The 71,709-nt window shown below is 42.3% G+C and overlaps 2 protein-coding genes across 8 annotated transcripts in view; both read right to left on the bottom strand.

Moving 5' to 3' along the window:
- Positions 1 to 8,842, bottom strand: part of IL13RA2 (interleukin 13 receptor subunit alpha 2) — a 13,117-nt gene extending 4,275 nt beyond the window's left edge. The window contains exons 1-7 of one of the 6 annotated variants that reach the window (XM_018914283.3): positions 8,723 to 8,842; positions 7,915 to 8,029; positions 6,885 to 7,024; positions 4,538 to 4,689; positions 2,345 to 2,498; positions 1,758 to 1,878; positions 1 to 30 (exon numbers count right to left, since the gene is read on the bottom strand). The exon at positions 1 to 30 is cut by the window's left edge and continues 155 nt beyond it. In XM_018914283.3, coding sequence (XP_018769828.2) covers positions 1 to 30; positions 1,758 to 1,878; positions 2,345 to 2,498; positions 4,538 to 4,689; positions 6,885 to 6,969 — 542 coding nt within the window. In that variant the 5' untranslated portion in view covers positions 6,970 to 7,024; positions 7,915 to 8,029; positions 8,723 to 8,842. Of the gene's footprint in view, positions 31 to 1,757; positions 1,879 to 2,344; positions 2,499 to 4,537; positions 4,690 to 6,884; positions 7,106 to 7,914; positions 8,033 to 8,460; positions 8,595 to 8,722 lie in introns of those variants that run through there. The other 5 variants (XM_018914284.3, XM_018914282.3, XM_018914280.3 and 2 more) reach the window with 5 other exon arrangements.
- Positions 8,843 to 22,716: 13,874 nt separating this feature from the next.
- Positions 22,717 to 63,985, bottom strand: LOC103816511 (leucine-rich repeat and calponin homology domain-containing protein 2). Of its 2 annotated transcripts, XM_030228788.2 has the most exons (21): positions 63,654 to 63,985; positions 50,421 to 50,565; positions 48,222 to 48,348; positions 47,259 to 47,364; positions 47,017 to 47,153; positions 46,657 to 46,790; positions 46,437 to 46,524; positions 46,038 to 46,149; positions 45,629 to 45,726; positions 45,467 to 45,534; positions 45,133 to 45,237; positions 39,946 to 40,014; positions 38,605 to 38,653; positions 37,387 to 37,503; positions 35,390 to 35,434; positions 34,942 to 34,992; positions 33,836 to 33,893; positions 33,065 to 33,177; positions 31,805 to 31,942; positions 31,431 to 31,508; positions 22,717 to 30,297 (listed from the first exon to the last, which is right to left on the bottom strand). In XM_030228788.2, exons 1-21 carry the CDS (start codon positions 63,937 to 63,939, stop codon positions 30,178 to 30,180), a joined length of 2,244 nt encoding a protein of 747 aa, XP_030084648.1. In that variant the 5' UTR covers positions 63,940 to 63,985; the 3' UTR covers positions 22,717 to 30,177. The 2 variants fall into 2 exon arrangements, with proteins under 2 accessions (XP_030084648.1, XP_050830352.1); XM_050974395.1 differs by lacking the exon at positions 39,946 to 40,014.
- Between the last annotated feature and the right edge of the window lie 7,724 nt (positions 63,986 to 71,709).

The following is a 71,709-nucleotide window of genomic DNA, read 5'->3' as shown; positions in this document are numbered from 1 at the left end:
CACTGCACCGCCTGCTCCAGCCCCTCGTACCTGGCAGGGAAACAGAAAAAAGAACCAAAGCAAATTGCTGCTTGCTGAGATGGTTTTTATGAGATTGGACCTAAGCCTCAAGTATTGCCCATAGCCCAGCCTTTGTCCAAAGCACAGTGCTGTGGGTCAGTCACCTGGACCCCTGCTATGGCACAAGTGTGGAGAAGAGAAAAAACCCAAATTAACATGCACAGCTTCTCAGGTTGGTTTCAGGCTGTGCCAGGCTTTCCCCAAGCCCCTTCCTGGAGCACAAGAGGTGCCAGTGTGTGACTGGAGCTGGGGATGGATCTGGCCTCTACTCATGGTGATGGTCCTGCTCCTCTAGGGCCCTTCCTGCATCATCAGCCACGGACTGGAGGTGCAGAAGGGTCCCCTCCCAAACCAATATGAAATGTTTTTAGACAGGAGATGTGTGCCATGAATGTACTGAGTGCTGCTGAGCTGCTCTGGCTGACTGCAAGTGGTTCCCATGGCTCTCCATGGGCACGTGGAAACTCAGGGTTTGCTGTTTGTTACTTGATGTGCAGCCACAACCCTGTCCCTCCTGCCTTTGGGGGCCACTCCCCAAAGCTGAGCTGCTGGCTGCATCCTGGAAATATTGACTGGTGTCTCATATTGCCTTTTAGGATTCCTGCCGCTTTATGCCCTCACAACAGGGCTGAATTTGGCCCCTGTACTCCAGACCTAATGAAAGTCTCCTTGCACAGCACATTATGTTTGGGGGAAAAACTTCATGTTCTAGTACTATAAAAATTTGCTCTCAGGGATCAAAGGATGCCGTGGTGTCCACCCAATCTTGTGATAAAATGGGACCCAGATCCAAATGCCTGGTTTTATTGAAGGCAATTGAATCAAGGTTGGGTTTTTTTAATGTTTGTTTTCCTTTTAGGCATGAATCATGCATTTCCATGGTTTCCTTCAAGCAGATCTTTGCAGTTAGCAGAATGGTTTTGAATTGGTGCTTCTCCTTTGAAGATCATTTCCAAGAACTACATGGAACCTCTTTAAAATGCAGCCATGCTTTTGTCCACATAGCTCAGTGGCACAAAACCCAGCCCAAGTCATCCTTTCCATAATATCATAGGAGCTGAAGCACAAATACAGTATTTACTGTGCCCCAAACCACTAATTCTAGCCATGTTTTTCCTGCAGAACAGAATTTAGGCACCAGTTTAAAAGAAAGAGCTGAGAATTTTGTATCATTATTACCTTGTGGCAGTGTGTTTGCTTATATGGCATGTGCTGAGGCTATGAAAATATATTTGAACACTAAAAACTCCAAGTTGCTGAGAAGCTCCACTCCGTGTCTAGGGTTCACTGAGCTTGGTAGCCTTGTGCTAAATCCTGTCCCATTGAGATATATGCACTGTGATCATGGGAAATGTGCAGCCAGAGCTACCCAGGTGTGTTTAGCAGAGAGGAAACACAAGTCTTTATGGTGGACAACATGCAAAAAACACCTCCTGGGGATGAAAAAAAGGAAAAGAGGAAATGAGAAGACATTTCCTGGCAAAGATCAGCATGGGCCTGATTTTAAGAAGGTAAGAAAGGATTTGGTGTTTTCTTGCCAGAAGCTGTGTATTGCCTGGGACATTATTTTGGCTCATTCTGGGTGAACTGGGCAATAGCCCTGCCAGCTATAAAAGCACATTTCCTGTGGCATTTTTGTACTCTGAGTGGTTCACTTGATTGCTGCCTGGATGTTTTCCTATTTTGCTGTTACATACCAGTAATACAGCCCATAATGTACACCAGGAGGTGTGAGGAGACCAGGCTGCCAAGTGCACTTCAGGTATTCCCAGTCATGATAGATGCAGTTGAAATTCTGGACCTCTGATTCAAGTTTTCCTGTCAAATGAGAAGGAAATAACCACTATTTAGCAGTGTACCAGTCAGATGCAGCAAAACCACAGTTTTATGCCTTTGAACAACTGCGTGCTGCAGTTGAAAGATAAAAAATGAAAAGAAAGGAAAAAGAAAAGGCAGCCAGTCAGAATTAACAGTTTTACTGCCAAGTGCTCTGTTTTTCATAAAAGCCAGTCCACCTTAGAGCAGAAAGATGCTTAACTGACCTTTTCACTCAGCAGAGGAGCTCTTGCAGGGTAACTGAGCAAAGCTTGGGCATGGGCAGAGGGAAACAAGCCCCAGGTATGCAGTGGCCACAGCCTTTGGTAGCAGAGCTGCTCCAGTGTCTTAAACAGCAGCAAGCCCTGCAATAACTTATCCATCTGGGAGCCCTCAAGCCAGCACTGGTTCATGCAACAGGCTCATGCAAAGCACCAAAGTGCAGCAGGTACCACAGGCTGCTCCTGACCTTGAGGTGAGATCTGAAAGGTTGCATAAATCCAGTCACTCTGCACCTCCACGTCACCTGTACACCTTCCTCTGAGCAGTGTCTGCAGCCTCACTTCAGCAGTCCTGCTGAGGTCAAATCCAACTCTGAGTTTTAGCTTCCTAGTAAAAATAACCTGGTTGAAAGACAGACTTTTTAAGCACCTCTTCTGTCACTAAGTGGGCTGCAGAATTAGGTACCCTTGCTGTTGCTCCAGCTGCAAATTCGTGTGCTTTATTGTCTCTTTATGTTTCTGTCCTGCCTCTCTTGCCCAGGGCTCCTCCAGCATGAATTCATGCCTTCTGTGTCCAGCCTTGCTGGCTGTGAGTCCCTTCACCCAACAGGACCCAGCCAGGACAAGGCAGAGCAGGCTGATGAATGGAACCCCCAGCAGCAAGGAGCACTGCAGACAGCCTGAGGAGGATACCACCACACATCCACATAAAAGGCAATTTTTTATGGTGTGAAATAATGAGAAACAGAAAGAACAATGAGTCTTGTAAGGCTGGTTCCTGTGGGAAGTGCAAGCAGCCCCTGAAAGGGTGAACCAGCAGCCAGGCAGTGCAGCCCAGCCCCACCCACCAGTCTGTCCCACCTGGCTTGGCCTTTGTGGGACTTTCTGAGCACCCCCTTTGAAGGTTTTTCTGATTTTTTTTTCCCCTTCACTTTATGCAAGGACAATGAAGTTGACAAGGTTTACAGCAAATGATGAGACAAAGTGTTGTGTAGCTCATGTAGGGCAGAGGTAAAGTGCCATAAATGCATCTGTGCCATAAGCTGCAGTGGGAACAGCAGAGGCACAGCCCACAGTGGGGCTGCCCTCAGCCCTCCCCAGGTGTGAGAGCTCTGGTCAGCCAGGTATTTCCTACAGGTATCAGTCATGTTTGCTTCTGCTGATGTCCAATGGATTTTCTTCAGCCTGACTGTTCTTTGTGACCTTATCTGAGGCCAACATTTTGGCAAGGTGTAAGAGGTGATTTTGCTCTAGTCTGTATATCTGCCTCCTATAAGAAACTTTTATTACTCATAACTTCAGGAATTCAGATTTTTTTTTTTTTTTGAAACTTCATATTGTTTTCTTTTAAATTGCAGTTAAAATCATCTTGGAGGGCTCTGCACTGCTGCACAGCTGGGGGCATGAGGGGCTTTGTGACCAGCATCGGGTCCAGGAGCCCCTTTCCATGCCTTTGCAATTGCAATCCATAGCTGAAACAGGATTTTCCCCTCTGCAGGCTCCTATGGGATGGCTGGGCCTAACCCCATTTCTGTGGGGGCTGAGCACAGCCTGGCAGCCCTGGCTTTGCTGCCCCAGGCAGGTGAAGCAGTGACCTGTTCCAGCAAGGAGCTGGCTCCAGCACTGCCAGCCTGACTGAGTGCTCCTTCTCTCTCCCTGCTCTCTTGAGCTGGCAAACCCTCTAGCTCTCCTGCTTTAGGATTGTGCAAAAAACCCCTTTTTCTTTCAGGATTTCAGTCTGTATTTTAGGTTGTTCAGGGAGATCCTCAGCATATTTTTCATGTGTTCCTCAGTACCTTGTGCCAACCAAACAGCCCCCACTGCTGGGTTTCTCCACTCCCCATTCCATTTACCTTCCCAACCCTGCAGCAGCTTTTATCTTCTAAGCACTCACAAAATACATCCCAACAACCCTTCCTGTGCTGTGCCTGCTGCTGCCCTGCTACAGAGCAATGAGAGATGACTGACAATTTTATCAAAGAGCTGAGTTAGAGTCAACCACATCGAAAAGAGAGAAGTGAATGACAATTAGAAACAGTTCTGGGTAGAGGGAATTTTAGAGCATCAGGATAATTAATGAAATTTAACTGTTATTTGTTCACTGCTCTGCATCCCTAAGGATCTGTTGTTTCAACTCAAGCCCCATAAAGATGCTTTGGAAAACTGTAAATATTTTTTTCCTTTTACAATGAGGAATGTTATTATTCTGGGCAGCAAACACCCAGCCCTGTGACAGAAAGAACCCCTTCCCTGGCTGCTGCTGATGCTGTTACATTTCAAAGCACATTCCCATTCAAACCACTGAACCAGTCTGGTTTCTCATGGAAAACTGGAACAGCTTTGGTTCCACTACTGCTCGAAATGCAGACATGAATCTGTGCAGGATGTAAGGGAAGAGCAACAGCCCTGGTTTGGGAGGATTAATTCATGCTGTGCCTTACCTTCCAGTCTCTATCCCCAGTGCTGTGATATTCAAGCTTGTATTTTACTGTGCACTCCTGGAAGGTCTGGGAGTGGGGAGGAGGCTTCCACTCCACATCCAGGGAGCCCAGGAGCCCCGGGTCAGTGATCCGCAGGTCCCGTGGGGGAGCAACTGCATTAAAAACAAAGCAGAGGGTGAAACAGAGAGTCACAGTGGAGAAAACAAACCCAAAGCAGCCATGAAACAGTCAGTGTGACACTTTGCTGTGAATTGTTGAAATGCAGCTGCTGGATGTGCAGGGAAGGAAGTGCTGCAGCCCTGGCTGTTCAACAAACACACACGAGCTCTGCCCTGACCACCCCCCAAAAACCAGATTTTGCTGGTGTTCAGAGAAAGCACTGAAGGATCATTAAAAAGGCACACAGAATGCCAGTTTTCCACACCCATTTTCAAGATATTTTAAGCAAAAATGCTGTCCTGGGATGGCCTTTCATGTCCTGTATTTTCTTTCCTTCAAACCCTGGTATTTACCAACCTCCAGGACCCTTATCTCTGCAAACATTGTGTTCAGCACATCCACCAGCACAGGAGGACAGATCAAAGTGTGCTGTCAGGGGGATTTATATTCCCTTGCCATAATAGACACAAATCACCCATATTGCTTTAAATATTCCTTTTAAGTGTATTAAAGATTATTGGGGGGAAAAAACAGGAAAAAAACCTAAAAAGCAGAGAATTAGAATTATTCTTATTTTGGACTATCAGCTATAGAGAAATGTGCCTTTACAGTTGATCTGGCTTTTATAAAGGTATTTCAAGGTGCTGGTATGTGTCAATAAATAAGGAAGTATGGATGAATTCCATCCTAAAACGTGTCCTAAAGGTCCAGCTCTATATGGAATTGTCATTCACATGATAAAAACTGTTTGGCTGCTCAGTTTTATTAACTGAAACAAAGCCAATTTTTTTCAACATGGTCATTTTTCTCCACTAGAGGTGAGATTATCCATTTGGTTTCTACATATTCATTGCATGATAGACTTTATTTCACAGGAATTTGGAGCCCATGTCCTGGCAGAGCCAGTCCAGAATTACCACCATTCTCCCTTTGAGTCTGGCCTCCAGATCACTTCTCTAACACCTTTTTCATGTCTTCATCAGGATTTACACCATTTTTTTTTTCTTTTCTTCTATTGATATATCCATTGTGAAAGCAGACCATAAGGATATTTTTCAGTGGAAGATGGTGACATAAATCCAGCTTTAATGTGCTCCCTGGAAAGTTTGCAGGCTACATTGCTGGAGGATTTGTTTCTTCCACAGAAATTTTCCCAAATGAAACACACTCCAGGCAGCAGTTTGAAAATCCCACTGTTCCCACAATGTGAAGCTCCATGGGAGATTTGTTACCACATTAGATGGTGAAGTAGGAGATGCATTTAGGATGATACTGGACCAAGGGCTTGGGAGGCTCCTCCTGAGTGTATAAATGCTGAACCTCACAAGGAAAAAAACAAGGAAAACAAGGAAGCAAAAAGCTGTCAGCCTTTGCCAACATAAGCTGTCAGGAGAGGATTAGATTGGTCAGAACTGGAATTTCTGTCTGGATAGGAGAATGCTCTGAAATTTATTTATATCTTGAGCTTGAGCAAAACAGAAGTATTTTTTCAAAACAATTGTAATTGTAAACAGTAATTCTTGCAAAATAAACTTTGACTGGATTTCAGAGGGAACAGAAAAGCTTCTCTTTGGGATGGTGCTTGCATTCTGGGGTTTCATTGTTTTTTGTGTCAGCACTGCCTGTTGCAGTTTCTCATTTTCCCAGTAATACATTACCAGTCTCACTCACATCCCCATCACTCATACAGAACACAGGACTGGAAATGCTCTACTTCACCACACAGTCTTAGGAGAGCTGCTCCTGGGTGTTTCTTGGAGAAAACCAAACCAACAGCTTCTCCCCTGAGAATGTTTGTGGTGGTGAATCAGGTAATGCTGGGCTGGCTGTGGGACAGCCACAGCCCTCACTGCCACCAGCAACCCTGCTCTGGTGACCGCTGGAGCCCAGGGCACAGGGAATGTTTCTCTGCCTGTCCTGAGAAGTCCTGAGCCCCAGGAGAACACTGCTTTTAATGTCATCCATGGAGAAATCTTCCAGGACTTTGGGATGAATTGCAATCTACAAGTGTGTGAAATAGATAGTGGTGTAGTTCATCACAGGGTGAAAAACTCAGAGTTTTAGGGTTTTAGTTTGGAGGTAGATGGGAGACAAGATGGAGGAGATGGACAAGATAGGAGACAAGGACAAAGCCCCCAAAGGACACAAGAGAACACAAGCAGTGACACAAGAGCCCGCTGGCCTTTACCTGTGCTGGGGGAGGAGGAGGAGGAGGCCAGCAGCCAGCCCCACAGCAGAGCCACGGCGAGCAGGGGGAGCCTCCAGGGAGCCATCAGGGGTCAGGGCGGCACTGGGCAGAGGAGCAGTCCTGCAGCAGGCTCTGAGGGGCTGTGGAGACACAGCAGAGGTCAAAGGCTTCAGCATTACCCCGTGTTCCCTCTGCAGGCTCAGCACTGACAATAAGCCTGGCTTTCTTGTTTACCAAGGCTGATTAATCATTTCCCAGAGGAATTCTCTTTGCAACTTTTGGTGATGGCCAAACGTGGCTTCATTTGAAATAGTTTCTGGCCAGCTAAGCCCACTCTGCAGAAGTGTGTCAGCACTTCAGTCACCAGCCCTCTGTCTCATGCCTTCTGTGGAAAGTGATTCAACTCCCTGCCTCAGGAAGTGCCTTGGACCAGGGGTACTTTCATTTAAAAAAAGGAAACTAGAATGCCTGAGCCTTGCCTTATCTAGACACGTGTTATGCAACTATCCCCACCTTTTGCCTTTGCTGTTTCAGGACTTGGTAGGAATGGTAGGAATGCTTGGGAGAATTCTTCTCAGTTGTCATGGCAATATTTGAAGGGGACAAATTTCTATTCCCGTGCAAGTCTGCTGGAGGGAAGATGGGGACTGAGAGGGAAAGGAGCAGAGTTTGCAGGGAGAGGGCTATGCTTTCCTTCAGATTTCATGCTAAAGGTGGGTAGAAATTTCTGCCTACAGACACCCAGCTCAGCATGCTTCCCTGTGCCAGGAGCACATGGATTCTGACAGGGTTTTAATTTTTTTCAGATAGATACAGGTGTAGGTACAGATTAGAGAGATAGAAGATGAGAGAGAAATATAGATTAGATATAGATCCAGGAGTATCTAGGTATATAAATAGGTCTAGATATAGACATTAATCTTCCTGGAACCTTGAGGCCAACTGCTTGAGCTCCCCTTGAGTAAGAACTTGGCAGCCTCAGTGTGAGCATGCAATTTATCACTGAGATCTGTTCAGAAAACAAACTCACTTTATATTGCCCACACAAGCCTGGCTTAAGCAGGTGAAATCCCAGGTCAGGCTCTGGCACAGCTGCTTCCTCCTCAGCACCCACAGCTACCATGCAGCAGTTGGAAACTTGGGCTCTGCTGAATGACAGAACTTCAGGTCAGAGGGATCTTTAGAAATCTGAGGGTTGCAGCCAACACAAACCCCCCCTCACTGGAAGAAGTGGCTCAGGGGAGCCAGAGGAGGAGACAGGTTGTGCTGGCCAAGCTATCTGTGAGTGTTTAAAATGAACCAGAAATTTGAGCTGGCAAAACATAGCAGCAACTAAAAATACACAACAATTTTAACAGCAAATTTTCAATTTAAATTAATATCAAATCCCCCCAGTCCATCCCATAATTGTAACTATTATATCACATAAATATAGTTATTACATAAGTATTATTATTACAGCAATAGCAGCAATTTTTCTGTTTCACTGTGAAGCGAGAACGTGTAGGCAGGAGAAATCAGAGGAATTACTTCTTTAACCTATGAAATACAGGATAAAACCAGTGTCAGCACAAACCTGTAGCCAGTGGGTCTGTGTTTCAGAGAGGTCTAAGGGTGCAGTGGCAGAAGAGAGCTGTCCTGCAGAGCTGGAAGAAGCAGCAGCTCTGACTTGGAGCTGGTGAGCAGCAGCATCCAAGGACTGTGTGTGCATGCTAGCACAGACAGCTTCTCATCATTTCCAGTATGGTTATTTGAATAGATTCATCTGATTTCAGAAGGCAAGTAAAAATAAACAAATGCTTTCACAGGGAAGTTTGAAATCATCAGAGTGCTCTTACCTTGACCTCTAACTGCGTGGGAACCCATCTATCTCTGGAGTGTGGGGCTCCTCAGCAGCTTCATGGCTCAAAGCTTTGCATTTCACAGAAGTCCTGTGGTTTTTAAAGACTCCTCTCTGTGCTCCCCAGGGATCAGATGTTGCACTGCAATGTGATGGCTCTGGCCACACGGTCAGGGGCTGTACTAAGCAGCAGAGGGAACATTGCTGGGGTTTATGAGGTGCTGGTGCTAATTGTTGTTGTTATGTGCTCAAGTGGGTCAAAGGTATGTTTGAAGTATTGAAGTGATTCGTGAAGATGAAAACCAAATGGCAGAACCAGTGCAGGCTGTCTGCTGGAGCTAGTGGCACGCAGCTGTCCCCAGCAGCTGGCAGCCACAGCCCCTGGCTCACTGCAGACCCACCCATTGCCTTCACCCCTGTGGCTCCACCAGGGGGTCCCCAGGACCACCCCCTGTGTGACCCACCACAGAGCATTCCCATCATCTCCCTGGCTCTGGGACCCAGCCAGCCTCTCCTGGCTCCTGGGGCTCTGCTGGGAATGCAGTGAATTATCCCCCTCTTCGCCCCTCTGCGGTGGCCAGGATTCAGCCCTGAGTTTGTACAGCCTTGCCTTCTCCATTTACTCCATCCCTCCTCTCCTGCAAGCCCTCCCTTGCCCCAGCCTGGAGAGCTCTGCAAGGAGCAGGTGCTTCCACCACACCTGGTTTAGCCCAGGTGAGAAATCTATTGCCAAATACACCTTGCTGGAAAAGCATCTGATGGTTCTGCTGATCTGCCAAGGATCGTTCCAGGTCATGGCCAGTCATCCATGAGTCAGCCAGGCCCTGCTGCCTCCTGTGAGCTGCAGGAATGTGAGTGCAGTGAGTGCTCTCCAGGAGGGACAATGGGATGTTTTGGGAGGAGCAGAGCTGTGCTCTGCTGTGCTCTGCATGCCCTGACAAGGATGGGCTGTGGCTCAGGCTGACTCTTCCCATGGCCAAATTCAGGCAGATTGGGAAATAGTTCAGGCATACAAAGAGCACGAGAAATGGCATCAGGAACTGAAGGAGTGCTTCTTGTCAGGAACAAAAGTGTCCTCCAAGCAGGACTTAGGGTATTGCTGTTGGATGAGAGGCTGAATGGATGTGTTGTCACTTCCCAGTTGTTGGCAGTGGGAATGTTTTGGAGCAGCAAGGGCAGGCTAAGGGCCCTTTCCAACTGCCAGGTGTCCTCTCCATTTCTCTGTGAGCACAGACATGGAGAAATGTGTGGTGTTAACACAGTCACCTTGAGAGCCCTGTGAATTCTGAGGGTAGAAGAGTTATGGGTGGGTTGTCCCTTCACTGAAATTGCACACTGCTGGCTTTTCCTTCTTACTTCCTGCAAAGGATGGGGAAAAAAGTCCCTTACTGCTGGTAAATGTATGGCCCTGCTTTCAGAGTTATGCAAGATTAGAATTTAGCATTCATGTACTTCTGTTGTGTAAGCTATTTAAAAAGAAAAGGTCACACTGGACCCATTGTTTGAAACAAATAAGAAACATTTGCCAGTAGAGTGAATGCCAGTTCCCAAATGCTAGAACTGGGTCAATTCCTGAGAAAATTGGGTTGGAAAAAATGCATAGTTGGGATTTGCAATGATAGAGCTCCACCACACATCCAGCAGCACTGGAGCACCTGGGAAGGAGCAGAGGGTGCAGGTCCAAGTGCTGGTCCAGCTGCTCTGGCCATGTCCTGCCCAAAACAGCCCCCTTGGTGAGCTGCAGGTGCTTTTCCCTTCCTCTCATGGTGCCACTGTGCTGGCACTGCTCCTCCTGCTCTGTGCCTCCCCTGGCAGTGCTGGTGCAGCCAGGCTGAGCTGAGCTCTCTCCTCTCCTCACTGGAGAGGATCCATGCCCATTCCACAGAGCTGGGGGAGGCACTGCCGTGGCTGGGGAGACATCAGCAGCCCAGGCCACGAGCTCAGCCCTTGGCTGGTTCCAGCCTCAGTGACTGAGGCTGTGAGCAGTGTCCCAGCACTGTGGGACAGGCAGGGACAATCCCTGCCTGGGCTGAACCAGAGCCTCAGGGCCCCGAGGTCAGGGCAGGGACAGGCAGAGGATTTGAGTCTTAATAACTGTTGTGTAAATGGGATAAAGCTGAAAAAAAAATATATCAGAAAAATGTCCATCAGAAGGTGATGACAAGATCATGGCAGAAGAGGTAAATAAAACCAGAGCAGCTCTGGCTCACCAGCAAGCCCTGCCAAAGCTCTGTGCAGTGAGCTGAGCCTGTGGTGTCACTGCTGGCTGGGCTCAGCCCTCTCTGTGTCCCCTGTGCCACCTTTCCTGGGAGGCTCCTGGTGTCAGCAGCAAAGCTCCCCTCAGCCCAGCAGTGAGCAAAGCCCCAGGGGCTGTGTCCCCTTTGATTCTCTGCCTCCCTGCTGCAGGGATCTGGAAGTTGGCTCTTTTGGTTTGCTTATGAATGAGAGCTTTTAGGATTTGTCAGCTGGGTGACAAATGGAGTCACTGTGTGCTCAGGAACACCTCAGCTTCCTCCTCCTCCTCCCAGAGCCTGGCCAGCTCCCAGAGCCCCACAGCTCCTCTGCTGGGGAAAGAGTAATAAAAACACTAAAGCTGAGGGAATGCAAGCTTGTAAAGGTGCCACCAGGCTGAAAAAGAGATTTCAAAGAACCAAGAATCCTCTGAGCTGGGTTCTTGGACTATGACTGATATGCAGCTGCATGAAGAAATTAAAAAGCCCTTCTGTAAAATCTGCTTCTGTTTGAGGAAATAAAAGAACAGCAGCATCATTGCTGAAATACTTCATTGCAAATGGCAAAGCAGTTGGCAGAGGTCATTAATGGAGCTAAATATAAAAAATGGGCCAAATCCTTTTTGGTTGAAATATATTTGATATATTCGTCCCATTTGTGCTAAATTGGTTCTGTCAAGCAGTCCATTGTAAACCTAGGTTAAAATATTGGGATGCCATAGCTCAAAAGAAAAGCTTTCAACTTTGCAACCTCCATGTTTAGAAGCAGCTTCCTAATCACCAAAATAAAACCAGAAAGGCTCCAGCTGTGAACAGACCATTTGGTATAAAAGAGCATGTTTCATTTGATCCAGAAGGAGAGTTTTGAAATTGCCAGGGGCATGGAAAAGGGATGATTTATAAAAGCCTCGTAACTGCCTCATGTTTCAGGGAAATCAGTCTCCTTTACAGAACTTGCATTAAACAAGCTCTTTCCAAGGTGCCAGGATGAAGGACTCAGTAATTCCAGGCAGACCTGTGGCCTCCAGCACAGAGTTATGGATTGCACTGCAGAGGGGATGTCACCACAAGGACAAGGGCTGGGAAAAGGAGCACGGGGCAGTGGCAACAGACTGAGTGTTGCAAGGAAATAAATCCCTTCTTTACATTCATAAATTAAACACTTATGGCTGTTAGAGGATTTCAGGAAATGATGGAAGGAATCCAGGCTCTCTAGCAATGTCCAGTGTCAATATTTATTTTTCTGGAGAGTGGAGACCTCAGTTTTCCATATTTCTTTGCTGATGGCTACTATCCTGGCTTGGATGGCATCTTAGGAAGGACAGCAGCTGTTGGAATGTGCCTGTATCATGTGAGCCAACAAGGCAGCTGCCATGGAGCTGGCTCCACTGAAATCTTTGCTTTCTGTCATCAGTGCTGCTCCCAGAAAGACCCATCCAGCCCAAAGTCAAACATCACACACTCCCTGTGCCTTTCAGATGAGTCTGTGGCAGCCTGTGAGACAGCCCTTGCACAAATCCATCAGCAGTTTCCTGCAATTCCTGATGAAATGGTTTCTGTGTGCTGTCCCTGCTACCTTGGGAGCACACCCTGACTGAAGCATCCACAACCTGCTGGCTCCTGTCTTCACTCTGAGTCAGCTTCTGCTCCTGGAGCAATTCCTTCCAGAGCCTGCACGTACCCTTTGCCCACACAAGGACTTGCTCTGCCTCTGCTGCAGCTGGGCTTAGGTTTAGCAGAGACTGTGAGAAAAATCGAGTTCTTCTCATGGCACAGAGCCAGGCTGGATCAAGAGCTCAGTGGCTCTGCCCTGGAACAGCAGAGCACATAAAACTTCTGTAGCTACAAAGCAGGCTGAGGAATTAGTGCTGACCAAAGTGCACAGCAGTGCCTGGGAATCAGCCTGCAGGAAAAACAGGGCTCCAGGAGCTGGGGGTGTGCAGGCCAGGATGGGGAGATGCTGCAAGGGGAACAGGAGCACAGCCTGGAAAGGCAGGGACCAAATTCTGCCACTAAATGCACCAGGGCATTACAGAAACAACTGCAGACACAAAGCTGGCAGAGCAGCAACAGCAACAGGCCATGAGTACATCCAGAGAGAGATGTAAAAGAAGGTGAAAATTATCTCCAGAGCAGAAAGGCCCTGCCACAGAAGGATTAGGGGGGACAAAGAGCCACTGTAGCTATTTGTGCAGGCAGAACTCTGTCATGTGGCTGCTCTTGGCTGCTCCCAGCACCATGAGCACTGGGTGCAATGGGTCCTGCCTGGCTCTGTCAGGGATATGGGGCTTACAGGGAAGGTCTGTGCTTCCCTGTTGTGAGAAAGGTGCCATTTGCCCTGTTGCTCCTGCTCCCCCCTGCCTGCAAACTCAGATCTCTGCTGCCACAGACAGGGGCAGCTGCTGACCCCATGCAGGGCAGCCCGAGGCTGCTCCACTCTCTGCTCCTCAGCCAGAGCAGGCAGAAGGAACACCTTGTACCCAACAGACTGATCCCTGCTGGAGCAGACAAAATGGAGATACCCAAAGAGAAATGGCTCTCACCCACACCATGTCCCCTGGCTGTCCTGCAGGGTGGGTAGGAGCCTCCTGGCCACCAGGCTCTGACTGTGCAGGTGTCCATTCAGAGCTAGAAAACGCCCTCCACTTTCTTCCTCCCACCAAATCCTGCTGAGGGGGCAGGTGAGCACAACCATTCCCTACCTGGCCTAGAGGCTGCCTTAGGAAAGACCAAAACCTTCTCACCACATGGCTGTGAGCCTGGCTTCAAGGCAGAGTTTATCTGGAAAGGGAAATGTCCTAAATCTTGCTGCAATCCCAAACCCAGTGTGGAGTTACTGGAGAGGGCAGAACAAGCTCCCAGGCTGGCTGGATGGTTTTCTGCCATCCTGCTGCTGAACACCTGCGTGCAGCAAAGAGCCTGCTGCCCTTCCACGGGAGCACTTTTGTCACCAGAGTGATGTGGGTGATGGCAGCCAGGGATTCAATCCCTTCCTCTGTGCTAAATCCTGGGAGGGGCTGACACACCTCCCTGGGACCCTCCTGCTCAGCCTTTTTGCTGTGATGAGTGCCCAGGTGCCAGCCCAGCCTCCTTCCAGCACATCCTGCTGCCAGGCAGTCTCCATCTCCACTGGCCACCTGCCCTCCCTTAATTAAGTACCAACTTAATCCCAGCAGCATTTGCCCCCAAAAGTAATTACCTTGGTGGTAAAAGTAATTAAAGTAATTATCCCCAGTGGTAAGCATTCCAGTCTCGTTTTCAGGTTGCTCCAGAATTAGACAGACATACAAAAAACCAGGCTGAGAGTTATCAAGGCAGAAATATTTCACATGAGGTGCAGTCCCAGTAAGTGTGAGAACAGGGCTGGCAGCAGGGCAGCACTCTGTAGGCTCTGGGTGACAGTGGGGGAGGCAAAGCAGGGATCCTGGCAGGCAGGGATCAGCTGCCTCTGATGGCTCTGGCACAGGCAGCAAAGGGAGCCACTGCTCTGTTCAGGCCATCCTGAAGTGAGAATAATCTCCTTGTTTCTTATTCTCTGCCTCATCTTTCAAAACTGATTTGTCCTCCACAAGCCTGTAAACCCTTGGAATAAGGAAAATAAATTTCCCTTTCCTTCTCCTTTAAACTCCATCCAATGCCTTGCTCCAGAGGTTTATGGAGGTGTTGGCAGAGGTGTTCTGGTGCAACCACTGTGCAATGGCACTAACAAGTGGAGGAACAGATACTCTGGTTTTTATTCTGCAGTTGTTATTTGCACAGCTGAACACCCTGACCTGGGAGCTGGCAATTCCCAATCTCTTCGTTTTTGCTTCCTGCCTTTGTCTCCAGTGGTGCCATGGGCAGGGCAGGATCTGCCAGGGGTGGGGCAGCCACCACCCCCACAGTCAGTGCTGGGGCCACATGCAGGACAAGGACAGGGACACCAGGACAGGCAGGTCCCCAGGGGGTGGCTGGGAGAATGCTCAGCCAGGGAGCCCTGGAGGATCCCTGCAGCCAGAATCCAATCCTGCCTTTGCTGCTGAGGGCAGGATCTGGCGACCTCCAGAGGGATGGGCACAGGGTCGGTGCCTGAGCAGGAGAAAGGGCAAGCTCCAGGTCAGCCTCACAGGCTGGTCCTTGAACCCTGAGCTGCAGCCATACAAAACCCCATTTTCCCTGTGGACAGGTGGTTTCCCTGGAGTCTGAGGGGGCAGCAGTGCTGGGCTGCCCTCCTGTGCTTTCCCTGGGGTCACCAGGGACCACCAGTGCAAACAGCATCCCGAGCCTTTATTGCTCACATCAACAACTTGTGGTGTTGAAAGCTGCTTTGAGAAATGTTAGATATGCAGTTTGGCCTGAAAGTGAGCAAACTGAGGAGAAATTCTTTAAAAAAGAAAAAAAGAAAAGACATTCCAAAAATGCTGAATGGAATTGCCCTTTTCAGATCAGGCAGATCTTTGACACCTCCCCCAGGAGAGAAGTGTTAGCCCAGAATAATTGCTTGGCCAGACAGCCCTTGCATGATATCAGCTGACAGCTCTTATCAGCAAGCCAGGGCTGGATTAGGACGTGACCAAAGGCTGTCAATGATAGGAAAAGTGTTTAAATATTGCCATAAAAGAAAAAATATAGGAAGATACTTGGGGAATGATCACCAGAAAGATTTCAGAACAGCCAGAATGTGGCTTGAAAGGGATGAGACATTGGTGCAACAATGGTGTAAACACACACAAACACACTGAACTGTCTGAAATTCTGCAATTTAAACATCACCCTGCACTCTGAGCAGATACAACCAAAGTTGTTTCAAGAACACAAACATCGTGTCATTTAAAAATAAAGAGGTGCTGGAAAACTCTTTCAAATTTGTACAGAATTTTTTTTCAAATTTATATAGAAATTCTTTCAAATTTATATAGAAATTCTTTCAAATTTATATAGAAATTATGGTATGCCTAAATCCCTATTCTGCACTACAACTGAACAGCTTTGGAGAGTTTCAAACACACACACACACACAATAAAATCATAATATAAAGTAACTACAACTTACCATCACACTTTGGGATGTTTCTTTAAGCCAGGTAACGTTAGACAAAATACTTATTAGCTCTTAAAAAAAAAAAAAAGCTGGAAGAGTGAAATGAAAAAAAATAAAAGTCCTGTGTATGTTCCTGTTTCTCGAGAGTGAGCTTTGATCAGCTGCATCTGACAGGGCAGCCTGGGAGGGCTCTGTGTGTAGGATGCACATGAAGAAATAGGGCAGGCAGGGAGAGCTGGCAGATGTCAGGCTTAGCATCCCCTCCCAGCAGCACAGCTCCTGGGTGAGGGACTTTCCCTTCACAGTGAGAGGAACAGTGGATTTGTCTTTCCAAACAAGCTATGGGGCTGCTGGTAGATAAAACCAGCACTGGGAGATAAAAGAAACAATGGAAAGGATTCCACTGATTGGTGGACGGAAAATGGTATTTGCTTTTACAAATAAACTTGAGGTTTGCTGATAAATGAAATTAGACATTGAGAGATGAAAGAAACAATGAGGAAGAAAAACTCTTAAATTCCATATCAATTAAAAATGAAAAGGCAGGGTTATACATTAGAGGGGAATCTCTGGGATCAGGTGTTCTGGGAAGTCTGAACCTCTCAAGTACCTCAGCCAATAGGGAAAGAGAGAAGGGAAATGTGGCTGGGAAATTGGGATAAAAAGAAGGCTGTGGCCTCCAAAAATTGGAGAGACCCCAGGGGAATGCCCCATGGCCTCTTCCTTTATTCAAATAAAGTCAAAGGACTCCTCTGTCTCCTTTTTGGATACAAACTTCTGGTGTTTGTGGATTAATTTTCCTACCAGCAGAATGCAGTATGGTTGGGGAAATCTTGATTAGTGTGACCTGAAGAGCCCTGCCTGGCTGTGGGACACTGTGGGGACAGTGCCACAGGCAGAGCCCAGCAGGGAGGGGCTCTGGCTGGGGGCTCTGTGTCCAGCAGATGGGAAAGAAAACCTTGGCAACCTTGGCTGGTCTCAGGTCTCCCAGCCCATCACCTGGGACTGCTGCAGCTCTGCACAGCCTGGACTAACATCAGCATCTCAGCTGGGCACAGGTGCCCACAGACTGCTGGACTTCTTCATTTATGGGGAAAACCCCCCAAAAACAAACACAGGTGTCAGAAAGTAAAACACTTTTTATCCCATGAGAAATTTTGTTCTTGGCTTCCACTGGGTCCTTTCAAATTGGGTGGGGCTCCTTCATCAGAGAAGAACCTTGCTCCATTGTTATTTCCTGTGAGAAGTGCTGTGTCCAAGGTCCTGCCCAGATGACTGCAGCTTTCAGACAGCAGCTCAGCAGCTCTCCAGGCACAAATCCTTGTGCTGAAGGATGTGCTCACAGGACTGCTCCCCAAGGCACAGCTGGCTGGGCTTCCCAGCACTGACTGGCCAGTGCAATCAGGTTTGATCTCCCCAGATTTGTGGATGCCCTTACATGGGTTTGTTCTGCAGCAGGAAATGTGATTAGGAAATGTGATTAGGGAAAAAGGGCAGGCCAGCCTCTTCTGGAATCCCTGTGCAGCCCAGGAGCACACACACATCAGGGAACAGTGGGAAGGGGAGCAGAGGGGGTGGAGGAGCTGCTGTGCCCTGTGGAAGGTGCTGCTGGCAGGATCCCTCATCCAGCAGCTGCTGCAGGGCTGCAGGGAGGGGGGGGGGACACCCTGACCCTCCTGAGGGGGTGTCAGGCCAATCCCACTCAGCTGGGCTTGGACAGGCCAGCTGCCCCTGGGTCCTGGGAGAGACCAGCTCTGGCCAGAGCTGTGCCTGGGATCTTGGGGCCAGATGTTTTTGCCAGATAATTTACCAACAATTTATAGCACTGGTAAAGGCTTGGGTCAGTGTGACCAGAGCTGAAGTCAACACTGTTCAAACCTCTACAAAAGCACAGCAAATTTCCAAAGGCAGAGCCCTGAGAGGGCCATTCCCATGTCAGTGTCCTGAGAATCCTTTTCAGTAGAGGCTGTGCTGGGTTTTCCTTTCAGAGGGGTTCACCAAGCAGCATTTGCACTAACCACTGCACTTGGGATTGGGTTAAAGGAATCTAAGGATTTCCAGCTCTGCTTTGAACCAGCTCTTACAAAACAAACCCATGCTGGGATGGTTTCATTGCAGTTCTGTTGCTGGTAAGAAAGAATGAGTGCTCCAGTTTCACCTCAAAGGCAGGGCTCAGACAGTTCAAAAACTGCTTCTGCAAACAAAAATATTGGCTAACACCTAATATCTGACATGGAATTCTTGAGAAATTAGAAGTCCCACGGGCACAGGCTCTTGTGGGTGTGCAGGATTAAGCCCAAAGATCATCCTGTTATTTCCTAGTTGTTCCCTTTTTGTGACTTTTCCTGGTGTTATAACCTGTTCTTGGGTTTGCCCTGCATTAGAGATGACTTCATGGATTTGAGTAATACTACTCAAGATTTACCACAGCAAAAACAAATATTTCAACAAGTTTTAAGAAACATACCCATAAATCCTCCATCAGTGTATTAATCAACAGGCACAAGATGGATTTTAGCTGATGGGGGAAGATTTGTCTTAACAGAGAAAATAAAAAATATTTATTTTAATGAAAGGATCTCTGTAGTTTGCCTGCTTTGTGAAAGACTTTCCTGTACCCTGTGGGTGCAGCAATCTGCACTCTTCTAAAACTGAGTTGTGCTCTCCTTAATTCTCCACAAGGTGACTGAGCTGTGGCTTTTTAATCCCACTACTAGCCTTGCAACTTGAAGAGTTGCCTTCTTCTGAAGCATCTCCCAGTCCTACACCACCTGTCTCTGCAGGGAGCCCCTGGGAAGATGCCATGGGGACAGAGGCACCTTGTGATGCTTCCTTTGTGAAGTCCTGCAGCACACTAAGCCCCTGAAGGCCTGAACTCCCTTGCTCCATGCATTGGCTCAGCCCAAAACAAATTATATAGCTCATTTTGCACCAAAATATATTTAAATAAACCCATTTAATGTCAGGAAAAGGATAAACAGGGAAAGTCTCCACAGACACTGAGCCATTGAAGTGGGTCTGCTCCAGTGGATGCTCCAGGGCATCACCTTTAATTCCACAGGCTGGGGTTGCAGGGAGCAGAAGAGAGCTGGACCTGCTGTCTGTGCTGGGGCAGGAGCTGCCAGCTCAGCCTGGGCACAGGGGTGAGCACTGGGGATCCTGTGCTGGGGACAGGGGAGGGCACTGCCCACAACAGAAGGGACCCTGCTGCAGCTGGAGCTAAGGAGCCACAGCCTTGGCTCATCTTCCAGCCCACAGCATCTGTCCCTCATTGGTTTCCTATTTCCCAGTTTGGGAGTATCAGGCATAAAGCAAATATTCCTGTACTTGTAGGTTTTATTTCTGTGAATGTCTGGCACAGAAAACATTCATCAGAGGTCAGAAATCCATCCCCTGTGAGAAGGACTGGCCAACAGCACACAAGTTAACCACTGTTTCTTCCTGCTGGGTGGGAGACAAGCAAATAAACTCCCTAGTGTAAATCACTTCTGACAGCCTGATGTTAAAGGCTTCATTTTGACTTCCAGTTTGTCTCCTACACTGTCTAAAAAATTTCTGGTCTCAGCAGCACTTTCATGGCACCACAGTGCATGAACTGTCCACTCAAAACTGAGCCCAGCTAAAGAGTGTAATGTGGGGCAGGGTAAAAACACCTTTGGATTCCTCCTTTGGCCCACCAGAATCATAGCATGCCTGACAAATTACCCAGCAACTGGGATACATTTCATGTCAATGCAGCTGTTCATTTTGAACACACCAGAGCACAGGATGCTCTTGCTTGTGAAGAAACATCCCACCCTCTGTTCTGCCAGCTGACAGAGTACCTGTGTGCTCCCCAGCCATTTTCCTGTAAGAATCTGGGATTAGTCACAAACCAGCTTCAGTTGAGAGCCTGAGGCACCATCCTGGGGGCCCAGAGGCAGCCAGCAGGGCAGGACAATGCAGCTCAGAGCCCAGGCTGGAGGGGACTGCAGGAGATTGTCCATCCCACCCTCCTGGCAGAGCTGGCTCACACACAGCAGCAGTGGGCAGCTGGGTTAAAATCTGAGCAGAACGTGTTTCAGCCCTGCAGGGCAGGCAGGTGGGGAGCTCACCTGACTTGGTGGGGGGGTGGAGGGATGCCAAGGCTCAGAGACACTGCTGGAAGCTAACAGAGAGCTGAAACTCCTCTGAGTAGCCCTGAGCACCACCCAGGCGTGTGTTTTTAACTGCCCCATCCTTGGCTTGGATTTTTCATGTTTACGAGCTTCAGTGGCATCAAGTGATCATTTGTACAACCAGGCTGCAGAAATGGCAAACAGCACAATGCTCTGGTTCTGGAGATCAGGGTGCAGGAGCAGTTCTCTGGCCAAAGAAAAGGGGCTGCACTGTCTGCAGGCAGAGAGCAAGCTGCACTCACAAGGAAACACGGGATTAATTCAAGTTGCAATGTTGTCAAGCAGATGCAATCTGTCAGAAAGTGAAAAATACCTCATGTTTTTACTATTGTTGAGTAAACTGTCAATTTAGACATGAGTTTGTTGTGGGTTTTTTTAAAAGACAATAAATTTAGTTTAAAAAGTTTGTATTTACAGAAACTATATTTACCCTTCTGTGCATAAGGCTTTCTTGGTTTATGTGAAAGTCCAAGTGAGAAAAGACAGATGGTGGCAAGGTTTCTTTCCCCATATGTACCTGTGGGAACAGAAGTGATAATATCTGCTCTGTTTTATAGATGTCTTCAAAGCATATCATAGCAATTCTGAGTTTGCTTTTAGTCAGAACAGAACTCCCTGCAGTTTGTTGATATCTGAAAGGGCAAATAATTTCACCAAGGAGAAAAAAAGGGATGTACCCCAGTCTGGTCCTGAAAGAATCAAGTATTTTTCCCAAAAAAAAAAAAGTTTGTCACTTCAATTTAAGCATCAAACACAACTCCTGAATTTGCAATGAAAGCTCTTTGAACAAAATGTTAATGCTAGTTATCAAAAAGAGCACACATCAGAAGCAGTCTGTGTGATAAAGCTGTTTCTAAGCCAGTAGCAAAAGTAAAAATTGGGAATGGGAGTTTCACAGTTCCCAAATACACAAATAAGGCTCAATGATGCCATACACAGGCAATACCCTGATAATCAGAGCAGCATGGCACTGCCCAGAGAAGGGCAATAACATTGAGTAATAAATCATGGCTCATTCACTGGGTGGTCTATCTCATACCTCTCTTTTGTAATCCTGTTGCATTTACAGGAGGAAGAAAACTTTGGTAATTCCCCTATGATTTCATCAGAAAAAAAAAAAATATAGCCATCATTTAAACTAATATTCCTGGGAAAGAAAAGTTTATGTTGCTTGAGCCAAAAATTACAAGATGATCGCTGTCCTTACTGGAGAAAGAACAGAATGCACTAACAATTTCAGTACACAGTGAAAAGTGCAAGCTAGACACATCACCCAATGGTTGGTGGAGGAGAAGAGCTTTCACATAAACATTATTTGGAACTGAATTCAATACTACTTATCTATTTCTAAATTATACCCCTGAGGGTTTTCAGAGATAATCCTTCTTTCTTTTGATTCTGCTTCTTAGGGCCTGGAGAATACAGGGAGTGTGGGATGATTTGTCTTATTAAGGATTCTTCGGAAGTTCATGCACTTGGAAACTTCTGCTAGGAAATACTGTGTTGGCTGTTGCTTTGCCTTCTTCTCTTTCTGAGAGCTGGAGATTTTGGAGATCAAAAGGAAGAGGATGAAATGAACAACACAGCATCAGTTCATGAATTCATACCTGTCTGTCTGGAATGTCATATTCTTATTAACACAAATTAACATTTACACTGAAGATATCAGTACTTCTTACTTAAGCTGCAAAAGGATTTCAGCCTCCACTAACTGTGGAGAAGAAAAATATCTGGAATTGCATTATGAGAGAAAGCAACAATCATTGGGCTGCTGAAGAGTAGCAAGTTTAGCACAGACAGTTTCATGGAAGATAAAAAAGGTAGTATGTCATTGTCTTGGTTTCAACAGGGACAGAGTTAACTTTCATCTGGTACAACCATTAAGGTTGGAAAAGATTCCTTAGACCCTTGAGTTCAACCATTAGCCCAGCACCACAGAGCTCACCATCAAACCCTTTTCCCAGCGCCACATCCACACAGCTCTTGCCCACTTCCAGGTATGGTGATTGCACTGGGCAGCCTGTTCCAATGCCTGACCACCCTTCAGAGAAATTTTTCCCAAAATTTAATCTAAACCTCCCCTGACACAACTTGAGGCCGTTTTCTCTCATCCTGTCACCTGTTACCTGGGGGAAGAGTCCAACCCCCAGCTGGCTCCACCCTCCCTTAAGGAGCTATTGAGGGTGATATTGTCCCCTCGAGCCTCCTCTCCTCCAGGCTGAGCCCCTCCAGCTCCCTCAGCTGCTCCTCCTCTGACCTGAACTTTGTAGAGTTCAGCTCAGAACAGAGGCTTCTGAACGTGGCATCATTGCCCTTGAACATCCTTTTTTATAGGAGGAAAGTTTTCTTCAGAGCTGAAAACTAAAAACAGACTGAGAATATTTCAGCTATAAACCCATCATTGGTAACTGCAAAAAAAAATAAGTTCCAGCTGCTGAGATGCTTTTGTAAAGGAATGGTGTTCATTTTCTTTGGAATGCTGCTCCTCAGTTTCTGCTTTACAGTCCCCAGTGTGCCTCATCAGAAAACAAAGAGCAGCTGGACATGTGCAGGTGCAGAATAAGGTCTCACAGGGAAAAACATCTCTCAAAACAAAATATTTATTTTCAATATTCAGGTTGAATAATATAAATTACTACATCTTTAAATAATCTAAGAGAAATTAAAGTAAAATAAATTTGGTCCTATAAAACACTGCTACCTACATTTGAATAACCCAACTCAACTACAGCTCCAAAACCTGGCAGTTCTGATTCCCTAAGGCTGGATCAAGCAATTGATGACTGCAAACCACACAGAGTATCTGTGCTAGTGCCAGAGCCAGCTCAGGGAACAGAAGGGAAGCAGATCACCTCTGTTGGGAGGAATTTCTGTGCTGCTTTAAGGTCATCATTAGCAAGACTCAAAAATCTCTGTTGTTCCAAATATAAATGTGAGAAGATACTGGGTGGTTCTTACAGGAAAGTGTGTAAATGTATGAAGATTGCTACAAGTGAGGGCAACTGATCCTTGTATATTCTCACCACTGCTGGTCAAAACCAAAATCCCAACACACTTCACATGTAGATGTGTCCTACTGCCCTGAACCAGGAGTCAGCTTTCCTTCTGTTTGTCAGAGGATGTATTTCCTGACATAATGAAGCAGGTCACCTATCTATCAAAATGAAAACACAGACATTTGAGAGAACATACAACAAATTCTCATTATTTACTACAAATATATAAACTGAAATGAAATAAAATTGAATAACTTGACTACATGAAAATTATGAAACAGTTTGTATTTTATACACAGCGTATGTACACTGGTTTTGGAAATGTGGGGTTTATCCATGCAAATTTAATACAAAACACTATTTACAAAAACAAAAGAACAGTAAGAACATTTTTCAAAAGAAACATGTATGTTGGAAGCTCCAGCAATAATGGAAATCCTGAAAAAAGGCTTAATACAGTATAGTACAAGTAACAATCTTCAAAAGTATGAAAGATGCACTTTACAAGAACATGAAATGCAAAATCAATTGAAATGCACTATCAAAAACTTTGCAAGTATATACACAACTTGAGCATCTATTTTTAATGATCACTCTCCTGCTGTGCCCTCAGAACTACTTTTGCCACATCCTGCACACATTTATATGTTGACCATTTGGTTACATTGCATCTTCTGAGTTTTATAACCACAAGTTACAAAATAAAATAACTGAATACCAACTGAATGATAACTGTAAAGCAATCACATTTTCTTTGTTCAAGACATTCCACAATAGTCAAAAGTATTCACATGACTCCCAAAGTATTCCACCAGCCCACCCTTTTTCACTACACCTGTGTGTATTCCTCCTGGGAACCTCAGCCTTGCCTTGCTGCTGGTGCCAGAGCCAGGAATTTGCTTCAGGTATGACATCCCTTCAGCCAAACAACTGCATCAGCAGCTCCCTGTGAAGAGCACAGTCCTGCACAGCTTCAGAAAACAAATTCATACTGAACAGTTACTGCAAGCTCCCGTGCCAGTCATGGCACAACCAAACCCTACACAAATACAGTCATTTTGGAAAAATTTCACTGGTTCACTCTTTTTAAAATGAAACAAAGCAAAAAGGTATCCTTGTGGCATTCCCAAATATTCTCTATTTTACAATTTGCCTTCATAAAACTATGATGGGAAAAGTTATGTTTGCCTTATTTCACATAACTTTGAATGAAGTGAGGAAATCCTCCTTAGTGCCAAGAATTTAATTTAAATGACTGACTTTGTGCAGTAACTGAGTTACAAAACTCTGCAGGGAAATTCTGGTCTCACTGAAGCCTTACAATCATAGACTTATTTACGTTGGAAGAGACTTTAAATGGGTCAAGTTCAACTGGAAATTTAACACTGCCAAAATCAAAATTTTTCCAAAACAATTTAATTACTATCAGTCCGAGCTGTTCTTCTCCTTTAGTATTTCCTAAGATACTAGAGTAGCCATGGAAAAAATTTTTGGTTTTTGCTTGTTTTAAGATTAGGATTCTAAAATGTAAAAAACACTCTGAAAATTCTTTTTTGAAAATGCAATTGGCTATATATAATTGGAACTAAAAATTATGATATTGGATGTCATTTTATGATAACTGGTGTGCCTTCCCTATAACTGACCAAGCAGTTGCAGAAATTGTGCTGCCCTTTGCCTCTCATGCTGAAAAAATATTGGTCAAACCCAATGAGGGAACAAACACGTCATATAACCACAAATTTAAGATAGGATGTTAGCAAAACTGTACTATGTGAAATACTTAAAGACAAATAAAGCAAAGGGTATTTAATATGTAACAAACACAGAAGCCAGAACTGCTTCTGTGCAGTGGCAAGTTTAAACTAAAATTCAATTCATCACACATAGTCTCTATTTAAGCAGTGAAGATCAGCAGAATTTTTCTTCAGAGGAAAAGAGAAATTTAGCTTCATATTTTCCAAAACAAACCTGTGCCATAACTTTGTTCATTAAGAACACAATTCACCTGTCCCTGTCTGTAAATGAATGACACATGATCCAGAGTGTGGCATATGGAACAAACCCAGCAGTTCTGTTTGCATTTCCTCCTGGAAGTGCATGAGGGCAACATTAACCCCTTCAGAGCCACGGTGCCATTTGCAGTGAGAAAAGGTCTGCAGTTCCCAGAGCAACAGCATCCTCTGCCTCACTGCATCACCCACTGCTGGGGAAAGATAAAAACTGCTGAGTAGCTATTAGTGATTACTTTCAAATTATCACTCAGGTTTTGCTCAGGTTGCAGCATCTCTTTAGGAGCAAGGAGGTGTTTTTGTCAGCAGATGTCCTGCACAGCCTCACTGGCACAAAGGCAGGGGAGCACAAGTGGCACATGCCAGGTCCCCTGCCCAGGGCTGGGCACAGGCAGTGCCCTCTGCACCATCAGCCACGCTTCCTGCAGCACTGGGACACAGCTGGCCAAACCAATGGGCTCTGGGAACACAAAGCTGGCAAATCCCTGGTTGTTCTGAGCTCCACTGAAAGCTCCATGCCCTCAGCTACAAAACACAAACTTCTTTACTGGACTGAAGGCTATTCCTGAAGTGATTCACTGTGAAATCAACTCAGAGCACTCTCTGCTTGGACAACTCTGCTTTGCCTTTCCCATTGCTGGTCTCAATGACATTTTCTTAATTCCAAACTGTGTGTGTTGGGGTGTGTTTATTTACTTTTGCTTTTCAAGCAGAGATCCTCTAACAGAAACAGAGACACATGCCTGATTTGGTGAGGGAAAAGTGACACTGGATTTGCCAATACCAAGCCACATCTATCTGCAAGAGTTAGGCTAAAACCTCCCACAGGTTGCTTTCAGTTGAAATCAGTGGAATCAGACTTTCAAATAAACACTTAAGGAATAAGCAAAGGGAAGAAGTGCCAGACCTTTGTCCTTCTCTTCAGTACCAACATGACACATGCAAGTTCCATTTTAGTGAAAACAGATGTCTTCATGTTTGCTTGGATTTAGCTACAGATTTATGTCAAAATCTGATGAGACTGCCACTAAATGATATGGTATTTAAAATGAAGTTTTGAGTGCAGTAAAAACCTAATGGTTGTCCTCACCTACAATTTTATTGAGGTAACAACACTATCCCACCTCACTTCAATGTAATTTTTCCTACCATCTAAATAGTGTTGGGCTTATCAGAAATTTTTTATTAAATGAAGCCACATAACATTTTACAACTTCATTTGACTTACCAGAGGCTTACCAGACTTATTTTAGTTAAGAATCTGACACTAAAGTTTGCTAATGTCAAACAAGTTTAAGCCATGTTTGCAATGGCCTCCAGCTCAGGTGTTTGACAAACCAAAAAGGCAAGAATCTACTGGGTAAAACTTGCCTTGACTTCAGTAAAACCTAGGATTAAAAAAAAAAAAAATTATTATTCATGTCAGTTGTTTATTATTTCAAATCCATTCCTCCCTATTTTATGCTCATAGTTCCTGGTTAGATTTTGGAAGGACTCCAGATCAGGGGTCTGGAGGGTTTCTGCATCCCCAGCAGTGCCCCAGTGAGCAAAGAGGATTAGCAGTGCTGGAGAGCAGATCAAAAGCATTTCTGAGATACTCTCTGGGAAGGCACCACACTTCACAACAATTATTTTACTGTCACTGCTGTAAGACCTCACCATACCTGCGACATTATTGCTCAAGTGAAAGATCAGTCACATGTGACATACTGCATGCAGTGACATAAAACACAAAAAATACACAAGGCCAGAAGCCCTGCCACTATGCTGATCCACTCTGTCATTTACAGCTCATGCCACATTATTGCAAAGTTTATTAGGAAAACTTAATGCACCTTCCTAAAGCTTTTAATATTGACTTTTCTTCACGTTTTAAGTGAAAAGAGAATTAGTGCAACAGGAACTGAGCAGGCCTCTGGTTTTATCTACCCTATCAGCTGTATCAAGTACTAAGTAATGGCATCATATCCTAAACAAAACTGAAAACGGGTATCTCAAACCCTGGAAATGTTTGAAACATGAACTCTGGAATCACTGGTACAAATTCTTACAAAAATTCAAGAGGAAGAAGGGAAGTGGCCCAGAGTAACCAAGAGCCTGAATTCACTAGATCTGAAAATGAACAAAAATCAGTAAGATGCTGGGAATCAAAAGAAAAGGGGAAAAGGAGTAGAGTATATGCAAATTCTTGTACAGAGAAGACACAACTATCTCCACAGGCTTCCTGGAAATGAAAATTTCAAATTCAAATCTTTTTAGCATCACTTTTCAAATTGCTGTAAAGAAATCACAATGGTACAAGCCAATGCTAGCAAGGCTTTAGATTATTATTATTAGTAAAAGCAGTTAGAGATGAGAAGAAGATTCATCCAAGCACAGTGGATCTTTTCTCAGACTGCTCCTAAGGGTACCTGAAGGCTTTAATCTTTGCCATGCTAAAAGGGAAGCCTTGGAAGAATCATGACTATCCTTCCCCATAAGCAAGAAGGCAGCCATAATAATTTCCAAGGAATGGCAAAGCAAGACTGTTGGTAGCAAGTCTGTGGGGAAGAACTGCAGAGAACTAAAAAAAAAAGTTGTTTTAGTAGATTTCTGTTTAAAATGAATACATAAGTTTCATATCCAGTTTTCAGCTTACTAAGGAATTTGAAAAACCCCTAAGTAGGCAGCAGCTGCCATGCTACATCAAGGGAATTTTTAATATTTACACTGTGATGCAACTTAATAAAATTAGTTCAAGAAGGAAAAATGTTACCTTACAATCATAAAATGTTTTTAAATATGACAAGGAAATAGCAGTGGAGATCAGTTTTCAGATAACGAAGTGACAATTCACAGTTAGCACTTCCATGGCTAACACTGAACTAGAACTTTGCTCTGGTAGCAGCAACAGTGAAATGAAAGACAAGGACTTATTCTTTTTGAGTGGCTGGGTTTTTTAAATGTAGCAGGCTAGCATTTTGCTTAGTGAATTATAACTTTTTCTTTAGTTTTTGCATGACTTGTGAGATAGTGACATTAATGAAAATAGAGACTGAAGCTGTTAAAATAACCATTAGAAGAGATGCAAGAACCAATTAGAGATAGATTTGAAATACAGTATTTCAAATGTCAAAGCAATCCAGTTTCTTTAAACACATATTAATCTAACCTAAGATTTATATCTAGGACTTTGCAAATTAATTTATACACCAGCCTCTCCATAAGCTATGTTTTAAGACAACACTATATGAACAAGAGTGGATTTTAGCTATTACATGTACACAAACTTGTTTCAATGGATTTAAAAACAAGTGGTATTTTTAAACTTCTCATCAGAAAAAGGTTATTCTTCCTGTCAGCTACTGCCTATAAGACAACAATAGGAACAATAGTCAATACTCCTCCCTCATTTTTTAATGAATTACCTTACACAGGGTCTTGCTCAATTGGAAAGAACAGAATCCAATCTTGTCACATGCCTGGCAAACATATCCCTCAACTGAAAATAACTTAGCCTGAAATAGAAAATCTGTGGCAGTCAAAACATTTTTTTAATTGAGCTACCTATTCATGAAGAACAAACTAATACAAACAGGCCTACTACCAAATGATGAAATTATTTGCAACCTGCTTGGAGAAGAACTCAACTAAGTATGGATCAACACACCAAGAATTTGTTCAGAAGCAAACAAATAAATGAACTCAGAAGCCTCAAAAGAACACCACAGTGGAAATGTTTCTTTTTCACATTTATCCATGGATCCAATGTCTCAGCACAGTGACATTTGTACAATCTGACCTGTGTGCTAATGCCACACGCATGGAAACTACACAATAAACCCTGCTAAAAAGATAAACACTGATACTTCCCAGCTAAATTATGGATATATCTGTTGTAAAAATGTCATGTGAGATCAGGAGCAATATTACACAAAATCCTGAACATCACAGCGTAAACCTGAGATTTTGGCAGTTTTATCAAAATGTCCTAAATTACTCTGTATGAATCACTAGTCCTCATGTCTTATTCATCATGTGTATTTGTTTGTCCCAAAGAAAGAAGACAACTTTGTTTTTGTCCAACAATACAATAAACCAAAAGTAATTAGGTATTATCAAATTAAATAGCATAAATAAAAAGTATTTACAGTATTTTCTAATTATTAGACAACAATTAAAATGTGCAATAAACTTAAAACACCCAACATCAAAAATGTGAAGTATTATTTAAATCTTCACATACTGATTTTACAAAAAAACTATTAAAATATTAAAAAATTTCCATTTTATCTATTTTAAACAAAGAAACTTCAAAAATGTTTAAGACTATTAAGAGTTATCAATTACACAGGCACTTCACAGGTAAACAATCTACAGTACAACTGAAAAAAAAATATTTGGCACCAACCTAGAAGACTGGAAAAACTCAATAAACTGTGTCCTTTTCTCACTGTATCCTGTTCTGTGTAATCACCAGACACTCAGACTCAATACTGGCAATGTTAGAAGTGCGAAGTTACAATCAGGAGTGCAAAAAAACAAATATTAGAATGCAAATATTAAGCTTTCAGAGAGTGAAAGGGGATTACAAGTAATCAGTTGCTCACATTTTTACCATCATACCATCGCTACATTTTTGACTTATCTTTAAATCAAATGATTGACTCAAAAAAATTAAAGTGACAGGGGGTGTGCTTTGTACTTTCAAAAGTAATTCAAACAACATTTTCAATGTAAAAAAAGAAATCCAGCATTTAACTCTAACACTGAGATGTTAAATGGCAGCTTTTAACTTAACCAAAAAGAGAACCTGATGCTACCACATTCTCTTAATACATCCAATTACAAAAGAAGAAAAAAGAAGAACAGTTATGTTCTTTTGACTGTGAACTGACTCCAAGGTTTTCACACACAGCTCCAGAGTAAGGCTCTCTACAGCATCTGGACAGGTTTTAGTTTTTGATGGCTTGGGTGTTCCCGTGTAGGAGGCTGCAGTGCCTCAGAGCAATCCATAACACAGCAAATGGGAAGCTGTCTAGCTGCCAAGAAGTTGTGTCACATGGAAGAAAGCTGAGATACTTTCAATGCAGGCAACTCAAGCAGGGCTTGAACTGTGAGGCCAACCTTCACCAGACCCCTTTCCTCCAGAATGTGATGAGGCAAGCAAAGTCTCTCCTGCAAAAGAACACAGGACATTTAACCAGTTCCATGCCTTTGTCCCCAGGGCAGGTAACAAACACATTCTCTGAAGCCACACACACGACAGGAAGACACTTGCAGAGAAAACACCTTTGGCCTTAAATCTCCCTGTGGTTCTCTCCAGCAAGAGAACAGGCAGAAACTTGTTAGAGTACGGATCTGTTTGTAGTGTTAAACTATGACAATGTCAGAAGATACATAAAAGACTGCTAAATTCTTGAAGAAAATAACTTTCTTTTCATAAGCAGAGTCAGAAAAACAAGCTGCTGGGTGCTGTTGGCTCAGTGGCCTTCTCTCTCTTTCCCTGTTCTGCAAACTTATTACCAACCGTTCTCTTGGGATAACTTAGAAGTGCTGATAGACTCAATAATGAACCATTCTCCAAGAAAGTCATCATTCAGCCTCAAAATTCAGCACAAGCTGGACAATCTTCCCAACTGCCAGCTGGTGTTCCAAGTAATTCATGAGGTCAATCTCAGCACCTCTCACTTCTGAATGGGCTGTGGCTCCACATGAGACAGAAGCTATGGCAGAGCAGTAAACCAGCTTCTAAATCTATCAACTAATTTTCTTCTTGCACTAAAGAATATCAAGGGAATTATTTTGTCTCATAATATGCAGGAAATTATTTATTTTTTAGGTTTTTTTTCTCCTCATAAAAGGAAGTAAGAGGATACACTTGGGCAACAGAAGCACAAATAACGGGCTGCAACTGCAGCCTCCTAAAAAGAGAATCATTCAGGCTACAGACTTCTATAAACATAGGACTTTCCTAGGCAGAATGAATTCATGCCAAAATGAGTTGCTAAACTCAAAGACTTTCAAGTAACAAAACAAGTCTCAAGTCCATTTTTTTGTTTAGATGACAATATATTTTACAAGGAGGTCAGTGTTATTTTTACTATTAAGAACTGATTAGAAACCCATAAAGTAGCTTCCTCAAGTCCATCCCATAACCCTGGAATGGAATTTCTCTTTAGATCTTCAAGTTCTCTGGTCAATGTCATAATCACCACTGCTCCCTAAACAAAGCTCCCCTAATCCCCCAAACTCAGTATTTGCTGGTGTTTTCTGTGGTTATTAATAAATCAATAAAGCAATTTGTGTACCTGTGGAACGCCCAATTTTTTACAAGCATCGAGAAAGTTTTCAACATTTCTTCGGCACTTTGCCATGCTGAGTTTAGGCTGTGAAGACAGGATATTAAATCTTCATCAGACATTCATGAAGGAGTGCATATTTCTGATGTCAATTCACTTACAGTTACTAAAACACAAGACACATTCTATGGAGACTCAGTATGAGGAAAATAGCTCTTAAACTCAACTTTGAGCCTCGCTTAATGCTTCTTCCAAGAAAAACCAAAGTGAGTAATGGAGCAAATCAATGTGGTAAACATGAGTCACTATGTTTAATACTGAAATTCAAAAGCTTCTTTTCATGTAAGATGTACCAAAAATGAGATAAATGATTTATGCCTTACCACTGCTGGCGATGGGACGTGAATGCTGGCAACAGAACGTGGCCTTATGTGATTGGCTAAATGGCAAAGAACCACCCCATCCATCAACGCTGCTCCAATGTCATCTGGCAAAATCACCTTCAACCTGGATTCAAGATTCTAGGAAAAGGCCATAAGTAAGTTACTCTCAATATTAGCTAGTTTTTCATATTAAAAGCAGGGTATTTTAAAGCATGTAGATGTTTAATAGAACATTTTAATACTAAAGTGAAATAAACAGAATAAATGTAGGCTTTACTCAGTATAAAGATCCTTTTCTCCTTACAGGCCTTGTGTTCCTGGGCCTGTTCCTTTGTTTGTATTGTTGGATTTTTCTTGTGCTTTATGTTATTTTGTGGGGTTTTTTTAAATGACACAACAACATACAGTGAGAAAGATACTCTGCCAACAATGACCAGAATACACAGCTCTCAATCCCATACAACAAACTCACTGCTCATAACAGGAAAGCACAGAACTTAAGGACAGAAATGTTATGCTGAATATATGATCAGTGGATTAGTGCTTAGTGGGCAGAATCTGTGAGTTGAAACCATACAGGATTTTATGAGAAGGAGGAAAATAAAAAACCAAGGAAACACAACTGTGGGAAAAGCTGTGTTGCAAAACAGAGAAGGCAAACAATGTTTTTTCCCAGCCCAATAACAAGACTTTACTGCTCAGGAAGTGAACCAGACAAACAAACATCCTTCACAGAAGTCACACCACATTTCAGCACTGCCCTGAAAAGCAAAGCAGCTATGATTTAGTTAACTCTAACTGCTAAATGCCTTGAAAACAGAACTACACAAAAACCAATTTACTAGAAATCTGAAATGTAGAGCCCATACAGCATTATGAAATTTCCAGCAACTTTCTACACTCAGAAAGCATTTGGCCATTAAGAAAACACTAATAATTTTTCTTCAGATCTCAGGTCAAACAATAGCAAACACCAGCAGATTTATTGTGTTCCTATAAAATGTAAAGCCTCATTAAAAAAATCATTTCACTTTGTTTTTAAGAAAGAAAACAACCCAAACTAATTCCCAGTTGGTATTTTGGTTGGACCCAAGCAAGTACCAGTGCAGCCTGCTACATGAAATTCCTTAGGAAGAAATACCACTACAGGGATGCCCTTTTACAACTGCAACAACTTAGAGGCCTTTAAAATGCAGATTTAAATTGCAGAGCAGAGCAAACCAAATGCACTGCACCCATACAGTGAATGATGGTACCTACACTGCGAAGCTGCCTGATTTGTTCCCTCTCTTCCCTTAAATGTTCCATTTTCCTCCTCATAGTAAACCCAGGATCCACTGCACCGTAGTCCTGGCGTGAGGCACGGCTGAAAGCTGTCAAACATGAGGGAAGTCAGTCAGAATTCAGATTGAAAACATTCAAAAACTAAAGATCTATAACTGAGGATAAAAACAGGGAAAAACCTGCAGAACTTTTAATTGTTCTTAAATATATTTAAGCATCCTGCTAGAAAAGATGCTGCCTAGGAAACATCTTTCAAATAAAATGCAGAGAGCATCTGACTTAAGTGTAAGTGGATAATTAGAAAATATGGAGACTGAACTGACTTCAATATTGAAGTATCAGTATGGGACATACAACTCCATCTGCACTTCTTCAAGAATCTCAATCTAGCTTTCAAAGTATCTGGTTTGTGTTTTACTTTTAATCAAGTATAAAGCTATTAAGCCATCAAAAGCTCAAGAACAATTGTGTACTGTTTCCCTGTTCTTTGACAGTGACTAAGTATGCACAAAATAAATAAATGGGAAAAAAAAAAACCCTTTAAAAAAATAAGCCCCCCAAAAAATCCCAAACAAATAATTCTGCAACTTGAGGAACTTCCAATTATTTGTTTGCCAAAGCAGCTGTCTGTGCCTTTCCCAGTACACTGCAGTGATAAGTAAATTGAGTGAACTGTGACATCTGCTATGCTTAGTGCCTCTTGCAGCCTGGAAAATAAACACACTGTGCTAGAGAACAGCAGCTTACCTGACCTTGGTTTGAGACCAAATGGACCATGAGTGTTACTATCTGTCCTTTCATAATCCTGTTAAAAGAGATGAAGTCAGTTTCTTCCACTCATTAAAGGAAAGAATTTTTGTTCCCATCAAGATACTGTTTAAATTATTCTTGCCTAAGGAGAGTCCTTCTGCCTAACTGTATCAGTCTTTTGAAGAGGACAGTATAAAATAAATTGAATGAATGTAACCTTACCACATATAGATAAAACTGTTATAATGAGAAAGGAAAGCAGCACTAGATTATCTAAAACGTATTTTAAAATATTTCAAACTACTGCAAACCATTCTGTGAACAGAGTTTAAGCCAGCTGTAAGCAGATGCAAACATTCTACCCATGTTTAGCATCAAAACATTTCTTAAGAAATATCTACTTCCAACTGTGAAGACCAGGTTTTTATCATTTCACCATCTGAAAAGGGAATGCACTCAATATCTTGCTATGTGCAAGACATACTCTTGTTTCATTCCAGTGTATTCTGGGAGAGGTTTTAATTCTGCTCTCAGGCTCCTCACTGACATGAGGAAGAGATGTTAACAATATTTGCTTTACTTGGAGCTAAGCAGTGCAGTGCTCTCCCAGTGAGACTCCATGCACACCAGCCCTGAATGAAGCTGGAAGCTGCACCACAAAGGTGACACCCAGGACTGAGAAGGATGAAACTCCTCAAGAAGTGCCACCAGTGAGTTCCTGTGATGTATAAAGTACTAAACCATAAACTACAAATCCTCTCAGTGACTATGTGCCCAGAAGAGCAGTATTCCCAAGGAAGGCCTATCAGATATGGCAAATTTGGTTTTTGTTTCATTAGTATTTTCATCAGGAAAGATAATGGAGATAAAGTAATGCACCTTTCCTCACACCAGGCAAAAAGAAGAACTCTAGCAGAGACCAGAGTTGCAAAGGTAAAACAAGTTGTAATATCTGTCTCTAGTTTCTGTTTCTTTTTAAATGTTTATTATCTAACTGTAATTTCAAAGGAAACTAACAGCTTTTTATCTGCATGAAAACCTGGTGACAGCAATGAACACAAAGAAATGTTTGTTGAATGAAAAACAAACCCACAAACTTGTACCTCAGACGACACAGGAGACTGTGGGGACACATTAGTATTATCACTGTCTTGCTAAAAAGAAATCAAAAAGATGAAATTATAAAAACGAAAATGATGATTTAACAAGAAACATGAAATTATGAAATCCATGAGACATGTAACATTTATCAAGCATGCTACAAACTGGCAGCAACTAAACTTAAAATATGTAAGGCAAGGAACCATTGTTGGCTGTTTATATCAAATATTAGTTTTACATCACCTCTGCTTGATAGGTGAATTAATTTTGCTATTACCAAAGCAAGCAAATATCCTACTGTTCCCCAGCAGGCAATCATGATCATTTTTTTCAAATAAAGGAGTATAATAGTTATTTCTGCTATGGCTTTGGAATGCAAAGTTAATTTGTCCAAAAAAGACAAGATAATAGATTTATTTCTTAATATTTCCAACAATTACTACATCTCACCTCATCATTTTCATTTCCACTTGAACTCTTTCTGGAAGACTTATACTGCAAAACACACACAATTATTACTTTAAAATGAAAGCATGGCTCTCATTTGAACTAAAAGGCTTGCTTTCACTCAGATGTTATTTATTTATTACTAATGAAGCTGCTGAGAAGAAAGGCCATGTTACAGAAACAAAGGAACAAAAAGAAACAAACCAGAAAAGAACATGACATTTCTAGGCGAGTCAAGATCTTCATTAGTTGAAGAGATAAGTGCATTTTAAAACAAAACACTTTCATAATGTGAACTCTGCTTGTGACAGCTGATCCAAGTGAAAAGATCTTAACAACTGCTAACACAAAGCATTATTTCTTAGAAAAAAATATGCAACCTGTGAAAACTGCTTTTGTAATATGTTTTATGTGACTAAGATTGCTTACACTTCAGGAGATTGACTTGACATTGCAAAAAATTAAATTAAAAAAGATTAAGGTTGCCTTTAAAACTTCAAAGCCTGATCACATCCTTTTGTGTATTTAAGACAATGCTTTACCCACAGGTCTGTCTGATTTGTTGTGTGTTGCCTTCAGCACTGTCCCACTTCCCTGATTATGCAGAAAGTGGAGAAAATTAGGCAGGAATTGAAGGGAAAAAAATGTACAAAAGTGGCATTAAAAAAAATAAATTTATTTCACTGTCTACAGATCAAGTGTTGTTTAAGTAGAGAAGCCCCATGCAGACTGAATTCAAGAGACCATCACCACAAAAGTCTAAGTTTGTGGGGTGCACATGGCCAGGCTACTCCTCTTCATGATGTGACACAAATGCAGGTGAAGCAGAGACAACTGTACTGTCACTGCTTGCTCACAACAGCACTGGTGTCTATTTTTTTCCCAGTTTGCCATGTCAAACAGGCTCTGTTTCAGTGGCTTATTGCCTTGGTTTTGCAAATGAAACCATGAACCAGTGTTGTTTGTACTGGTACAGGCTGTTTAATTCCCTTAGGAGACCCATCTAGAGCTGTGTGTGATGTGATTTCAGGCTTATGCTTCCATCACAGAGCTCACAACTGACTGCTGAGTTATGAGCAAACACTTCTGTATTGGTAGCACAGCTCTTTAACCAGGCAAACAACTGAATCCTGTTCTACTGAGAAGATTCTCTTTCTTTCTCCTCCAATGCCACATAAAAAAACTAATTTCAGGATGAAAACCCTGGAAAGAGGATATAACTCTGTAATCTCTTCAGGAAAAAAAAAAGGGCTTCTGGAATCACAACAATATATGAGATAGATGGCATGCTCTGTTCTCCCAAGAATTTAATTTCTTTCAAGTTCCCTGGCATTTCACAAAGATGTCTGATGGCAAAGACCCAAGAAACTAATTTCATAAATGACAAATTTAATTCCAATTCAACCTAGCACTGCTCAGAGCTCTCCTATTTCTCTACTTAGCCCAAAACGAACGTTTCCCAGTGCTGCTGGAACTTCCTCTCTGTTCTGCAGAAAGCAGACACTGGCACCTGCTGACTGAGGGTGCACACTACAACAGCAAGGGAACATTGAAAATATTCCTTCTGAAATGAAAACTAATACCATGAGACCCAAAAGGCATAAATCATTCCTAGAATCATGCTCAAAAAAAAGGCAATGTATCTTTTCTTTGCACTAAAAATAAGTACATAAATCACTAAATAAAAATCCCTCCAAATAGATGGTGAAGGACATTTGACAAGATTAGCTTTTGCTAGAAAACAACAATGAATTACTTTCTTTTCTTTAAAGTATAAACAAAATCTTTGATTAATTTTTTTCCTCTTGATTTTCCTGCACTCTCAAATGATCTTAAATACATACATATATATATTAATCAAAAGAGTAAAATAAAAAATTATATGTTACATGCAAATGTAAAAGCATCACAGCCTTTGAGGATCTACCTTTACTTAGTTTTATAGTTTCTTCTACTCTTATTAAAAAAAAAGTGTCACCCACTCTCACTCCCCCCATTACCTTGAAATACTCTTTTCTAATTTGTTTACTTCTCCTTCTTTCTTCATTCTGCCAGATTACTGGCTGTGTTTCTGGCCAATGCTGCTCATCCACTGAATCCTTCTGGTTTTCCAGTGGCTGTAATAGTCAGAAATACTTTTATGTAAAATTTAAACATCCCTCTTGTGTATTAGCACAAATTATTATGAACTACAATTGTTAATTGTTTGCCTGCCTCAATCTAGCATTGTGACCTGAAAGTTTAACACTCTTAATGGTGATTCTGGTAGAAACAACTTATTTTTTCCAATTTAAAATATATTTCACAGAAGAAGAACAATCTATGAAATAATTCTTGAGAAAGTAACAGTTTTCAGCATTGAGACTAAATTTGTAGGTAGGTTAGGAAACCACCAAAGGCTATCAGAAATACACCAGTTTCAAGTGTGGTTAGGCACTAGCACATTTAATTTCTCACTGTGAATACTCATCACACAGAGAAAGACAATTGGAGTAGTTGTTGGCTGTTTCTATCTAAAAGATTATACATCCCAACAAGCTGGAAGAGAAATCTCTCTTTCAAAGCATTGTATTATGCAATACATACTGAGGAGACAACTAAAATAGACTGATTCTTAAATAATAAAAAATATATATGACTGCCTACTATATGAAAACTGTAAGTAGACAATCTGAATGGACTGTTTCTGAAGGGTACCACAACATTTCTGTGTCTTCGTACAAGAATATGAAGGCATTTAAAGCAGTTGTAGAAAAACTAACAGATTGAAATAATAAGGTACTCTCTACAGTTTAACTGGAATTTTGTCATATCATGCAAGATTCTCACTGAGGTATGGGAAATGAAACGCCTAAATACTTCAACCCATCTAGAAGCTGCATCTAAAAACCAAACTGAACATTATGGTGAGGCAATCCCTTTATATGGAAAGGCATACTAAACCCAAGAAAGTAAAATTTATGTCTCATTAGTTTCAAGACCCTAAAGCTGGTACCACATGCTTTTAAAACAAAAGGCCTCCACTACAAACAAGTCAAATTGAGGCATAAGATCTCCAAAGGGTTTACATTTTCCACCACAATTAAGACACCTTCAAGAACTATGTGTATATGCAACCATACGAATGCAAAAAGTTTTCTGCCACAGAGACAAACTCAAGGAAACAACAACAAAATCACTCCAGTATAAAGCCACCACATTGACATTTGAATATTTACCTGCCAGCTGTATGGGGACACTGAAGAATTCACTTCATTTGTTGAAACACTAAAAAGTAAGATGAAAGGCATGATGAAGCACACTACTTTTTTGTGTACTTTAAAACAAGTTACTTGAAAATATTAAAGAAGTGAACCCTTAAAAACTGGCTTCTCCACAGCACTACAGTATTTTTTTGCCATCTGTATAAGATATCACAATGTGGCTTGAAAGTATGACCACTTAACTAAAATCTGAAATCATATTTCACTCTCCTTTAACAGAACTTGACAATGAGTCTTCCACACTACAGTACTTTATTCAGATAAAACTTCTTTTGACTTTTTTAGTTTGTTTTGGTTTTAAGTCTCAGAACTGCCTGTTTCGTTAACAAAAAAGGAAAAGGCAAATTTAATTCTTTGTGGATTACCCTCAAATAAAGAAGCCTAACAGAGGTGTACACTTGAATAGGTGACAGCAGCTCAGAGAGAAGCTGAGGTAAGTAAGCAATGTCTGGAAGGTTGCAGGTAACAGTTCCAGGAGAAGTCACACAAGCACAGCACGTGATGCAGCCAGCTCTGTAAACCACAGGTACCACTGAGAGGGGGCACAGCCAGAGCAGGATGTGTCACACTGAAGGAGCTGTACTGGGTCAAGATGCTCCCCTGAGGTGCAGCTGAACTGCACAGAGCCATTCCCACCCCACTACTCCCCAGCACCACCTGCTTTTTTTCTCCCCACGTGGAGACATTTCCCAGTTCCCTAAAGACAAGGCTTTGGGTATTTCTGATTATTGATGGTTTCTAGGTTTGCTGTTGTTGTTTTTTTGGGTTTTTTCCCTTTGTTTTGTGTGTGGGTGTTGTGTTTTTTGGTTTTTTTTTAAATTCAAAGAAAAAGCCTAAGCACAGCTCCTGCAGACAGTGCATTCCTCAGTAACACACCCTCCACAAACAATAAAGGTGTTGTAGGCTGAACTCCCAGCAATGCTTTTCTAACAGCTCTAGATGCCTAAGCACAGCTCCAGTGCCACCCTGTGTAACACAGGATAAGACATCTGCACAGCACCATCACCTGTGGGAGGAGCTACAACCTACTGGAGCTCTGAAATATAAATTAATTGCTGCCATAATCAGACCTAGAAATTTGTTTCTGTATGACATCTATTTTCCTAAATGCTCAGAAGAGCAGATTTTTTTTTTTTATCTGAAAGAAAGAAGCTCAAGAATAGATTACTCTTGTAGCTTCAATTTCATCATGAGCTTTTAAAAGCATTATGACAGAAGATGGCAGCAGTAACACGATAAACAAAAATGAAAGTAATAACAGATTGAAAGCTGTGATATATTTAAGTATATCAATACCATTTTTCAGATTCCATTGGCTGCTTTGGCCTGTTCCTTGTGTTTACTGAAACTGAATGATTAAGAAGCCTAGGAAAAAAAAAAGGTATTTAAAACAATTTTCTTAGAATATGTTACTTTCACTGCATCACATTTCCTGTAAATAAAAAAGTTTTGAACATTAAGTGGCACTTTCCATAAAAGTAAAATGTGTGTGTACACATATGAAATCCAAGCCTGTTCCTGCTTCCATTTGAATTAAGAATATAATTTCCAGCTCTTGAAGTATTTCAAGCTCTGTATTTTAAGGAAGCAAAATTTGGTGGTAACTCAAACCAAAATGGAGTCTCCTCTTATTTTTCTGCCTAAATAGATACTATTTCAACTGATCTCACACCTGTGTCAAGTGATGCTGCTCTCAACACAAAAGACCACACTGTTCCCTAAAATTAGAAGACAGATAGTCAACCTAAAGCAGACCAGCAAGGATAGAGACAGACTGAGCACAGAAAAGTCACTCAGGAGGGGCAGATGAGAAGGTGGCTGAGAAAGAAACACTGCAAGTGCAAAGGAAATGTAGGTAAAAACATGAAGTAGAAATTGAGAAACACAGGTTAAAAACTAAATGAAATTTTTTATGCAGAATTTAATGGAAATTGCATTTTTCTAAATGGTAAACAGCCAAAAAAGCCTGAACTTACAGAGATTCAGAAAGGAGTTTTCATCTGGAGCAAACACATACCACATGTTTGTGATGATGATATGAACTATTATGGATGTTTTAAGGGTTAACAATAAAATTGTCAGTAACAGTTAAAACTAAATGTTTTCAATTAAGCATCACCTTGAACTTGAGTGAAAAATTCTGAACTCTTGAAGGCAGCAATATTACACTTTGACACTAACTTCATGTGCAGAAGTGTGATGGAAATGTATTTACACAGAATTATATTGGGAACTAGAATGTATTAAGAATCAGAACACAACCAACTATTCCATGGAAGAAAGTAAAACAGAACACCCTCTCTTACATTTCTTTACCATTACGTAGTGCAGCACAGCCGTTTACTTTAAATGACTGATGATTTTTTAATCAAACTTCTCTGATTACTGTGATAACTTTGAGCTCAGTAATCTCATTTGCAGTATAAACCTCTCACTGTGTGACCCTCAGTTTAATGGGATTATGAGAAGTTAAGCCTGTAAACTGTAAATGGCTGTAAAAGTTAAAGCCTGTAAAAGTTAAGCCTGTAAATGCCTGCTGCACTCAGTCTGTAGCATCTGCTTCCTCTATTTAGTGTTCAGAAACTAAGTTTGGAGGGGGCATTCCAGAATTGATTTACACTACAGCCTGAAAAATCTGTAACCAAAAAAATCTCCAGAGCATGGGTTATCAACACAGAATATAAACATACTTTTTAAAAGTCATTACTTTTTACAGAGAACCCCCATATGAACTAGATTTTCTTCCACTGAAAGCAATGAGAAATTCAGTGGGATTTTGTAGCAAACAATTAAAAGTAAAGAAAAAAAAATAGGCTCAGTTTGATGCAAAACTTGCACCAAAAACTGACATTGTTGTGTAAATGCAATGATTGTATATAATACAGGCTATTCCTTTTCTATAATTATTATATGAAACACAAGGAAAAACTTTCAGCTGCTTTTCACCATTTCTGTGCAACATGTATATAATTAATGACTGAGCTAATAATGAAATGGAATTATTTAAACAAAGTATATTCTTATACTTTCTAAAACAAAGCCAGTAATTTTTGAAAGCTCTTGTTTAAAAACTGAAGAATATAGATGGGGAAGTAACAGCAAGTTCAGTATCTGACATGTTGCAAGCCCTGTTACAGAAATCTCAATTTCCTGCAGAATAATGAACTTGAAAGCTTTTAACAAAAGAAAATTGTGAAGAAAATTAATCTGAATTTGCCAAATTGGAGACAATTGGCAAAATAATTTGTTCAGCTGAAAGAGGATCGGGGGAATCCCTGCAGGCTCATTAATTACTGTCTTCCAGGAAATACAGTGCAAAGCAGAGTATGTAACATGAAAGTAGAAGAAGTTTGAGTTCAGACATTATACTCAAGTGTGGTGTTGATGGCCCAAAATTGCACAACTGTTGTCACTCATGCCACCACTCATTAAACAAATCTTTATTGTATAGGTCAATTATCAGGCCGAATACTGATGTCCTGACTGATTCATGATCTAAGAACTTGCATAGGATAACTGAGCTAGAACTGCAAACATTTCCTACTTATGGTTCCTACAAACCACACCAATTCTGTTGTTACAGAGGTAGCACACAAACTAATTCTCTGAAAGGGTTCTAAAACTCACACAATTTTTAAAATGTAAATTACTCAAGACCACATATATAAAATTTATATATTCTAGTTCTGTATTACGCAAGCACAGCAACTACTACAAAGTGCTTAACCAGATGAGAGAGAAAGGCAATGGCAAGACCAACAAACATACTGGAAAATATTTTATCAAGTTTCAGGATTTAAAGAGTGGAATCTCTTCTCAGCCACTTATACTGTCAGATTTTGTGCAAACAATGATTAACAGTGATTAACAGACACAAATGAAGTGAAAATGGTAGTGTTATTTTAAGGTTAGCTATCGTCAAGTTAAGACAAGCAAGTACTACCTTGAATCTCTAAAGCATAAAGAGACACAAGAAATCCTGTGCACTGAGACAAAGATGATTTATTTTCAACTTGTTCCAGAGTAGTCCACTGACTTCACACCTGGCTCTGCTTTGTGAATGAAGCTGTGCTCTTCTGGATTCAGACAGTTTTAGGAAATCGCTGCTGCCAGGTAAGAACCCAGACTTCATTGTGATGCAAATTCAAACAGGCTCATTTGGAACCAATGAAAATTATTTAATCTAAACTACCCTACTGTCTTTTGAAAAGACAAGGAGTATCCAGACTAAGTTCAATTTATAAGGTAACCAAGTCTGAAATCACTTCATTCAACACCTACATGTTTGAGTATAGTCTACACTATATTCCAGTTTTATGCTACTGGTGAGGTTTGTATATTACAAATACTTCCAACCATGGGTCAAATGCAAAACAAATTATCTCTGAAAATGATCACTTTAAAACCAAAGTATCAAACAAACAACACAAAACCACCAAACAAACAGAATCTCAAAAAACTGAAAGCACCACTTTGCACGAGCTACTATATCTGATGTTGTAAACTTAAAGAAAAATAAAAGCTTTTAGGTTTGGACTCAAAGTGTTCTTTGGAGAATTGCCTAATTAAATATTTTTCTTAATTAATATTTCATCCTAAAGAACAAAGAATGTATTGCAAACTGGTTTTGATAACAGAACATCTTAGGCTAACTCAGCCAATCCCTTTAAGTTGTGTTTGTCCAAGAAATGGCCAAGAGCATTTCTTTTGTCCACACTTGAACTCTTTATACCTTGATGCACGTCCTGCCGCCCTGGTCCTCTGGAACAGCTTTTCACTGAATGAAGTTCTATAGCTTAGTGGCCTTCGTCTGAATTCACATTTCATGCACACCAAAGCCAAAGACGGAAGGAGGAAGCAGGATAGGTTGATGGGAGAGCATAGGGAAGTCATTAGCATAGCAAGCAAAAGGAGAGGAGACTGCATAATATTACAAAAACATACACTGAACAAACAGAAACGTGATTAGTAAAGGGTTATTTTGTGATGCTAAACTTCCCTGAGGATTCTGTTCTCTGATTGACCATATTTTCCACATATAAGCATAGAAGTATCTTCACTGAATACTAAATAATATTCTTATTGCCAGTTAAAAAACCCTACACATTCAAAAGCAGGGCTAAATTTTCTATTAGAGTAGATTTTGAACTCATGTACCTAAAGATACAGAAGCCAACTTTAAAATATAAATGCTAAATTAAGAAGTAAAACTTAAGAACTACTAAGATTGCACATCTGCATCATTCAAGACAAAGCAGAACAATTAGCAAGACCACTGCATTAAGACACAACAACATATGATGAGTAAAATTCAAGTTGCAGTTACTTCAGAAAAAGAGTGGCTTGGCATTTCAAATGATTAGATACCCAGGAAACATGTAATCAAACAAGAGCCTCATGCAACATAAATAACCATCATATTAAAAGCAAATATGAGAAAAACACCCTCATTCTCTCTTCCTTAATAGGAGAAAATGCATTCTTGGCCTTACTTGCAGTACTTTAGGTACTGAGAATACACTAGCACTAAGATTTCATTCCCATTTTCTCCCTCCCTGTGAAAAACAACCAATTCTTGAATGCAGGGCTTGGAGTTCTAACCAAAACCTATTTTATCTTTCACACATGCACACTACTGTTACTTTATTTACCTAATATAAAATGCTGGTGAATTTTTAAGACCCCGCAATTCATAGTATTGGGATCTCAGTTTCTCTGAGGGGTTCATGTGTATTTCAACCATCTTAAAAACAAAGCAGCAGAGTCTCATAATTACACAGCAATTTGAAAGAAAAGAACATAGTATTTAAGTTGGTATAAACTTACATCCATTACTGGGGGATACTGAATGAGTGTTATGAACTATTTCAGTTAATGAACTACTATTAAATACAGCTTTCACCTCTCAGAGGAGTTTACTCTAGAAGTACCTTACAGCATTTGCCTGCTTGTTTAAGGAACAGAACAGAAATTGTTCCTATGCCAGCCTGGCCATTTCGATGTGACTCCAGCTATTCCTTCCTGTTCTTCATTTTACACAGTTGCTAATTTGTTCTATTACATTCTTTTAATCTTCTGCTTGTTCCATGGCTCCTTTTCAAGAACTGTTCTGTTGAGATGCCCATAAGGAAGCAGAGAAAGGCAGGCAGTTGAAATTATTTATTTTTATACATAGATATTGTAATTTGACAGAATAATATTAAAACAAATTTCCCCTCCAGTCCACAGGATACTGACTGAAGGAAGTATAACCTAAATTAGCTTGTATCTGAATAAAGATAACCAGTCACAAACAAACTGTAGGGAGGTTGTGTAATTCAGGCAAGGAACACAGGACAGGTATCTTGACAGAGTCTGTCACTTCACTCTTTAGCAGCTGGACAAAACTCTTCTCAAAATAAGGTGTCAAAAGCTTTTGGATATAGGAGAGGTTAAAGAATGAATTAATTGTAACAAAAGTTATTTTAACTAATATTGTTCTACCTGTGTTTTTGTTCTTGCTGCAACAACTGAGCTGCAATTTTTCTCAAGTCAGTCACTTCTTTGAGTTCATCATCATCTTCAGCCAGCAGCTGTTCTTTCTGAAGTCTGAAAAATTAAGCATTAGTGACTTGCCTGGCTTCAGGGAAGCAAGACACAGAAATTGCTCATTACGGCAGTAACTAAGCAGTGCTTCCTGTAAGCTTATTCTGTGTCCAAGAGGAACACTCTGTTCAGTATGAGAATTCTTTCCTCCATATGCAAGGAGCTTAAAAAAAACCCCATTATCACCCCTGCCACTACTAGTAAAACCAACTCAAAAAAGATGAAGATTTACCTTTTTTCATCTCCCCAGTCCTCATTTTGTTCTATTTTCTGGGATTTCTCAGGATGTTTTCCCCGTTCCTTCAACAAAATGGAAAAAAAGTCAGAACTGAATTAAGGCAGAAAAAAAAAATCAAGACTACTGAACAGTTTTTCTTTTGTCAGTCTCAATTACCTTGACATAGGAGAGCAGGGGGCCAATCTGTGCATCTCCCTGCTCAGGAAGAGCTCCCTCCTCTGCGCTGGGATCAATGTAGTCAAACGCCTCTTGGTCTAGGGAGGATTTATGGAGAATAGGAAAGACATCAAAACAGTTCTCTTGACCAAATGTTATTCTGAGAGAAATAAGTACTTATTAAAAATGTCACATAAAGATAAAACATAGGAAAAAATATTTCTAGCTTAGGAATGCACAATTTCTTTCTCTCAAGCCTTTTTTGCTTGTGATTATTACATTGTTTTCTGAACTGATGAAAATACAATATCAACACATGATCCTGACATTTTGTACCATTTTCCTACATTAGATTACCTAAGCAAAGTATCTCTGTTACCCAAAACAACAAACGCACAAGCGGTATTACCTTTCTGTGGATCCAGTTTACTTCCCATTACATGATTGTCATTCCTTAATGTCTGTTCCCTTGTTGATTCTGATACCTGGGAGTGAAGGCTGATTGTATCATCATCAGATGGCTGCAAAGACACTCACATTTAGTGCAGAACTGACATGGAAATGATATTATTATATGATTTCCTCCCTTCCCAACATACCATATCAATTAGAATCAACCTTAACCAGAAAAGTTAAAGAAATATATAAATAATTTGTGTCTGATATGGCAAAGGGTTTAAACTGAACTGTACACATACTGAAAGAATATTAAATGCAACTTACTGAGGTATTTTTAAATGATATAAAATACAAAGGAAAAAGTTTAAAAAATCAGAAATTACAAATTCAACAATGAAAAAATACTCACTTCTGTAGTGGACAACCTTTTATCCCCATTATCACTTCCAATGCCAGAGTCTGGTCCATGGTTTTTATTGGGATAAAAGTCTTCCATGCTACATTAAGAAAAATAACACACAAAATACCCACATGGGAATTAAAGAAACAATCGTTTTACTTTCCATAAGAAAAAAAATAAACATCCTTTTTAGAATATGTTCTCTATACTCAAAAAGCCCACTACTCACCTGTCTGTGAGGGGCTGGGAGGGGATTCGTTTGCCTAATGATGGAAGATCCAAGGAATCTGGTTTTTTATCTATTCTGAGGCACGCCTGAATACTGAGGAATTTAAATATATGCACTTTGCCCTTTAAACATATCTGTTGGGAAACACAGGAACAAAAAGAAATCTTAATTACACAGCATGTCTGCTGAGAATACACCCCAAGAAATACCTGCAGGACTGCATTTACAGCCACAACACCCCAAAAGGAGAAATACAAGAAATACAGCTAAAAAAAGAAGAAAACTTGATTGGTATAACTCAGAACAGCTTCCTCTAAAATCCTAATGCAAATTTCTGTACTTGTGTGCTTTAATACTAACCTGTGCTGGTGGTATCTGCATTGGATTGTTATCCAAAACTATAACTTGTAAGTGACGTAACTTTCTGTAACAAATGGGAATTTCTGTAATTTTATTACAAGAAAAATCCAGCTTTACCAAGGGAAGGTCTCCTAATTCTGCATTCAGGGAAAAAAGCAAACAAACAAAAAAAAAGAATCAGTTATCTTCTTAACACTTTGCCTAATTTGCCTACATCAATGAAAAGAAGATGAGTAGCTCACCATCTGGCAACATATGGAGATTATTTCTTCTTATGTTCAATTCTCTAAGTGACTGCAATTTTCCTATTTGCTGGGGAAGAACTTGAAGTTCATTACAGCTAATATCCTAAGAAAGATATAATTAATAAATCAACTGAACATCTTAAATGAAATTACACAGAGGAATACTGTGATCAAAACTATTAGAAAGCATACTATTAAAAGAAAAGAAATCCAAGAAAAGAAACCAAACTATCTTGGATTTTCCATGGAGAAGATGTACCATAACAGATCTTGCTGGTTTTTAAAGTGTTTAGTGATTCCAGAAATTCAATTCAAGAAGTTAAATCAATGAATGATGAAATACTGGGCTTGAAATGAATACTGTAGCCTAGGAAATCAGAAATTCCTGGTGTAGTTCCCAGATCTGTCAAAAACTTCTTGTGCTGTTGCTGGCAATTGACTGGCATTCTGCTCCTCTTCTAAAAATTCTTTTTCCTTAATAAACCTCGAACCACCCCATGAAACCAAAAAAGAGCAGGCAGTAGCAATAGCAGGCTCACCAGCTTTTTGGATACAAGCACTAGAGGGTGACAAAGCTGCATCAAGTGAACACAGACTACAGCTATTTCTGACACTAATTTAATATTAATTTATGTAGACCAGAATGATTAAACAATCACAGAGTCTTTCCAGCTCTCTTATGTTCTAAATAGGTCCATCACAAGTACTGGAATGAAACTCTCTACTATGTCCTTAATCATCATCAAGCATGCATTCTAGGTTTCACAACCTTGAAAACTAAACCAACAATATCAATAAAACACAGTAACTGAATTTAAATTTTGTAATTCTATATTTAAAATATATTAATAATTTATTATACAGAATATATAATGAATATATGATATATATATATAGTGCTTATAAATATATATATAGTGCTTAAGTGTACTGACTACAAAGATTCACAGTTGTACTTACCAACTCCATTAGATCTCTCAACTTTCCAATTTCTTCTGGAATGGAGACCAGCTTGTTATTACTGACAACCAGAACTTTCAGTGGAAGATCAAACAGGTATTTTGGCAATGTTGACAAAAGATTTCGACTTGAAAGCAAGAAAAAGGGACAAGAAAGACTGAATTATAATCTCTTCAATAGCTCTCAGGAGTCTGAGATTAATATTGTACAACTTTACTCCCATCCAGATCACGTTCTCCACCTATTACAATTACATCTACAGTGTCCATCAAAATTCCTTATCAGATCCAGCCTTTTTCAGGTATGTGAATTTTAGATCCCCATTTTACTTGATGAAATGAGGATGTACTAGGCCAGAATCCAACGCCAAAATGCACAGAGAAATCTGTTAAAAGAAATAATGTCTGACACTTGCTTTTATCCTGCTGGTACCTTCAGAAGAACCACCTGATCTGACAGTCTGCCAAGCCAGATCTTTATATTGCTTATATTACTTCTCATGTCATGTTGTTGGGATCCTCCTGAGCCATCCCAAAAAGCCCTAAATATTTAACTATTTTGCTGAGCAACAGCCTGCAAAGTAAGCCTTAATTAAAATGTATTTCTTCAGTGTATATTATTTTCTAGCTGCATGCATGTATATCTGCTTTCTGCACTGTAACCCACCACTGGATTTAAATCTACTGATGGACTTCCACTGCCAGAAGCACCTAAAACGTTTCTAACAAGGTACATTTTAAAAAGTCATTGGGAAACAAGCTTGTTCAGATGTGATATGAAAGCAATTCCTTTCACATATAAAGGTAAAAAAATAAAAATCAGTACTTGCTGATGATTTAGGTAGAGCTAGCTCTATTTTTGACAAAAAAGTTACTTTTAAGTGCTGATACTTGGGTTCATACTACATTAAGAAAAATACCAGAAATTTTAGTGCTTAGCTGATATAAAGTCAGAGCATTGCTTTCATAAAATAAAAATCCTATAGTTTTTTTAATATTTTCTCCATGATTACAGTTTATAGAACTGTATAAATTTAGGACATTTCTAACAGTACCTTTATAAAAGCAATGTATGAATTCTGTGAAATTCTGAGTGAACAATAGGGAAAAGTTATTTATGTAGATATGCATTAAGTCTCTTTTTATGTTGCATTTTGGGCAGATATGCCAGGCTTTTTCGGTTGAAGGCATGAGAAGCAAAAATATAATATGCAAGTAAACTTTTTTTGAACTGACTATAAAAATGTGGCAATGAATCAGTCATTCATGTCACTTACATAGATTTCCTCTGTTTTTTTCAGGTTTTTGGGCTTTTCAGGAGCTGCCTGCTTTACTATGAAATGCACAATTCATCTCTTCCACCATGTGAAGCCCAAATTGGAATGTGGTTTTCTCCTGTAACAAAGCCCCTGAGCTAGGAAAGCAGGATTTTAGCCTGTTCTCCAGTTCTACAGCCCACATGTTCCTGCACTGCAAATCAGCCCTTGGACAGGAGCACAGAAATGAGAACAAAGCACAGTTTGGCAAAGGATCATCAGGAGAGCTGACTCTTGAAAGAAAAGTTAGAATACACAGCATTTCTGTGTAAAGACATGTATTCAGCACCCCAAAAACCATCCAAAGAGAAATGGCTTGCTGCTGAAGAAAGTCAGGCCCTATTTCTTTCAGAACATACTGTGGCTTTGTATCATATTAATCCTCTTTAAAATTGTGACAGGGCACCTTACTTATTAATTCATACTGTAAGAACTGATATTTGCAGATTTTGAGACACAGTAGGTTCTGGGGATTTAAATAGCTCTTAACTGAGAAAACTGTTCTGGATTTGATGCAGCTACTATCAGAAACAAGGAGTATGGTGGGAAACAGGGTCAGGAGAGTTTTCTAGATTGCCTCACCTTCCAGAGCTCATATCCATCTTCTGTTCTAGTGAGAAAATCCAACCATATGTTCTCCAAGTTTAAAAAGAGCAGTACAGAAGTGGATGTAAATAATGTGCAAAATGAGCAGGACTTTCTGGCCAGAGTACTTTAGCCTCTTGATAGCAGCAAATTTCTATAGCTGGGTTTCTGAACACTGTCTGTCTACATAGCATCAGAAACAAAGAAAACTCTGCAAACACAATGACCTGATGAAGCAAAATGCCAACTCTCTGAGGAGATATGTTAAATAAAGACCAAAACCAACCACCATTACTCACCTAATGTTAAGGTAGGTAAGCATTTGCAGGTTTTTAATAGATTCTGGAATGGATTTGATGCAGTTGTGATACAAATTTAAAGTTTCCAGTGGTGCAAACAGCCAGACATCAGGAGGAATTTCAGTAAATCTGTTCTTTGAAAGATCTAGAAGCAAACAGAAAAAAAAAATTCCTTTTTTAGTCAAGACTTTCCCTGCAGTAAGAGGAGATAAAAGTACCCACTGTTATTCTTGTCATGCTCCTAAAAATTAAGGTGTTGCAAGAAGTGTAAAATAATTCAGTTTTACCAGATGCTACCGCATATAATTAATACACAAAAGAGCCTTAAAATACTGAAAGATTATTGCTCAATATGCAATTACAACAGAAAGTAGAAGAGTGACAGGAATTCAAAAATACATTTCCTACTACATAGTTGCAGTTACAGTGACACTGAATACCAATTATGATTGTCCCTCCTCTATCAAGTCTTTGTTCTGTGCAATTCTTGGGTTTCTTCCCCTCCAACTCTAGGCACGACAGTAAATCAAGGCAAAAATTCAAAGTTATTTCTCCTTTTTGACAGCTACATCAGAATCCAATGTCATTGTACAATGTATCTGCAATGCTAAAGCCAAGTTCCCAAAGCATCCTTACACAGTAACTGACATTCTCCAGCTACACATTTGTAACTTAACTGAAAAGAGGATAAAGTTGCATAAAACAATGCCACAGGTATTTATATAGAAAAGTCAAGATGCAATTTAACCTGGCCCAAAAGCAGAAAGAGGAGAGATCTTTGACCATGGAAAGACAATTCTTGAGCTGAAGTTATTCTGACAATGCATGACTGCATTATGCAAATCTGCATGCAGGAGTTATGACAAAACAGAGCATTACCAAAATGCACATCACCTCTGACTATATGAGACCTTGAAAAGAACCAGAAAATACAAATTAAATGTGACCCAAGAATCCTGGAAATTATCAGCTAAGCTACCAAAACCTGTGCCATCAAAAGTCCACCAAACTACCTTGGAAGAAAGAGATATTTACTTGAGAACAACTGCCTAGTCTTCTGAAAGGAACTATGGCTGCCAACCCAAGACATTTCAAAAGGATGTGGTTTCTCAGAAATGCTGAACAAACTCTTTTAACAGAGAAGTAATACAGATCCCTTGCTATTTCAGGCTTTAGTTCTCAGTTTTTAACACTCACATGGAATAACTGTTTCTGCTTAGCTCCCATCACATTATCACTGAAACAAACAGCTCTGCAAAAAGTCTAGAAAAGGGTTGGAAAATTGGCTCCAAGTCATTGTCAGGTTCAAAGAGAGCTCAACAACCTGAAGTTTAACTGGCAGACCAGCTATGAGCAGCATTTCTCAGGGCCAACACTGGATTCAATATTGCTTAGCTTCTTCATCACCAACCTGGCAAACAGGACAGAATGTGCCTTCAGGAAGTGCAGAGACAGCACCCAGCTGGGGGGGGGTGGGATGAGAGCCAGGACCTCCCCTGGCAGACACCCAGAGTGCATAAAGGCTCACCTGTGGCTCACCTCACAAATTCATGGTGTGAATAAAGGCTCACCTGAGGCAGATCCCTGCTCACAGCAGTGAGGGTAGAGCAAAACTGTGCAGAGAAGACCCCATGATGCTACACACAACAGGTTGAATGCAGGACACCAGGGTACTAGGCAGAGGGAAAGGCCTCCACAGTGTGCTGCAGGTGAGCAGCAAACAAAATGGATTGGTACAATGAAACACCATCTTCCTGTGGAGTGATTTTTGGCAGTTGCTTTAACTCTTGAAGTCTAGAGTACGTGAAATTTTGTGTGCTATTTGGCTGTCATTCCATTATTTCTAAAATAAATTCTCAAGCTTAAGCATCACAAAGTCTTCCTAAAAATCAGAGTATCCACTGCTGATGCAGAATTCTGCAAACTCTACCTGCAAGAGGCAGAAAAATACCTTCCTTGGTTGAAGGTCTGGCATTCCTAATGAACTGTGAGAAAAATGGAATAAAGTTAACTGAAACTGAACATCTAAACAAAAAACAACTGAACATCTCAACAAAACTTAAAAAGCTTATTTAAAAAAATCAGTATGCTTGAGAAAGTTTTCACAACCAGTGAAGTTCATTTTCTGTTTTCCACTACATCAGTTTTCAAAATGTTATAGAAAAATGACAGCTTTCATATGAAAGTTTTCTGCAAAACTCTTCTTAAACAAATGCTCTCTTGTTCTAATATTCAGCAGAGTGAACATCTGCATGCACAAGAGATGCCCACAGTTTCTTTTGCTGTCCCAGTTCTACAACCTCCACTACATGTTGAAGCCTTTAATACAGCCCCATTGCGACAAAACCCCCAGCTTTAAGCTTCTTCCTGATTTGGCTTTATCAGCAGCTGGAAAGGTGACTGAAGGTTGGTACAAAGATCTAGACCACAAAACAAAAGACAGAATCCCACCCTACTGCTGCTGTCCCAGGAGCAGCACTGTAGACCTGAACAAGAAGGTTCAAGGGCACCACAAAAATTTTGCTGCTGTATTTGCTTCCAGACATACCTCAACCACATATCTTAGAAAGTCCCAGGTTAAAAAGAGCTTTGATATTTCTTGTGCAGAAGTAGAAGCAGGACAGCAAGCAGAGGATGCACCAAGTCTCTGCTCTGCATGAGTGGACCAGGGGTGTGATGCCCCACATGGAACATAAAGCAGCTGTGGTTTCCAGCCTGGCCTGACACAAATCACAGCAGCACAGTCTGGCTGGAGCCCCTCACTGTGCCCTGGTACAGAACCCATACACCTGCACATCAAAATACATACCAGGGGCACTCTATTTGTCTATTACTGTAGAAACAACTTCTCTGGAAACAATGCCTTTGAAGACACTGTGGGACAAGGATTATACTTTATTACGAAACCCAGAAATCCTATTAGCATAGGAAATGACACCCACTATCTCTCAACAATAATATAAAAAAAGGTAAATAAAGAGGTGGGAGATAGCATGACTTCTATTCCAAGCAATTTTTCATTCCATCATTGCAAAACAGCATTAGAATAGCTCCAGGGGTTGGTCCAGATTTTTATGACGAGAAAGATTTGGGTATCTACACTTTTCCACAATATTCTCATACTGAATGTACTTGCAGCTTTTTAAAATCAAGTTAAGCTATTTTTATCCAAAGTAAAGGATGATTTCTACCCCAAAAACGTTTTCATAACAAACAAGAAGTTTATGAGACAGTATTGCCTATTATGGTAAATAAAATGTAGATGTGAAACATATGCAATTTAGGTACTTTTTGAAGACTAATAATACAACAGATGACCAAGAAAATTCAGTCTGAAAAAAGGAAGGAACTTTAGGAATAGCTCCTCTATAAACAAGACAGCTTCCATCTCACCTCAAAGCGGGCTGCTAGCACTTGAGAATGGCTTTGTAAGGGTTAATAGACTGGAGGAGCAAGGGAAGCTGCTAAATGCAGAACCACAGATGATTTAGGTTGACAACTCCTCTAGATGTGAGATTATAGGAATCCTTTGCTTAACCAGTTTAGACTGGAGAACTCTCAGTGGGAGTGTTATGTGAGGACTAACCAGAAGACACTACCCATGGTGCTCATGAATCACAGGGTATTTCAATACATTATCTCTGCAGGAACAATGAAAGTGAGAAGTACACCATTACTAAGGTTAAATTTGAAAGAGGACCTAGAAAAATATGAAGAAGTTGGTTGCCCTTTAGTTTTCTTTTGACAGAAAAAGTAAAGTCTTTAGTTACTATAAGATGGCGATTAAAAAACAATATATAGAAAGATCAAAAGGAAAGAATTCTAGGAAACCAGTCTGGAAGGGAAGCTATAAGAAGTGAGAAGTTACCTACTATCAATTTAAGCCATGATCAAGAGGGAAAACAATAAGCTCAAGCTGTCAAGTTACAGCAGTGTGCAGGTATTTAAGTAGTATTACCATCACATTTGCCTTGGTTTTGCACTTTTCCGTAAGGATGCAGTACTGCTTCCCATCAGGAACATGCTGATACAACAGACTGGCCTTTTATTTAAACCAGAACAGATCCTTTTATATTCAGGTATTACATACACTACATGTTGAATTTGAAATAACAGACTCAGCTAGGAAATTTACACTGAACGTCATCTTGATATTTTATAAATTTTTTCATAAAAATACCTTGCTGATCCAGGATACTAGTGTTAAGCTTTTGCTCCAAAACTGTATTAAGAAACTAGATCATAAAACCCCCCCATTCCTCACCCCACAAAACCCAGAACTGCTCTCCTAATTCATCACAGATAGATTTTCCTAGACCGCTTTTCTAGCAATGCTTTAGCCTAAGCCAAACAAAATCTAAGAACAGTTATAACTATAAAATTAAACCCACAGAAGACAACAGATGCTTAAAAACAAGTGTTCAGACTTGATCCCAAAGATACTCTTTTAGTCAATCTAAACATGAATCTGAGATCACCACACAGAATATGGATAAAACTCATTTGTCTGTCAGATGCAAGATGATTCTGGAGAAGGAAAAAGTAGCTTCAAACACTGCAGAAACACCTGCATGTGGTCTCTGCAGGAGGCACAAGCTGTCGATGTCCACAAACCACTGACTGAAGAAAGCTCTGTTACATAAACAATGAAATGGGTTTGTTCATGCTAAGTGCTGTCTCTGTGGTTAGTCACAGCAGACAGATCTCTTCCTGTCTTGGTTACTTTCTCAGCAAACTGGAGAAGGAGCCTCAGGAGAAGGGAACTCTTTGGCTTCCTCAGCTCACCTCAAACGGGATGCCCCTCGAGCATTTCCCTCAAACTCTACACATCTACTTGTAGTTTCACAGTTCTAACCTTAATGCATGATGAGTGACAAAAATGTTTTAAAATTTTCCCTTCAGAGAAACAACAAATCTGGATAATTAAATAATAAAAACCAGAATTCTTCAGACTTATGTTGCAAAATGAAGTAGTGAACAATTAAGATACATCCAGATGTAGAATGATTTCCCATACTGATATACACAACAATCATTATAGTTGCAAAGGACACCAAAAATGTTGAACTTACTGGCAAAGAATGTTCAAGAATTACAGCACGATAAATCTACATAACTGTGAATTTCACATACTAATCAACATTTGCTCTCCAACATCAAGAGCAATGGTGAAGGATAACACAGAACAATCTGAGCACCCATCAGCTCTTATGCACAGTAAGGAAGCTGAGAATACCTGCTAAAACCCTGTAGCTCTCAGGAAACTGAAGTGACCACAAATTGTCAAGGAAAGCTACATACATTTGAAGTCTACTCTTAAAAGCTTATGTAGCAAGATTTAACTTGATTTTTATCTGGTGTGCATACTCAAGTCAAGTAGAAGCAGTCTGTCTTCTGTTTAAAAGAAAGAAAAAACACTCCCAGGACTAGAGGTGGATACAAGCAGCTTTTACTTTTTTTCTACTGGGTGTTTGACAGCATGGAATAGCTTCTGGTTTTGTGAGAAGGTACTACAAACAGATATCAAAATGGTATTTGGATTCTAAATCCAGCAACTGAAGATCTAGGAAATACCTGCTTTAAGGTTATCCCTGCCCCAAGTCTAGTTACAGACTTGATCTGTACAATTAAAATGACAAACAAAGAAACTGTACACAACCACACAATTGAATTTTCTCACCAAGTACAGAGGAAGGGTTGTACAGGCAAACAGAAATTCCTTTTCATACTAATCAGTACTTATGAACAAAAAACAAAATGCTTTTTAAAAATACACTTTTACTACTTTTGAGACTTCAATAAAAAAATAAAACAGCCTGTCAGACTGAACAGTTCTTCCACATGACAGAAATGATTCTCTAACTGGCCAGACCAATCAATGGTTGTCTCTCACACTTCTGCTACCAGGGGGAAAGAACTGAGATCCAATACACTGGCTCTAAAATCAAAGCAGCCTTAAGGAACCCACTATTCCAGCCCACCCTCACTAAGCCCAGTCTCCCAGTCTGCACTGGGTGCACCCACACTGAACATGCCTAAATTGGCAGTTTGGTTCAAGCAATTCTTGTTTTTCATGTAAGCTGCCTTTGCTCACCACATGTTGGTTCAGGTATGTGAGGTTTTTCCTGAAATCTCTACCAGTAGAAAACTAAACCAGAAGCTCTGATCTCAAGGCTAGAACAAGTGGGGGGCACACTAGTGCTGATCTGCTGCACAGCACTGCCAGTGCTGCTCACACAAATCAGATTTGTTACTTGAGGTGCAACAAGCACACCTGAGAGAGGCACTGATTATTTATTTCAGAGTTGTGCAAGCCTGGGTGCTCAGGGGTATTCTGCAAGTCAAGCACACTAACTATCAAAACTTATTACTATTTATACATTTCAGCAAAGAAAGGAATTAGTGTTCACTGGCTACAAGTTCCATAGTTCTCTTTACAATTAGTATTCTTTCTTCCATGGGCTAAGGACCTCTCTTGTTTCTCATGCTAATTAGTCTGTGTGCCCAGTACCTCTCCCTTTTGGGTCAATAGGTTTCTTGGCTTGGTGGTCCATCAGTCACTGCTGTGATCTCCCTCTGCCAGAACTACCTTTAATCCACTCAGACCTGATCCAGCAGAGATGCTGAGTTGGCTTTATAGGCTTCATCCTTATCTTGGGGGGTCTGCCAACTGTTCTTGTGGCCTGTAAGTTCTGCACTCCCCGTGCCCACTATCAGTGTTACATCCTTCTTCCCAAGCCTTGTTAGCTGCCCCCTCATCTGAGATCACTGAAGCCTGTCAAGCCCTAAATCTTAACAAGGCAACTCTTAAACCACTAATTTGTTTTTTTAACACCTGGACATCACCTAGTTCTTACCTGTTAGTTGCTATTTGCCTCACAGATTAAATTTCCCTCATTGCTCAGCAGGCTTGAAAGTACACAAAAATCAAGGAACACCCTTTCTCAAGAAAATTTTACATATTCCACATTTTGTGACATGAGGATGGACTCAACAGATGAACAGATGAATTCTTCACCACATTGCAACATTAGAAAGGTCCGGACATTTCCAAAGCAAGGTAACAGTGCTCCAACTCTGGAGTGTGTTCAGCTCTTTCAGCACAGTATGATTTAAATGGAAAATAAAGAACACATGACCAGGATCACTCCTCTCTCTGGCATGTGAAGGTGTAAATTCACATACCATGTCAAAAGCACATAATCCATTACTTCACATCAAGGATTATCTTCCTCTCCATTACTGAAGGTGTCTTGGCTCCACAAATCTTTCAGAGTTTGAACTGGTAAGCAGAAAATCCCACTGGAAGCTTTTTTGTTTTGGCACTTGAGTATTTAGTCTACAGTATAGTTGTTAAAACGCTTTACTACCAGAAGGAGTATTTTCTTGACAAGTCAGCAAGACTTCTTAAGCTGCCATATTACAGCGCAGGGCATCTTCCTCCCACTTAAACTCACAATCATTTGTTGGTTTAATGCTGACAATTTCTTTTCTGGCTTTGAAATTTTTTAATTCTGAATTTCTGTCTCACAGACAAGTAATATATGGGAAAGTAATCCTCATCTGGCAAAAAGCAAAGACTGGGTTTATTAAGGAATATCTCAAATATGCACAAAATTCCCTAGACTTACACCAGCCTCTGAATGCTCAGTAACACACATCCAAGCCTTTGTCCTGACAAGCTTACAATCTAAATAGACAAGAGACAAGCTACAGCCAACCTGCAGTAATCAGTGTTTACTACATGACTTATCTTTTGTGCAGATAAAATGCCTTGTCACTGGATAAACCGAGCAGAAACATTTCTGAAGTAAGCTAAACTGCTGGAAGACAAAGGACACTGGAGAACAAGGCAACTGCACTAAGACAAAAGCAGAAAAAACCTGAAGAAACTGGGTAAACCAGCCGTCCATGAGCACCGACCTACTGTAGCAACTTCAGCATCTGCTCTGACTGGCTGGTGCCTCCCACTGACTGTCCTACTCATGCCGGACCTCATGGCAGTGTTTAAGAATGGCAGCAGCCTCTTCTATTAGCACAAAAATCATTCTACAGTACCTCTCATTAGTAACAACCTGGAGCAAACACTCTCAGCAACCTTTTAGTTCTAGGTCAGTCTTCAACAGAACAAGTTCTGGTCACTACATCTTGCTTCCATCTATGGGAACGTTGCTGAAGTGACAAATGGCAGGAGGGCTTGGTTTAACACCCAGATGGTCGGGGATTTGCTCCTGTGCAGCTACACCTGCTGCTCAGCTGCCACTGAGCTGGGGCTCAGGGCTCCTTCAGCCTTTTTACTACACAAACTCTTTTTCAGAAGTCATTCATTGACACTTGGAAACACATTTGTGATAATCATGCCTGCCAAGCACTAAACTATTTTAGCTCTATACCAGAGTATAAGACTTTATTTTTTATTTTCACCTGAAGTGTGCAACCTCCTCCAGATCTGTGAGCATTCTCCTAGCAAGTGGCACACAGTCCCAGGCTGGAAGAACGAGGAACATCACACTGTTGGAAGCCACAGAAAAGCAGAGAACTGAGAAGTCTCTTCCCACAGCCATTCCACTATTTTATCACACACACAAAAAGTATCGAATAACTTCACATTTTCTGTGGAACTCCAGCCTTCAGCCCTGATTTAGTTACCTTTTTGCTAAGGACAGATTTCAGCATTAAACACCTTGCTGGGAATATGAGTATGTACTTTTGAATCAGCTCCAACAAAGTAGCACAATTTAAACAGGAAAACACACTTCACCAGAAAGAGTCTCTCAAAAAGCAAAGGCTACTCCATTATTCTTTATCACAAAAGGTTTTGCAATACAATTCACAAACTAAATTATTTGCCACCTCTGCAAATAATCAGTAACAAGTAAAAAACATGTATCCAATAAAGTTCCTTAGTTGATCAAACACAGAAACATTACAGACCTTAGATGTTGGATATGACAAACCACAAAAATAGTCAACGCAATGGCAAATTTAATTTTGATGGATAGAGATGGTAAAAACTCAAAAAATTACAGATTGCATGTTTTTTGTAGGTCAGTATTCAGACAAAGCTGTAAGACTAAATTTATTTGGTTTATTAACATTAAGATATAAGTGGTATTCTTCATAATACAATCCTTTTAGGCAGGCAAATAGTCAGCTCCTTTAACTTCAAGTCACTGAACTTGCCCATACACCAAGTATCTTTAACCAGGATCCTTGAAAGTGGCCCTCAGCAAGAAAGCCTCAAGCACACAGAGCTCATTTCTGCTATGCCCAAACACAGGACAGGCTGTGAGAACACTGCAGAAAACTTCCATGATTGTTTATAAACTGCATCAGATGCATGTCAGAGTATAAACACTGACTCCGCTCCCCAAAAAAACATAGAAACAGAGCTCCTCTTTTTGTTCAAATCTGAAGGAAATGCTGCTGAAGAATCACATTTTGCAATGTGTTTGATTTCCAGAATGCAATCAGCACTTAGGACATAAATCCTATATGAATGCTTATTTTTTTTAGCTGAATATTGGATTTCTTGTTGCTCTTCAATTACTACTGTCCTCAATTTAATCAACATTGGCTCCACCAACAGAAATAATTTTATTCAGAAAGGAAAATATAATTGGTTTAAAAGTGCATACTGTAGAGGGAGAACTGCATTATAAATTAACATTCTTATGCATTTCACACTCAATATTAAGCCTTGGGGGTTTAATCTGTAATCACGTGAATGACACTATACCTTAGAAGGGCCAGAAATAGGATGTAAAAAAAGTCAAAGACACGCCAGTAACGGTGACAATGGTCTCTGTAACAATGCCATGCCAAGCCTGGTACAGGCAGGACAGGAGGGCTCACACCCAAGTTATACTGGAATACACTGGTGTTACTCCTCCATGCTACGAGGACAAAGCAGAAGTGAGAAAGATGAATGTTGAAATTTTTCCTATTTACAGGCAATCATTCACCTACTTATAATTGCCTGGGAGCTCTCTCAGAATTAAGAGGTGGGAATTGAAACTGTTGTGACAAAGCCATAAACAAATAAGCCTGATGGCACCACTGCATTTTCTGGAGCTGTCGATCATGCACCTTTCCTATTTACTAAATTCATTTCTTAAAGGTGCTCACTAAAAAGGGGGAAAATCACTGAAGGCACAGGTTGACTTAGGTTCCTGTGCCATACTGTCAGACTGAACTATCTTTAAAAAAACAAAACAGCAAACAGAACTCTTCAGCCAAGCAGACTGTGATTACACTGATGTGATAGACTCAATTACTGAATTGCCAGGGGGCCTAATGCTGTTCACACAGACAGAAGCAAAGATACACATAAAATTTCTGAAATATTCAAGATATCTCTTGATATCTCAAGAACTATGATTTTCTTTTCTTTTCAGAAGTTCATTAAAAGCAACACAAGATCTGTCTGGGCAGCCAGAGGACAAATTCAGACAAATAATAAAACAAGGATTTCCTGGCCGAAGTGTAGCAAGGAAAATTCTCAGTTAAGAACAAACAAACAAAAAGAGCCAAACAGCCAGATATGGTCACTATACTTTAGACACATAATTTAAAATAAAAAAACTATGCCTCAGTATTTGCAAATTAAGTATTGGCAAGCCATTATGTAAGTTAGATGCAAAATAAAATCCCAAGCTATTTTTGATAAACCAACAGAAGTTGCACTTCAACATAGCTCTTGCTGACTTTACTGATATAAAGATAGAATATTCTGGGTTTACAGTAACACTGCAGATCCTGCTGCCTAAGGGCTGGTGATATGGAAGAGAAATTGTTTACATCCACACTGGCCCAAGAGTGGTTTTTTTTTAATATTTGTTTCAAGTACCACAGAATTGAATTTCAGAGTCACTGACATAAAACAGAAAGTGAAACCCTGGAAAGATTAGTGACCCAAGTCCCCATCTCCTCAGTCCAGAATCTTGTTCATGGCGATATTTGCATATGAAACAGGGAGAGCTGCTACAGAAATACCAGTTACTGCATGACTGCTGCCTCTAAGGCACCTGCTATTTCCCCATGGAGCTCCAGGCCACACTGACACTGTCAAGGATGTCCATGATTCACCAGCAGAACACCGTTTACCCACTTGACAAAAATTTCTACTGACCGAGTCAAAATACAGACTACAGGTCTTTTTTACAAGCATCTTTTGAAAGACGTCTAAAATTCATATTTCACCAGAATTCATTCATAAACCAAGACCACACTAAATCAGGATTCTCCAGAGATGGTACTTACATAGATGCAGTTTAACTATTTCAGTACAGGATTTTAAAGCAGCAAGCAATAAAGTTATTTCTGCCAGAGACAGCCCTTAAAACATTTTCACACCACCATTCACAATAACAATTTAATCCTGATGGGAATGACTGAGCTCTACTACATCCTAGAATACAGAGACAAGATCACTATAGACAGCTCTGATTCAAACGTTGAGATTTAAAATAAATGGACAAAAAAACCCTACCAAAATGCACAGAGCAATAAATTAGAAGCAAACAAAAAGTACAAACCCTTGATGCTCTAGCTTCAGGATACAGAAAGTCTTTTTAATAACAGACTGCCTACATGCCTAGTGCTTTGGTTATTGAATAACTACACAAAGCAGTGACAAAAACATTGCTAAATACATTTTTATGCTACTACAAGGAAAACTCCAGCTTCCATTATTTCATAGAACCTCTTTTTATTTCCAGGTACTACCATGGACAGTTTCTTATTCCAAACAATATGCCAGCTATTCATAACCCACGGGGAAAGAAAAGCCCCAAAACAAACCCCCCCCACAGCATCAATTCACTCAAACAACCTTTTCAAAAGCCACTACTATTTATGAACAAAAGATCCTGGGCCTCTCAGTAATATTTTTGTCTAGCACATTGTTTAAAATTATCCATTTTCATCAACTACCCCAGCAGCAAAAAAAAAACCCCACAAGCAAATGGAGATGAGCCACAATATGAGAGAACCTCCGTGGAAAAGGTAGCTTTGTTTTCCAGGAAGCGTACAGAAAAATGCCTCCATATTTACTTCACCTAAAAGCCTGGGTAAATCCAGGCCCACACTCACGATATCAACACAGTGAACACACCAAGCTCTCCACACTCACTGCTGGATGCTCACACATCCCTCGCACCCGCACTTGGAACCACCTTTCTGCTGAGCGGGGAGGGCGATATCCCAGGCGATCCAGGTTTTACCGCAGGGAATCAGACACCCTTGAAGGTACAGCCCAACACAAAACGGAGCTCTCATTCACCCGAGCCCGAACTCAAGCGCTCCCCTCACCCTCCACACCCTGCTCCGGACACACCAACTGCAATTCCCCATCCTTAAGGCACGTATGGACCGACACGGGGGACGAATTCCCTATTCCCTGAAACGGCCCCTCTTCCCTGCAGGCACACAGCCCGCAGCACCTTCTCCCCGCCGCGCCCGGAGCCGTTCTCCGCGCCGCACAGCCCCGGAGCCGGCAGCCCGGGCACACCGACAGCGCCGGCTCCGCTCCCACCACCCAGGGGACAGCAAGTTCCACCCCCGAGCACCGTGAGCTCGGACACGCAGGCTGGTCTGTGCCGGGAGGTCCTCTGCCCGCACACACACCACACACACAGAGCCCTGTGCCCTTCCACACTCACACACGCCCCTGTGCTTTCGCACACGCTCACACAGAGCCGCTCGCCCCCCGCCTCCCCAGGCACCTCCGGGCGCCCCGCTCTGCTCGCACACCGCAGGCTCAGCGCGCCCCGCTCACAGCCACACCTGCACGGACCTGCAGGTCCTGTGAGCGCGCCCCGCTCACAGCCACACCTGCTGGCCCCATACTCACGGGGCAGAACTGGCCCCAGTGCTCCCAGCAAGGCCCGGACACTGCAGCCCCACATCCTCCACACCCCAGCCCGGTGCCTGCACGGAGAGCCCCCCAGACGCGGAGCCTGCCCGCTGTCCCCCACTGCCCGCGCCCAGCGGGATCCCCGCTCCTCACCCACAGCGGCCGCTCCCGTGTCACCCCCTCGGCTGTGCCCACAGCCCTGCCCCGCCACCGCGGGGATCCCCCCGCTCCATTCCCGCACCCGAGCCCCGCACCCGCCACCGCCCGGCCCCAGCGGCCGCCACAGCGGGTCCGCGCCCCCCGCCCCCAGCGCCGGGCCCGCGGCGGCCCCGCTGGACGCCCGCGGCCCCGGCCCGCCGCTGCCAGGGCCCCCTCACCTGCTTGCGTGGTGTCGCTCAGGTCGCAGCCGCTGCCGGGGAAGTCGCGCAGCTTCCTCCCGCTCAGGCACAGGATGCCCGAGCTGCCCGCCTCCTCCAGGGCCCGCTCCAGGCTGCGCACCGTGTGCGACTGCGGCAGAGCCGCCGCGCCCCAGTGCGGCCCCGAGGAGAAGGAGAGAGTCAGGTGCGCGGGGATGCCGAGCCCCGCCGCTCCGCTCCCGGCCGCCGTCCCGCTCCCGCTGCCGGTGCCGTTGTTGCCGCCGCCGCCCCCCTGCCCGGCCGCCATCTTGACCGGCCCCTCCACAACAACGGCAGCGGCCGCTGCGCAGGCGCCGCGGGGCCCGCAGGGGGCGCCCCGGGACGGGGCGGGGCCTCGCGGCGCCCTCGGCGGCGCCAGCCAATCCGCGGCGGCGGCAGCGCCGAGGGGCGGGGCTTCATGGAGGGGGCGTGCCGCTGTGTGCCCGAGGGCTCGTGTGCCGCTAGGGGGCGCTGCCGGGGCTGTGGGAGCGGGACCGGGACCGGGAGCGGACCGGAACCGGGATCCTCTTGGCAACGGAGGCATCCCGGGAGGGGGGGGAGCCCAGGAGGGAGGGTACCGCAGCCGGGACAGGAGCGGGCGCGGTGGTCGCCGTTCCGGAGGGCGAGGCTGCGGGGAGACTTCGGAGCCGTAGGAACGCGGGGAACATCGGCTCGGCAGCCCCGGCGCCGCTGCGAGCGCGGCCCTGCCCGCTGCCCTCCAGCACCGCTCGGTTCTGCCGGTGCCCTCGCGCATCGCTCAGCTCTGTCCGCTACCCTCGCGCACCGCTCGGCTCTGCAGGTGCCCTCATGCACCGCTCAGCTCTGCCCGCTGCCCCGGCACCGCAGCTCTCCTGTGCCGGGAACATCGGAGTCTCCTTGGCCTCTGTCTCGCAAAGCCGGGCACCGGCCGAGCCGGGCACGGACTGCAGAAATCACCCACGAATTGTCTGTGGCAGAACAAAGGGAAGACGAGCGAGCGGCTCACCCTGAAATGGGTAAAGGAATGCTCACTAAGGCCCCAAAGACACGAATGCGCCGAGATCAGAAAATGAAAGGGCAGTGGGGAGACACAAATCAGAAGCCCCTTGCAAGGTCCAGGGCCCTGTTACCTGAATTAAATGAAACAGACCTGCTGGCATACTGGATGCATGGATAATTACCTTTCCTACCATGTAATCAGACCTTGGTAGGTGCTGCATATTTCTCTTCCAAGAGAAATATGGCTCTGGAGCTGTCATTAGGAAATGCTATAGAAAGCCTCATAGACCCACATTTTAATGCAATTGTCATATGTTTGATGAGCAGAATCTGCTTTTCAGCCTTGAACCTCGGGAGGATCCTTGAATTCTTGAATTGGTTTGGGTTGTTTTTTTGTTTATTTTTGTATGCATACGTCATGCCTAATTGGGGGATCTCAGGGAAATTCCCTCTCCAGGGGCTATGGAAGAGCCTGGCCCTCAGCCAGCAGCGTCACTGACAGACAGCTGAGCCATTATTGATCACTAAGGACCGGAGCTGAAATACCATGTGGCCGATGTCTGGGTGACATTCAGCAGAACCACTGAGCCAGGATCAGAGAGCAGGTCCTGAGCAGTGAAGGGTTCAGTGCAGAGCTGTGGGGGTTTGGGGATCTCCCCGTCCTGGCACACAGATTGCCCTTCCAGCAAAGAGCTCTGTGTGCAAAATGCAGCTGTGGGGGGAAGGGGTCCCGTTGTCACCTGCAAACAGTGTGGCTGTCTGCCTCCTCTGCCCTTAGCTCTGGCTACTGCTGGGGGCTGTGCCATTCAAGCTTTCAGATGAATATCTGCCAACCAGTCTGGCTGGGCCACAGCTTCTGCTCTTGCCCTGAAAAAAAACCCATCATTCCCGGGATTCCCAACAAGAAAATCAGCCCAACCTATATAAACACTGCTGACTGCTGCCTTGGTTGAGGTTCCAGCCACAGAGGGGGTGGAGGGTGAATAAACCCAGACTGGTGTTGGGCCAAGTATGTGGGATGATTTTGTCTGCAGACTTGGAGCAGGAGGCACGGTGGCTCTGCAGCTGGCAAGAGTGAAGCAGAGCAGGAGCCAGGACCAGCTCCAGCACATAAATTCTACTAAAGGTTAGAGATAGTTGCTCTGAGTTTCCAAAGCGTTTGGCATGGCACAGGGCCAGCTCAGAGGTGCAGTTTGGTTGTCCTCCCTCCCAGCCACATCACTCAGCCTCTCGCTCTTTAGAGCCCAACTTAGATAAAGAAAGAGGTTAAGCTCTCTTTGTATGATATAGGTCTGACAAATTACCAGAGAGTTAAAACAGTTTTTGGTCACCAGAGTTCTCAGATATTAGGGGCCTTTTTATCTTTAACCAAATACTCTCTGTACCTGCAAGTGCTCATACAAAAAGCAAGCCAAGCTTGCTCAGTCTCACATCTCACATCTTCAAAGGAACTGAAGTTTCCTATATTGTAGGCTCGAAGCAATGTCTGAGGCTTTTCCTCACTGTTCACCAAAAATTCCCAATCTGCAAACTGTCTTGAGCAAATTGCTGCTGACTCAGGCAAAAGCTTGAAAGCTGGCTGCATGTTCCTGTGGTGGAGCAGATTTACCTGTGGGGGTCATTTATCACCTCCAGTAGCTGCAGAACCAGAACAGATGTCTGGAATGCTAAGGTCTAATTACTTTTATTTATAATTTCACAGCCTTTCAACAGTTCTTTTTTCCCATGCCCTCCTTTCTTTGTCATTTCACAAGCCAAACCAGAGTTACTAATCTAGTGGCAGAAGGCTCCCCAAACCAACCTTCCTGGCGCAATGAGCAGTAAGCCATAGCTGTGCCATCCCTCAGTTTCTCCTGGAAAACAGAGATTGTTGCATTTTCTTATTTATTTTGGAAGTTGAGCAGAGGAAGAGGTGGAAATGCTCAGATGTTGTCATGACACTGCAGATGTTGTCATGATATTTTCTTGCAGCCATGCCAGACAGAGTTGAGTACCAGGAGTTTGAAAATTTCTGAAAAGCCCACACTGCCATGAAGAGCTTCCACTTTGAAAGTCTTTGTGGTTACCCACATCTGCTCCAGATGAGATAAAAACTTATTAAGATATGACTTCAACAAATTTAATGTTTATGCCTCAAGGAATGAGATCTAGATCAGGCTTTGATCTAACTTTCAACATGGAATGCAAGATGTGGTTACTCACAACTCTTGCAGTGAGGCAGCCCTTGGCACAGATGGCCCAAGGCATGCTCAGAACAAGGGACTGAGAGCTGTGTGCCCATCCTGCTGCTCTGCCTGCTGCTGCTGCTCCTCTCAGCCCTGCTCAGCATCATCGCTCACAGACCCAGAGCTCCCCAGGGCACTGCCTTCTGCAGAGAGCCAGACAGGATTATCTGTAGTGTTGGTGTGAAATTGATTGTGACAGCAGGGACAGCAAGAGTGGAGTCCTCGGTCACCTTTGTCGCTCTGCAGCGTGTGCTGCAGGCTGTGTCCCAGGGCAGGCCACGCCTGTGGTGAGGACATCAAAGCACAGTGACAAGGCGAGGTGCTGCCCAGGGTGTTGTGCAGAGTGATGTTCCCTCCACACCTCCACAGTGCTGGCAGGCCTCTGCCAGGCCACACAAGCTCTGCCACCTCTGGCCAAGCAACAGGGATTGTCAACAGCAGGGAGACCCCTGAAGCTTTCAGTGCTCCTGAGTAAAGTCCTTGAGGTGAACACACAGCAGGGCTTGTCAGTCTAGATTGCCATTTACTTAGAGAAATGAAATCCTCCTGAAATGTAAGCACTGACTTTTTTTGCATCCTTTAGAAACTTCCTTTTGCTTTAAGCAATTAAACGAGAGCTTTCCTACTGTTCTTGCTGTGCTTCTTTATAAGTACACTCAGTACTCCTCCATGGGTGAGATACTGAGGTAACAGTCACTGTTCCTTCAACACTCCCATGATCCTGGTGCCATCTCCTTGATGCTTCTTCAAATCCTTTGTGTTTACTTAGCTTATCAGCACATGCTCTGTGTAATGGATATTGCTTTTCTACTTCGAGACCTGCAGGTGTGCACAGCTTCCCACAGGCAGTTAAAATAATCTCCAAATACCTGGATTCAAGATTCATACTAAAGTGGCACCATCTGGCCCCTTTTGAAAGTGAAGCAAGGAAATTATACGTATATTCCTTCTTAGAGCAAAAGGCAAATGCCACTCTATCTCTGCTAAAGGGCAGTCATTTATCTGAAACACCATTTTAAAGAGCTAGAAATAGCTCAAAATACTCCAGCATCTGAAGCTTGAATAGAAAAGAAGCAGGCAGGATTCTGTCTAGCTGCCTTGGCAAGCAATATCTGTTCTTTAAGTCTTTTTGTATAGACCACAATGAGAGAGCAGATCCATTAATGAGAATATTCCCAGTACCTTTCCCAATGGGAGCATCTGATTCATTACACAGCTAGCAATGCTTCATTGAGCACGAGGAAACAGTTCTGAAGGCAGTGGGGAGGGGAGCATCTCTCCTTAAAGACATCATTTCAATCCCCACCTATTCCAGCTACTAGCACTGCAAATATCTCCTTGTAGTGCTGCAGAGGCCTTTGTCCTTCACTGAGCATTTTGGTGTGATTTCAAGCAGGATTTGTCCTTTTATTCTATTTTTAATAACTTGTTTGCTGTGTGGTAGCATACCTGTTTTGCTTGTTTCTTGGAGAGATTAGAAATATAGCTCTTTCAGTGAAGGTTTACTTTAACACTGAGACATCCCTAAAAGCAGCATAAACTGAATCTACTCCTACATGACAACAAGCAGCACAGCCAAGGGTGGTGTACCTGTGGATGTCCATTTACTGGAATGTTGCTTGGCTGGTTACAGATTGCACCAAAGCTTCCAGCTCCCTGTCATCCTGTTCATGTGGTTTTTATGGATTGACTGTGGGACACTCTGCGTAGTCCAGAGGTAAAGCTTATGGGTGTTGTAGCAGTGGTTTTGCATGTGCCAGGCTGAAATGACAATTTAAATACACATACAGAGAGAGAGGGAGAGAAAAAGCCAACAACCTCTCTCTAAAAAACTCAGTTGCTGCATCTGCTAAATTTGTAAGAAGAAAAGCAAGGATTTTGTCATTTTCTGTGGCTGATCTTGTTTTCCCTGAGCAGAGCTCAGTGATGTGTGTACCTCAGCCACTTCATGGCATACAGTGCATACATTCTGCATAAAAACTGAATTATCATCATCAATGTAGTTCATTTTGGGAATGGCTAAAATAAAGAAATATTGGTATAACTAGAATTTTCTTCCAAGAGCCTGAAGAAGTGTTTTGTTTTCTTCCATCATCTCAGGAAGATGATTTTCAAGTGGTAACATATGGTTGAAAGGCCATGTTCAGCATCTAACAATAGAACATAAGCTCTTTCTAGTGGTGCTTCACCAACTTTGGAGCAAACTATTGTAGCTGTACTCCTACCAGTGTTCCTCATGAAGAGCTGAGAATGATGGTCCTGGAGTTCTCATAAATTAAAAGGCCTAAACATCCCCCTTGTAGGCAAAATAAAGTGTCACAAAAGTGATCAGGGTTTTGGCCCACTGAATTAAGTGATTGTTTGTGCTTTGAGCAATTCTGGGAGAGGCTGGAAAGTTTCCACACCCTCAGATAAAAAACGTGTGCATGCAGACTACAAGCCTTTCCTTGACAAATATTCCTACAGCCACCCGGGCTTAGTTCCCAAGGAAAAAAAACTTAAACATTTATTAGCAATTGAGTCATGTAGTTTTGGGTCCATTTCATGAAAGTGAACAGTCATATATTTTGCAATTTTGTATTAAATAACTGTGATATGAGGTGCCCCTGGGAGTAAAAGACAAAGCAGCCAGTGTTAATTTTGAGATCACAGCATAATATTTGTTACAACAATAAATCATGACAAGCAATTTAACATGCAGTAGAGTTACTAAATCTACTTAGAGACCAAGAACACATTTCAGATAATACAAGTGTTTTACTCCTGGCATGTGTTCCTTTCTCCCACTGAGTTTATTTTTGTTTAGTTTTAACTAAAAGCCTTCTAGGGCTCCTTGGGGTTTCATTGTATGACAAGCAGAGCATCTGATAAATTGAAAGGCCCAGTGTCCCAGAGTAACACTTGCTGTTTTGGAACAAGCTGGTCCTGCCTGTGCCTAACAAGGGGAAGGAATACCTGGTGCCCTTGCAGAAGTGCCCCAGTGCTCTCTGAAGGGCTCAGCTTGATGGTTTGTTGCCACAGTATCAGTGAGTCAACACAAAACACTTCTAGAAGAAAGCATAACATAAATATTTCCCCCCTCTTTGTTTCTTTTTTCATTGTTCATTCATTAATCTCCCTTTTTAGTTGTGAAAGTCACATTTCTGACATTCCTTTTTGAGGATGCAGTGTCAAGTCTGTCTGCCAGACACCTGCAGCCCTCTCCAGGGCAGGGGGATTGTGCTTCAGAGGAGGCTCTGGCTCTTCAGGCCTTTTCACCAGCTCCAGCACGTCACCTCCACTGTTGATGTGAGAAATTGCTCAGGACTGAGGTGATGGCAGTGCTCAGACATACTAAGCAAATGGGACACTTGCCAAGATGTTAAGAGGTCACAGACTGGCAGTTGAGAGATAAGAGCACATATCAGCTCATACTTCTCAGATGAAGAAATAGGGCTTGGAAAGGTTTTATCTCTGCCTTTAATGCTATGCACTTGAAGGAAAGCAGCTAATTAAACCTCTCAGCTGGTGAAGTGGAATTTGCTGCAAAAGCTGTGTTGTAGTTCCATGAAAAAATGTCTTTTGAATATTTTAGAAGTTGCCATTTCTAAAATTCTGCCTTTGTCTTCTTTGGTCCCAAATGTTTGTTTCACTAAATGTGATCAAATAGAAACACTGCTGGAAATCTCTCAGCTGTTGCTTCCAGAGTTTCTGAAGATACAAGTGTCCAAGATTTTACAGAAAGCTGGGAAAACTTTCATGACACTGATCTCACAGAGTGACCAACTCCAGCTGCTGCCTTGTGTGGAAACCTGGGTCATTCAGCTCTCGGCTGGCCTGTACCCGAGGAGACTCCAGACCCCTGCTGCAGCCCTTCCCTCGTGTCTCTGGACAGCTGCTGCTTTGCAGGACACTGCCCAGAGCCCTGCTCCTGCACCCTCCTTGGGTGCTAGGAAATGATACAGCTCCTCTCCCAGTACATCACTAAAAGCTGGGCTTACATGGGTACTTCAGCCCTTTCCCAGCAGCCACAGCTTCTCTGGATACTCTGGCCAATTTGCTGGGAAACCTCAAGGATCCTCTTTAGAGCCAAGTTCCCCAGAGAACAGCAGAGCCCCCAGCACACCTTGTGTACCACAGAACATTGCAAACAAGGCATCAACCCTGGCTCCTCACATCTCACACCAGTCTGCCTCCATGGTCGTTCTGCAGCATCACTGCAAAATACAGCAAAGGTTATTTGTTGCTCCCTCAGCACTGTTCCATTGTTTTCTTTCATGAAAGACCAACTCCCTAAACCAACACTTTCAGAAGCACTTGATCTTTCCAAGAGCTGTACACATACCAGGAGGCAATTCTTGCCCTGATTGATCTGCTTGTAGAAATTTCTCTACTGTTTGAAGTGCAAGGTGGAAAAAAACCACTGTATTGAAAAATCAGAATATGCAGACACTGTTCACTATTCATGTGGCCCCTATTACATACGTGGTGAGAAAGTTTATTTCACAGCATTTATCTTATGGAAACTGAAGAGAAAAGCATGCTTCTCACTTGATGCATGGCAGCCCTTTGGAAGATACTGTTCTCCTATCTCTTTTTTATTTCTTCACCTGTCTTTTAAAGTAGAGGAAGATGGTTTAGCTCGCATTTTGTATTCAATTCAAACTGTAGAATAGCTTCGATGCCATAACTAGTGCTACAGAGACTGAAAGATCCCTGAAAAATCTGAGTTCTGTGAGTGATCGGGATGCTGCCCCGAGACCAGTCCCAAATGGGTGCTTCCTCCTCCGGGCGCTCACAAATGAGAACAGACTTCATACACGAATATGAGCCACGAGTATCTCTGTTCGTAGAGT

Source organism: Serinus canaria, chromosome 4A (assembly GCF_022539315.1).
Source record: "Serinus canaria isolate serCan28SL12 chromosome 4A, serCan2020, whole genome shotgun sequence".
In the NCBI taxonomy this organism is placed as follows: domain Eukaryota; kingdom Metazoa; phylum Chordata; class Aves; order Passeriformes; family Fringillidae; genus Serinus; species Serinus canaria.
The sequence above is the reverse complement of the archived record's forward strand: the minus strand, read 5'-3'. Positions and strand labels throughout refer to the sequence as shown.

Coding starts and splice junctions, on each gene's coding strand:
- LOC103816511 (XM_030228788.2), bottom strand. CDS start 63,939: ATGGCGGCCGGGCAGGGGGGCGGCGGCGGCAACAACGGCACCGGCAGC. Junction 33,894..34,941: donor AGTCTCCTGTGTCGTCTGAG/GTACAAGTTTGT, acceptor CTCTTTTAACAG/GATTATGAAAGGACAGATAG. Junction 31,509..31,804: donor ACGTCCCATCGCCAGCAGTG/GTAAGGCATAAA, acceptor CTGTCTTCACAG/CCTAAACTCAGCATGGCAAA.